Below are 60,948 nucleotides of genomic sequence, written 5' to 3'. Positions count from 1 at the left end.
CTTCTGTCCTCTCTGTCCTCCTTCATCAGCCTCTGGGGGAGCCCCCCGCAGGTCACGGGGTGTTGGGTGCGGGTGGGGGGCACCACACCAGGCAGGGCCTTTCAACACACGTCTGCACACGGCACCGCTCAGGGAGGCTGAGATGAGTGTAGTGTGGTTTAGTCTCGTGGCCTACATCTCCAGACACTCTGTGTTGAAAATAACATGAAAATTCTCCTCGTTTCACCATTTAAAATATATTTGACGTCGATTTGCCCTTTGCAGGGGCCTCCTTCCCACCAGGTCCGCGGCCCGCACTGGGACCCTCTGGGGGCAGGGACTGGGCGGCACAGCACCAGCAGGTATGGCAGGCAGCGGCCGTGTTCTGAGAAGCACACCTGGGCCTGACCGGACAGAAGCAGTCCGCAGACGCACACACCACCCTCGGCAGGCAGGCGCAGCTCTGCTGCCAGAGCCTGGCACATGCGTGTACGTGTGTTTGTGGACAGATGCACACAGGCCTCCTAACATGCAGTCATATGCAGACGCTCACCTTTGGAGGTGGCACACTCACATACTCGTGTGGCTGCCACCTTGTGCCAACGTGCACAGAAGCCTCACCCTGTCACCCGTGCCCCTTCCATGCCCACGTGGACAGAGTTGGGGCAGAGGGCTGGTGGGACCACAGCTGGGGTCTGTCAGTGCTGTGTGCCCAGCCCCGCACCTGGAAACACAGGAACCAACAGACAAACAGACCCATGGGTAGACACACACGGAGTATCACACACAGACGCCACCTGCCCGGATTCACACACACGTAGAGATGGTCGTGGGCACACATCTGCAGGACACTCCCATGCACAGACTCGAGCACTTCCAGGAAAAGCCGTCACTGGACACACTTCACTGGCACATGGATGAGATGACTCAACATGGGAATTCACGCCTCGGCTCTCACACACTTGGCTCCAGGCCCCTCCCCACGTAAGCAGCTTGCTTTCTCAGGACAGAGGGCGCCTCGGGCAGCTCCAGCCCCTGCACCACCAGGCCCAGGCTGCCAGGAAGCTTCCTGGAACTACCACTGCCAGGGGGCGGGGGCAGAGCAAGTTTGTACCCCCACCTGTACAGCACACAGGCCACATGTGACCTACACCTGTGTGCCCACAGACTCCCACACAACACACGTGTTCTGCACACACACAGCACATGGCACACTGAACACTCAGTGAGTTCACACACTCCATACCCCACACACAGGCACACACGCCCCAGGGACCACCTGATCCTGCCTCTGCACACACAGCTCCTCCATCTGCCCTCCTGCTTCAAGGGCACTAAAGAGGGAGACTATTTTGGTCTTTAGCACAAGCAATAAATAAATAAACACAGAGGAGGCAAAAAGCAGATAGTGGAGTTTGAAAACACAGCATCTGCCTTTGGTGAGGGATGAAAGGCAGCTCGGAGTGGCCCTCCTGCAGAGTCTGTGGCCTGAGCCATCCCGTGTGAGCCTAGGAGGTGGACAGGCCTGAGAGGAGGGGCCCCAGGCCACTCAAGACAGCTGGGGCCTGGGTGGGGTGAGTGGAGGACTGGCCCGGCAGGCCTGTGTGCCAGCCCCAAGCGACCAGGGCCATCTGCTACCTTCACGGCTCCCACAGGGCTCCACACCACCCCAGGACTGAGGCTGAAGAAGCCCGAGGCTCAGGGCTGGGAAGGAGAGAGGCCCATCCAGTAGATCTTGAGCGGACGAGCGGCCTCCACCTGCCTCGGACTGACCCTTTTGACTGTTCCTGGCTGAAAGTTAGGGTGTGGTCTGAGGCCAGGGCAGGGCTCTCTGGCTGGGAATGGACAGTCTGTGCCAGGACCCGCATGGCCCCTGACCTTGGGGCAAGCCTCCAGCTGCCTTGGGGTTGGAGGAAGGGAGGGGCCAGAGTCCTAGCACCTCCTGGTCGTGAGTTGTCCCACAGCACCTGGGCAGGTAGGCTGGGGAGATGCCAGCTCGCTAATGACTGAACAGCCCAGTCATATGTGAGCACAGTGCTCTCAGCAGTCCCGGGAAAGGCCCAGGCTCCATCCTGAGGCCTGGCCCCTGCCAGCTGCTTTCTCCATCAAGAACAATCCTGTGCTGGGCAGCTCTTGGGCTGGCAGAGCCAAAAGCCAGTGACAAACAAAGAACCCAAGCCTCTACCAGACCCAGAGGTGTGTGCTGACAAGCTCACGTTTCCTAGGACACTCCTATGTGTTCAGCATCAGGGCACAGCCCAGCTGGGCCCCGCCCGGGCACACCTGCACTGCTTGCCTTGGAAGGGTGGGGTGCCAGGTCAGCCCAACCTCTGCAGACAGAGGAGTATGGTGGAGTTAGGGGCTGCAGAGAGGAGGCGTGAATCCAGTAAAAACAGTGACAACTGGAGCCAAACTCCCAGGGTCTCTAAGGCACGACTCATGCTGGGGCCCCGTGGGGATGGGGCTGAAACACTTCCTTGGAGTTGGGGAACCCAGCTCTCCTTCCCATGGAGCCATCCACCCCCACAGTTCTGGGGAAGGCCTCTGGGCAAAAAAGGAGAGAGAAGCAAACAGGAGAACCCGGCAGGTCAGGGTGGGGGACGGTGGGCGGCAGGTCCCATCCTGGCCCTGAGACACGCCTCGCAGGAGGCACAGAGTCAAACTTGAAAGCTCTTCCCAGACTCTTCCTGGCCCTTACCCCCACCCCAGTAACACTGGAAAGCCTCCATTAGGATCATTAACATGGTCTCGGTATTGCCATCACAAATGAAATCCAATTCACTTTGTGAGCATAAAGAATGGGGGTGAGCCCCACGCCTACCCTGCAGGCTGCACCATCAGGCACATGTGCCGTCTTCATGGAAGAGAGGCCTGCCCAGCATCGGGAACTTGCTGGAAACTCCACTCAGCTACTTGTATTCTAGCAGACTAACAGAATTCTAACTGTCCTTTCTCCCCCCAACAAATTATAAAAATCAATCACATATTAATTTTTTTTTGTTTGTAAACAGTCTTACTCAAACTAAGATTGAGAAAGCCAAAACTGGTGTTTCTCCCCAAGGTAAAAACCAGTGAGGCACCCTACTGCCTGCTGGCCTTCGCCCACAGAGGTCGGGGGCTGGTCAGCCGTCTCTAGACAGGCTGCAGCTCCCTCCTCAGGCAGAAGGCCCTGGCTCCTGCAGCCCAGTGCCCAGAGGCCACCTCCCCACCCCTGGGCCTTCCCCAGCCCCAGAGGCAGCACAAGCCACCTACTCTCCCGCCAACATTCCTAGGCGTTGTAAAGAAACATATAACATCTAAAACGCTACTGAGTCTGCAACCAGGGCCCAAGCTCATCCTGCTCAGGCCCAGAGCCCTCGAGGCGCTCAGGCCTCTCCTTGGCGGGGCAGATGCTGCACCTCGGCCAACCGACGGCAGCTCAGATCTCAGACTCCCGTCTGTAAGGCCGCTGCTCAAGGGCTGTGCCGGCCTGCGGCCTGTCAAAGTCGCGCCGGGCCTGGGGGCCAAGGCTGTCCTGCTCTCCGTCCACCTCGTCCTCCTCGTCGCGGCTCAGGAAGGCCAGCTCGTTCTCGTAGCAGAAGGAGTTGGTGCTTGGCAGCAGGAACTTGTTCTCCACTAGGTCCTTGGCACTGCAGCGGGGTGTGGATGGCACCTCATACGTCTTGTGGAAATGTGAGTAGTCGATCTTGTACTGGTTCTTCTCCTCAAAGAGGACAGGCTCAAAGCGGTGGCCCCACAGGATCTCGTTGGCCAGGTAGGAGCTGCGGGCCTGCGTGGTCATGGCAGTGGCCTCCACCATGCCCTCCAGGATGACCACGATCTCGAAGTCATCCGTTTCCAGGTCCTGCCGGCTGATGCCAAACAGAGGGCTGGCCTCGTCGATCTCGTGCAGGATGGTGATGGGAGACACCAGGAAGATGCGGTCCAGGCCCTTGTCAAAGCCGACATCAATGTCGATCTGGTCCAGCGGGATGTACTCGCCCTCCTCGGTGACCCGGGGCTTGATGAGCTGGGCCCGCACGTGGGCCTCCACGATGTGGCTCTTGCGTAGGTTGCCCACGCGCCACATGAGGCAGAGCTTGCCGTCACGCAGCGCCACCACCGCATTGTGGCTGAAGAGCAGCGTCTGCGCGCGCTTCTTGGGCCGCGCCATCTTGGCCATGATGGCGCCAATCATGAAGGAGTCGATAATGCAGCCCACGATGGACTGCGCCACCACCATGAACACCGCCACCGGGCACTCCTCGGTCACGCAGCGCAGCCCGTAGCCGATGGTGGTCTGCGTCTCAATGGAGAAGAGGAAGGCCGCCATGAAGCCGTGCACCTGCAGCACGCATGGCGTGCGGCCACGGGCCTCGGCAGGCTCCAGGTCCCCATGGGCCACCGCAATGACCCAGAAGATGACCCCGAACAGCAACCAGGAGGCGAGGAAGGCCAGCGAGAAGATGAGCAGCATGTAGCGCCAGCGGATGTCCACGCACGTGGTGAACATGTCCGCCAGGTAGCGCTGCGACTTCTCATCCATGTTGGCGAACTCGATGTTGCACTGGCCATTCTTCTTGACGAAGCGATTCCGGCACCTGCGCCGCGTGTGCACCTTGCCATTGCCGAAGCCGTTGGCGCCCGACATGGTGACCAGGTGCAGCCCGTCCTCCTCTGAAGACACGATGCTGTAGGGGTTTGTGCGGCCGGACGCAGTCATCCAGGAGGTGGGGGCAGCGGGACCCCACTTGACCCCAGACTGGCTCAGGGTTGGGCAGCCCCTGCAACAGAGAGGATGGCAGGGCTGATGGTGGTGCTGGCGCAGTAGCTGCCCTCTTACCTCCATGCCTCCGCCCCCGGCCAAGCCATGGTTGCGGAGACCCAGACTCACCCACAACCAGCTCCTAGTCCTCCCTCCCATCTCAGCCAGCTCCTCGCCTGCCTCCATCCTCCCAGCTGCTCCAGACGAGAACCCTGGGTTCTTCCTTTTCCCACCAAGCGCTCTGCTTTCCAATATATTCAGGATTCAGGATCCAGCTCCTTCTTCTACCCTCCCAGCCTGAGTCCTTGAAATCACCCACGAAGACCAGCAGGAAAGCCACCATGCTGGCCTTCCTGCTCGGTGCCAGTGCCCACGGCAGCCACCAGGAGTCAGTCCATCTCGTCTCCAGCCTTGCCTTTGCTCGCCTCCAGGCCCACCTGGACACCCTCCTCTGAGCCCTGGCTTTGACGCCTCGGCGGCATCTCCCAGGGCCTCCCTGCACCCGAGAAAACTGTACACCCCCCAGAACCCCACTCAAACCCCACACATCCCTCCCTGACCCCTTAGCACTAGTGACCACAACAACAGCTTGCTCAGGGCTGCACAAGCCGTCCCACCACAAGACCACCAGCTCCCTGAGTACAGGCGTTTGCTGTTTGTTCACGGCAGTTTCACTCTGGGGGCCTGGGCCTGGGCCTGATGGACACCCAAGGCTGGACCCACCACCCTCCTGACACTCACACCTCCCCCAGGTGCCTATTCTCACTGCCCATAAGCAAGGCCTATGGCCTCCCCATCACCAAAGGTGGCTAGAAGGGGGCCCATGAGTCAGCCTCCAGAGGGGTCACTGACTGCTGACCTCAGCCTGGGGACCTCCGCCACCCCTGCCTTCCTCAGCTCTAAATAAGAGCATGTGGGGAGGACTCAGAAGAGTCCTCATCCTCAGCCCACTCAGCACAGCACCTGGCTGGCACACACTCGCACACTGGGTGGTCCCAGGCCACACCCCACGGCACTGTTCCCACAGCCGACAAGTCCCAATCTCACTGCTGGGAGCAAGCATCCAGGCCCCAGATGCGCGGGTAGCCACCCCTCCCCCATGGCCCTGCTGGTTCTGGGGCAGCATCTGTAGGTGGGAGATCCCAACTCCACTTGGCCCCATGGGTGGGCACTGAGGCCATGTGGCAGTCCATGTCAGGCACCAAGCGGGAACAACGTGGCAGGGCACTGATGGACCCCACGCCTCCCCAACTCCAAACCAGTCACATCACGAGGTCAGAGCCAGATGAGCCTGGGAGCGCTTGAATGCACTGAGATGCCGAGGCCCCAGAGACGGTCCCAGGGCGGCCAGACCAGGAGAGGGAATGGAGCTGACAGCCAGGAGGTGGCAGAGCTGGGACCAGCCCTGGTCTGCGGGGTGGGGCACAGCCAGAGCCGCAGAGAGGCACCACCTCTGATCTCTGCTCCAGACACCTGGGAGAAGGTGGAGGTGGATCCCACTCAACCAGCCGGGCTGCAGACCCCTCCCAGGGGCCGCCCAGTTGCCAATGTCACTGGATCCCCAGGTCTGGCAAGTACACAATGCTCCCAGCTCATCCGCCGACAGGGAGAGCAGGCCAGACCCATCAGCAAACACTCCTGGGTCACTCCTCAGCAGCCCAAGGAGGTAACTACTGTGGCTATTTCTACTCTCTGGATGGAGTTTCAGAGAGGTCAAGTGACCTTCCCAAAATCACGTAACCACTAAGCAGGAGAGCTGAACTCAGAACTACTTCTCTCTGACACAAGGTCTCCCAACGTGCGGACCCCAGGCTCTGCGGCAGCTCTCCTCACGCTGCCATTCTCCCCTACAGCTGCTGCAGCTGACCACCTCACCCTGGGTCTGAGGAGCTGAGGCCTGAGGCTATCATGGTGGGCGCTGCTTCTGCCTGGGCCAGGAGGCAAGGAGCCGGTGGTGAGGGTACCCCAGGGACCGTGCCTGGAAGACAGCCCAGCCCAAGATTCCTGGGCCTTCCAAGCAGAGGTGACCCGGATGGGGCACTCAGAAGCCGGCAGCATGCCACCAGATTGCAAGGGGCAGGTCTGTGTGGCCGGGAGGACTTGTGGGATGTCCAGCAGGTCACGGCTGCTCCGGGTAAGGCTCTGAGCAGCTTGAAGCCTGTAATGGGGACAGAATCAAAAGAATCAAAGGCCAGGAGAGCCCAGACTGGCACGACTGTTCCCAGCAGCTGGGCAGCCTCACATGGAGGCTGTGACTTGGCCAGCTCCCGGGCAGGTGGAAGGTGTCACAGTGACCACTGGCATCTCTGCCTGAGCTGGGTGCCTATGCCCCACCCAGACCTATTCTATTGAAGTTTCTCCTAAAACCATAGAGAAAATCCACAGGCCACACTCACAGCCACTCCCCCACTATTCAGAGCTGGAGGCTGGTACTTGGAGCAAAGTCACCCAGGCAAAGACCCCTGGAAGCCAAGGAGCAGAGACACAGCGGGCAGCTCTGGGTGCACATGTGTGCATGTGTGTGTGCGTGAGATGCCAGGGCTGTGGGGAGCCCTCACAGGCACTTGTGAACACACCACCACAAAGAAAGGCTGAGGAAAGGACCCACAGCAGGAGCCCTGGCACCACAAACTTGCCAAACATGCAGGGACCCTCCGCACACAGAAGGCAAGGTTGCAGGGCTCTGCGGTCTTCAAGGACTCGGTTTAAGAAATGTGGGGGACACCCCTGGCGGTCTAGTGGTTAGGATGTTGCACTTCCACTGCAGGGGACCTAAGTTGGATCCCATCTCTGGTCTGGGAACTAACATCCTGAAAGTTGCAGGGCATGGCCAAAAAAAAAAATCCAAAGTGGGACAATATCCTCAACCAAGACGTACAGGTCTATCTGGCTCTGGCTCAACAGGTACATACGGTTAGATTAGACTGACAGGAAGCTAGAGTTGCTTTGCTGGAAGAGGCCTTAGCAAGCAAGGAGGCTAGCTCTCCATTTTATAAATGGGAAAACTGAGGCTGAGACTTGTTCCAGGTCACAAAACACCTCATGGGCCAGGATGAGATACATAATAAAGACAATAGTTAACACCACAGCAGGTGGAAGCCCAGGATGACTGGCAGGGGTCCCAGAGGTTGTGAGGAGGGAAAGAGGAGACAGGCACTGGGATCTCCTGCCTGAGCCAGGACAGGCGACTACAGCAGCGGAGGTGGGGTGTGAGGCACCCCCAGTGGGCTGGACCCAGAGAGCCCCAAGGGGAGGCAAACCTGTCCTGATCCCAGCGTCTCCAGAGCCGGCATGCCCGCCGGCCACTGCACCCATGCACAGAGGCTCCGGCACCCAGCAGACTCAGTGCCCCAGCAGGGACTGGGCTGGGAGCTTTTAGGCAGGCAGCTAACACGTGACTACCGGTGGGGCCGAGTCATCAGGAGGTGCCTCCGGATGGAGTGGGCCACCCTCTGCCAGGTCCCCTGAGGCTCTGGGCCTCAGGTTTCTACAGCACCCAAGAGGAGACCAGGCTGAAGCCAAGAAAGCACTAACTAGTTGGGCTGATAGAGGGGCCACTGAGGAGGCGCTCAATGTCCCCGTCCCTGGGAGGCTTCCCAGGTGGCAGGACCCCTGCATAGGTGTGAACAGGGTGATCAATATTTGTCAGGCACTTACTACCTGCCAGGCGCTAAGAGCTCAAATAGGTCATGTAATCCCTTCTTACGACTTTCTGGGTGAGGAAACTGAAGCTCAGAAAGCTTCAGTCATTTACCCAGGGTCACACAGCCTTTCATAAGTGAGCACCTAGTGTGGGGGGTTGAAGAGAACTCAACTTCCCATCTTCTTATCTCCTCCAGGCCCCAAGGCCAGATGTGGACATGACACTGTATTCCCAGCCTCAGTCCTCAGGGTCCCTGCAATGCCACGTGGTGATAAGACACAAATAGCCCCTCTCTCAGCACACAGAAGCAGAGGCAAGACCCTCACAAGCACCCCTGATCTATGGCCATTCAGGCCCCGCTTGGAACATCCAGGGAAGGGGCACTCACTACCTCACGGTCCAGTCCTTACAAGTCCATGGTCAACTGGAAGAATCCTTACAAAGCACTTGTCTCAGAGAAAGCCAGCATGTAACCTACAAACACCTCCTCTCCAGTCCCTGCCCAAGGCAGACATCATTAATCCATCACAGAGCACTTTTTCACTACAGCCTGTGGTGGCCACACCCTTTTTGCTAATCCAGATACTATCAGACTCAGCACAATGGCTTGAAAAACGCAACCCTTCATCTGCAGGTGGGGAGACGGAGGCTCTGAGAAGGGTGCCTCACCCAGTCACACAGGGAGCAAGCGGTCTGGGCCAGGCTTGGAGGGTGCACCACAGGGAGACAGGCGGCTCAGGGTGCAAAGGCGGGAGAGGGGCATCCCTGGAGTGGGGAGGGCAGGCTGGCGCCTCAGGGTCCAGCAAGCAGGCTAAGGCTGGTTGGGGAGAGCCCAACACCTCTCCCCTCACAGTCTGGGGTGATGATGGCCATCTCTTGTGCCTGCCCACCTTTCTCAGACACAGTCCTTCCCCTTCCCCAGATGTCACCCCCAGGCTGCAAACATTTGGAGTCCACACTGTGCACACCTTCAGGGTGGGGCCCCTGCCAGGCCCACGTGAGGCCTGAGGAGAGCTGTGTGCTGGTGATGGGCCTGGCCGACGCTCAGCTGTCCCTGGGCCCTCCCCACTTCCAGGCGCACCTGCCCAGTTTCCAACCGCCAACACCAGCCTTTCCGCCTGTGCAGTGGCGGGCCAGGGAGCAGCTCCCCACTACAGAGAGCACACATGGGGCGCCTACTCTACCAAAGCTCGCAGGGCCCCTCAGGCCTGCTCTCAGCAAGGACTCCACACCCTCAGCCCACCTCCCCGCACGTCCTCCCAGCCCCGCAGAGCCAACAGGCTCCTCCTCTTCTCCAAAGCTCACCCCTTCCCCCTTCTTGCCCCCTCAGTCTCCTTGTTTCCTCACACCCCCAGCACCCTATGGGGTCACTGGGCAGCCCAACCATTTCCCCAGTCACCCCAGCCAACAAGCCTGGCCTCCTCCCTCCTCTTCAGCCCCCAAATCCACTCCCTCCCCAGGTCCTGTGCATTTGATCTGAATGATCAAAGCCATCCACCCACTCCTTGCCCACAGGCCCCTCCTGTCCAGGCATTGCTATCTGGACACTGCAACAGGCTCCTTACAGATGTTCCTGTGGTGACCCTCGCCCCACATGGTCCAGTCTCCAAATCACAGCTAGTGGGAATGCTGGAAACCCATCGGTTAGGACCAGTGGAAGCCCACCACTTCCCTGAGGCCCTTTTAGATTCTCTGGCCCTGGGCACCTTCTGTCAGGGCCAGAAGGTGCTTTTCCACCTTGTGTGAGAGTTGGTTTTGCCTTGGCCCCATCTCTGGCCAATCTCAGAAGTCCAGAGAGACTGAGGAAGGCCTGGAACAGAGCGGGCACCCAGTAAATGTTTGCTGCTCAGACAAAGACAAGGGAATAAGCTGCTGAACAGAGGCATGGATGAGGAGATGGAGGAATCATGAATGAGGAGACCTTCACATGTACCAATGGGTGGTCAAGCGTGTAGATGGATAAATGGGGCTGACAGGTGGATGCACGGACGGATGGAGGATGACTAGAGGGGTGGATTAGTTAGGCAGGTGAGAAACGTCTGGATGAGTTGGGTGGATGGACGTTTGAGTGGATTGGCGGATGGATGGATGGATTGGGTGGATGGACGTTTGAGTGGATTGGTGGATGGACAGATGGATTGAGCGGATGGATGGATGGATTGAGCAGATGGATGGATGGATGGATAGAGTGGGTGGATGGATGTTTGAGTAGATGGATGAATGAGTGGAAGGACAGATGGACAGATGAATCTATGGATGGGTGAATGGGTGGGTGGGTGGCTGGATGGATGAATGGGTGACTGGATAGCTGGCAAGGGAGGTGAATGGATGGAAGGATGGCTGGATGGGTTGGGTAGGTAGATGAAGAGTTAGATGGAAGGAAGATGGATAGAGGGTGGATGAGAGGTCACATAGGTGGGTGGATGGGTGGATGGGCAGGTGGGTAAAGAGATGAGTGCCTGGATGGAAGGATGACTGGGTGTACAGGTGCACACCCATGACCCAATCTTACCTCTGGAACCTTATCTTCTAAGTAACGGTGCTCACCAAGCAAGTGACTGTCTTCAAGGCTGCAGTAGCAGTGGCTGCCATCTCCCCACCAGCTGGAGAGGCCTCAGCAGCTGGAAGACCCTGAAGTTGACAGAGCACAGTTACCATTCTCCTTGCTGGGGAGAGCTCAACAGTCATAAACTCCCACACAAACCCCCATTTCTGCTTGCTTTCCCAGGACCCCGTGGAAGGTGGAGGACCCTGTGAGTCTCCCCATAACAACCCTTCAGAACCAGAGAAAGGCAGTACAATGCGGGCCCCCAGAGAAAGTGACTGCTGACAGTTACTGAATGCTTACTATTGCATGCCAGCCACTTGGTAGGCGCTTCACAGACACCAACTCAGGCAAGGCTCACGACATCGGAACCCTATGAAGTCAGAGCTGCTGCTGCTCCTGCTGCAGAGACGGGGCACTGTCGTGGTTCTCCTCAGGTCAGAGGACCTCAGGGTGTGACTTGCGTACCTGGCTACCTGCAGAGCCTTCAGCACACCAACCACAGGCCCCGCTGTGAGCAGACAGCCCCTGCCTTCCTCCGCAGCATGCCATAATGTCATGGCAGGGGGCAGGGGGAAGGGGGCATCGGGGAGTCTTTGGAGGCAAGCCACCTGAGATGTCCTCTGGCCACAGTGCCCATGCAGGCCACTCTCTCGCAGCCACCATTGGCGGGCATCCACAGTCACGCTGGATCTTCCAGCTGGGATTAAGGGTGGTGAGTCAGCCCCATATCACAAGCCTTCTCAGGCAGCGCCAGTGGTGGGTTTAGAAGCATACAAACCCAGTTTCAGTTGCAACTCTGCCTCTCACCAGCTGTATGACCTTGGCTGAGTCACTTCCTGGCTCGGGGCACCTGCTCATGCTTTTAGGAGGTGGCCTGGCGGATCTCCCTTCACTCTGGGCTCACCTCAGGACACCCAGCCCTCAGCCTCCTGCTTCGCCATCCCTCATGGTTCCCAAAGCAGCAGCCAGGGGCCCTGCCATTGGTCCCTCTAAAAACGGTGGCGTCTCAACCCCAGACCCCAACAGGTAGCTGGACTTTTGACAGATAGGACTAGGTCCAGGGCCTCTGACCTCTTGTCCTTCTCCTGGAGTGGACACCCACTGTATCTGGCCCTGGGTGCTGGGTTCCTGGCCTCAGTGATACTTCAACCTTCACAGCCCACCCTGAGGGATAGATGAGAAAACTGAGGCTGAGAAGGGTGAGGTCACCGAGAGCTGGAACTGAGCAGGGGAGATGACATCTGGCCATGGGCAGGGCAGACGGAGGAGCGCCTGCCTCCCATTTCGTGGGGTCATTCGGCCTGCCTTCCCTGGCTCTCTCAGCCTGCCTCCCTGCTCCCTAAAACGGGCTCTCTCCTGTGAGGGAAGCAAACCAGCTCCACAAGAAGGAGACAAAGCCTTTGAGTAGAGCAGGGACCTGCCCCGGGTCACACAGACACAGAGTGAGCGGCAGCTCAGGGACAAGAGCTCAGGATCTGACACCCTCCCAGCGCTCCATCTTCCCCTGCAGCAGCCACGGCCCATGAGACAGGTGTGACCTCCAACCCTCGGAGGTTCACTAAACATACTCCTGAGGGGGGTCCACAGTCCTGAACAGGGAAGGTCAGAGTAGGGGCAGGGTCTTCAGCTGATAAGGATGACCTGACGTGACAGCGAGACTGTCCCTCAGCCTCCCAGCGAGGGAGAGGAGCCCTCTGCTTTTCCCCCAGGACCATCCTGTCAGTCAGGGGCGGGGTGGGCGGGGTGGGCGGGGTGGGCGGGGTGGGTCCCTCCCCCTTGCTGCTCAGCCTTGCTCCAGTGCCATGGGGGAAGTGCACTGGGCACCAGCCGGGCACCACGCGGTTCCACCACCACAGTCACCATCCTCACCAATGACAGCCTCCCCTGAGGGTGGGGCTTGGGGACCAGCAAGCCTCAGCCCTGCATTCGAGGCCTGATCACCCCCTAGCTCCCAGTGGGAACTTCCCTGGGCCTCAGGCTTCTCATCTGCAAAATGGGGAGGCTACAAAGAGGGTGTCCAGTGCAGCAGGCGCACAGTAAATGCCGGCCGTCCCAGTGTTCTAAGAGGACGACACCCTCCTGCGTGGCCCGGTGCATTGCTCTCAGGATGCACCCAACAGGCTCTGAAGCAGGAGAGCCCTGAGCTCTGCAGGGGTTGGGTCTGGCTGCCCTGCCCCCACTCCCCAGCTCTGTGCCCAGGGTGTCATCTCTGGCAAGGGTGCCCAGTAAGTGCCGGCTACAGGAACCACAGCAACCACAACCTCTCAGGCCCCTCAGATTCCGTGGCCTGGAGACAGGGGCTGGATGCACTGACCACAAGGCTAGGCTTAGCCAAGCGGCCAGGAGGGATAAATGTCCACTCTCTGAGCCCCGAGATAAAGCCAAGGCAGGAAGTTCTGGCCCCCAATGTGGAAGACAGGTCACGCCAGGCACCAGGAAATACTTCCGAGGGTATTTTTATCTTGAGAACATCCTTCCACGAGGAGTAGGAGCAGGAGGGAGACAGGGTGTCCTTGGCCCTGGGCCCCTGGAAGCAGCAGAGGACAGACTCCTGGTGCCCTTTGCTAGAGTGGCCATTAGAGACACTGGCCCATCCCTGGGCTTCTGTGGGTCCCAGGACCAAGTGGGGCCTGGGGGATCTTGGGGTTACTCATGGGGGCCCCAGCTCTGCTCAAACTCACTGTGTGGCCTAGGGCAGGCCCCCGTCCCTCTCTGGACCTCCCTCTGGGAGGCAAACTTTCCTGAGCGCTCACTCACTGCTGGACTCAGCTGGGCACCAGGGGCTCTGTGATGGACCAGCAGCGTTTGTCTACAAGGGGCACCTCACCAAGCAGGAAGACAGCGAGCTAGGTAGCAGCCATAACGGGCAGGGTCAGAGGCACGGTCAGAGCCTTTGGAGGCCAGGGGAGGAGTGTGACTCAGTCGGGGGGCAGGGGACTCCCTGGAGAGGGCCCAGCTGAGACTGACCACGCACTGCCAGGAGCACTCGGGGTCCCAGAGAGCAGGGTGCGCACTGGCTCTGTTCCTCACACACTAGGCCTTGGGCAAAGCTCGCCCAACTCTGAACTCTGCTCCTACTACACGTGAGGGGGCTGGCCCTTCCAGCACCTGCATTCAGCTGAGCAGGGTGCAGAAAGAGACCCTAAAAGCAGGGAAACTAGGTGCTGAGTGCCTGTGCACGTCACACCAATGTGTAGAAGCAGAGGTGCTGAGAGGCCCTGCACGTTATTTTAATGAGTTTGGGCTTGGCCCCAAGGGCAATCAGGGCACCAGAGAAGAGTTTGAAAGTATAAAACCAGAGGCAGTATGGCTTGCATTCCAATCTTGTCTCTGTCCCTTCCTGGATGACCTTGAGCAAGTCATATAACTCTCTGAGCCCAGTTTTCTCACCAGTGAGATGGGATGAATAACGTTATCTATTTCATGTGGTCATGATGGGTTTCATCAGGTTAGTACACAGAGCTGGAAATACCCTGGTCCCCCCACACCTTCCCAACACCACATCTCTGAGCCTCTGACTCACCCTGAAGGGGGAGGGTCACAGGTCCCTCCATGGAGGGCCTGGACTAGACTTCACTCCAAGCAGGAAGGGGAGAGCAGATAGACAGGATGGGAGGGACCATGCAGTGAGCAAAGACACTGTGGGGTCTGTTTTCCTTACAGCTGTAATTTATCAAGCTTCAACTTAAGTCTCAAACAGTTTCTAAGTGCGCACAGGAGAGCAGAGACCTGAGACAAAGGGACAAGGAACGCCCTGGGACACGAAAGGCCACGAAACAAAAGGTTGGAAAATCGGCCACCATAAAAATATTCATGATGTTGCTTATTAAAATACATTATAAGCAAAATGGATGGTAAATGATACGTTTGCTATAGAAAGGGCTGATATACATAGTATATAAAGGGTTCTTATAAATCAACAAGAGAAAAGGACACAGTGGGAATGTGAACCCCCCATCCTCAGTGGGGGCCGTCTCAGGAGTGTCCACACCCAAAGCCTCAGCCTGGGCTGGGCCCTCACCTCAGAAAACCCTGCTCTGCGTTTCATCTTTCAAATTCCAAGGATGCCTCCTCTAGGAAGCCTTTCAAGATTTCCCTGGGTCCCCTGCTGCTCCCTGCCAGGTGCCGGCAGCAGGTTTCTTAGAACCCTGGCAGTGAATGCCTAGCTTCTGCTGAGTGTCTGGCACTGCACCCAAGGACAGTTCAGGTGAGATGGCCCACGTGTCTTTGAGCAAGGAGGAAGTAAGTTGCAGAGAGAAGCATTGTGTCCACCATCACCAGGCCCTGAGCAGCAGATCCAAGCCCTGCATCCACGACCTGGCCTCTGTCCCTCTGCGTCCAGCCACCTCCTCCCTAAGGAACCCTCCTGACCAGGGGCCACCTTGCTTCATGGCAGGCTGGGCACAGTGTGAAGCCTTCCAGGCAAAAGTCAGGCAGGACACGGCCTGACTCCTGGCCTCAGTGCCCCATGGACCTGGACGCTTGCTAGGGGAGCAGAGGGACAGTTGTTTTCTCAGTTTCTCTCTTCTCCCCATCCTCATCTTATAAATCTGGCTTTATTTTGGGAACAGAAGATTCAATAGGAAGGCCTGACAGACCTCTGAGGTCCAGGATTCACCCTGGGATGGGCCGGAAGCTGTGCTCTGAGATCAAGAGGCTGAGAAAACAGGGTGGGCTTCCGGATGACCCATCATTCCACCCAGGATGCTCTGGAGAGCTGGATTCTAATTAGAGCAGGGTTCTAATGCCCCAGGGACGGGGCATTCACTCAGCAGACACCGCTGGGCCTCCGCTGTATGCAGACACAGTGCTCAGGGCCAAGACTGCGTGAGGGCAAGGCAGACAAAAACCATGCTGGGGAGGAAAGAACCGAGTCATACCTGAAGCAGAGTGGGCAGAGGAAGACCTCTCTGAGGGGGTGACACGTGGCTTGAGGCCTGCAGGAGGAGACAGCAGTGTTCTTGGAAATATGCGCAAGGACAAAGACCTTGAGGCTGGGATGTTGCTCCATGTGCTCAAGGAACTGGAAGGAGGCAGCAAGGCTAGAGCTGCATGTGCCGGGGCACCCGAGCCTCCTCTTTCTCATCTGCCAGTAGTAAGAACAATCCACGCCCCAGAAATGGCTTTTGGAGGAAACGCTCCCACGTCCTGCCTTGCTCGAGGAGACTGAGGCTCAGGGTGGCAAGGCAGCAAGCTCGAGGGCGTGTGAGCCTCTGACCCACACAGCCTCACGCTGGCCTCCACCACAGATGCTTTTCCAACCCTAACAGCTGGAACTGCGCACCCACGTGGACACCGTGACACGGGCTACTTCCATTCACACCATGGTTCCTTCGGATAGTCACAACTAACCGGGGCTCAGAGAGGGTGAGCACCATGCCCAGGGTCACACAGCTGGTCCACCCAGAGCTGGGTAGGGATCACTGAGTCCAGATTCAGGGCCATGGAAACCAAGACTCAGGCACTGACCACATGTCTGGCCCAGATGTCTCCAGGAAAAACCAGTTTTCTCCAAGGTGCTCAGGAAGCTCTCACCAGCTGCCTCTCCTTCATGGCAAACCAGTACTGTGGGAGGCCAGGGGCTGCAGAGAGCCCAAGACTAGGGGACAGGGGCATGAGGTCTGGACCGTATTAGGCCCTGCTGTGCTGTGTGGCTTGAGCCACTGGCCCTCTCTGAGCCTGTGCCCAGGAAGATGAGGTAGATTGTGGGGGCAGTTTCCCCAAGAGCAGGAAGGGTGGCCACTGAGAGCCCCAGGAAGAGCTTTCTCCTACCTGGAACTTTATTTAGCACCAACTGTGTGCACCTTTCAACAATGCTGAGACTGCCCCAAGAGGAAGCAACAGGGTCAGAGATAGGATACAGTGCCCCAAGGCAACAGGCTAGTCAGTGCCATCCTCAGGCCGGACCTCCTGGAGAGGTTGTGCGTACCCAGGGGCTGGGGCCCATGACCAGAAGCCAAGGGATGGAGGCTGCTCCCGCCTTCATCTGCACCGTCAGCACTGCCAGCGGTCGGGGCTGGGGAGTCCTCCTGCACACGGTCCCGGCCTCGCCGGCTCCAGCCTGCCCTCCTCTACAGCTGCGCTGCGTGTTTACATGACTAATCTCTGTCTCATTTCCAGATCTGTGAAAGGGACCCAGTTCTACTGCCTGCCTGTTAGTCTACGCACAGTGCCCAGACCCCAGTCCAGCACACAAAGGCATGCACACACATGTGCACACATCCTGCAAAGACAGCCTGGGGTGCGGGTGCGTGTGACTCCAGGAGTGTCAGAGCGTGCACGCACGTGGCCCCAGTTTGTTTCCCCAGAAACAGATCTGGAGTGGAGGGTTTGGGAGGTGACTGGAGGAGGACAGCAGCTGGAAGCAGGTGCTGTGGGAGCTGGAGGCTGCAGCAGACGGGAGACAGGGTGCTGTGTTCATCACGCAGCTGCGTGGCCAGAGGTGGCGCTCATGCAGCGACCAGGGCATGAGGAACAAAGCTCTCTCACTGACCGGTGCACATGCACACCCCTGCTCCTCTGGGAACATCAGCAAAGGGGCCTGGGCTGTGTCCTCACGAGGGCACATCTGCGCCTCCATCACGCCGGGGCTGGACACCATGGGGTGGGGTGAGTCTCCATGTGTCTGTTCTTGCACGCGTGTATCTTTATGTGTGAGCTGTGTGTACACACGTGTGTAGGAGGTGTGACATAGCCATGCACACATGTTCAGCTACACACATGTGCATGCACTGAAGTCCCTCACCTGACCCTGGCTGCAGCTGTGGGGCGAAGGCTATGGCTGGCCTGGTCACCCTGGTAATGGGGCAGGAGCTGGCTAAGCTGGGGCGGCCTTGGTTCAAAAGAAAAAAAAAAAAAAGCAAACCACTGAACACAAAGAGGAGCAGGAGGGCTGAGAGGGCCAGGCTTGGCCCAGGCTCCATTCGCAGCCTCGCCTGTCTGTCCTTGAGCCTGTGAGGGCTGCCAGAGCCAGGACGCGAGTGCTCGACCCAGTGGGCAGACAGTCCGTGGGGTGGGTCCCTTCGGAGCCCGGGGAGTCCACCTGGGAAGGCAGCAAGCAGGGACAGGGACTGGGTGGGGCCGCCCTGCAGGTTCACCGGGCCCCAGAAGAGGGCGCTCCAGACGCCAGGCACCAGGGCCGCTGGGCCGAGCCGCACGCGTCACCCTCTCCTGCCTGTTGAGGCGCTAACTGCACCGCCGCCTTGAGGCCGGGGCACTAAGCCGGGTCGTGTGATGATTTATTCACGAGCTCCCGTCCCCTTCCCGTCCCCACGACCAGCTCGTCAGCCTCGCTGCCCTGCCGGCTGGGGAGGGAGGCGGATCCTTGCTCGCAAACATTGCCCGCTATTTATATCTCATCAGACGGAACCAGCCGGGCGCCGCTCCCCGCAGGCAGCCACCCAGCAGCGTCAGGCAGAGTCGAGGTGCGCACACTCTGCTCAGGAGCCTGGGCCAGAGCTCCGCTCACAGCTACAGGGCTTTGCCCTGCCTGCCTGCTCACTGCGTCCTGAGAAAGCCCTTTGAGGTAGGATCTGCTGCTGTCCCCAGCAGGCAGATAAGGAAGCTGAGAGCTAAAGGGACTTCTCCGAGGCCACACAGCCTATAAGACGCAGAGCTGGGGACGAACCCCCTGCCAGGCCGCCCCCAAAACCTGGGCCTTCGCTGCACAGCACAGACCTCCCCAGTTGAGTCCCAGAGGTGAGGGACTCATTATGATTCCTGTTTTACAGAAGAGGAAACTAAGGCTCAGGGAGGTGAAGGGACTTGCCCACGGTCATGCATCCAGGAAGGGAAGCCAGACATATGACCCTGCCTGGTAATCTGCCCCAATCCATGCCCTGGTGACCCTCCAGTGCATGCAGGGGGCAGCCCCCGAGGGGAGAGAATGGCTCAGCATAGTCACTCCCCACTGCTACCTGAAGCAGAAGCCATGTGGGGCCCCTTCACCTTGCGAGGTGGCCCTGCCTCAACACCCAGCCCACCTTCCAGACAGCTGTGGAGGCCAGCTTGCTGGGCTCTGGTGCCTCCAAGGGCCCAGCTGTCAACACAGGGACAAGTGTGAAAAGGCTTGGCATCCTACTGCTAACCTCTGACCATCACCCTCACAGGCAAGGTGCCCCTCACTAGGCCACAGCAGCACTGGATGGGGGATTCCCGTAATCCCTGGCTTCTCCTGAGACCCTGGCAACTGAGCCAGCTAGAACTCTGGCTACCGAAAGGCAGTGCGGGCCTCAGTGTCCTCATCTGTAAGACAGGTGCAGCCAGGCCCTCTAAAGGGACTTGGCCCTCAAGACATGGGGCCCAGCACTGGGCCTTCCCAGTCACCGCTCAGCCTGTGGCCACAGAGTAGGCTTTCATGTTGACGTTTGCAAAGTGGGAAACAGCCCACCTGTGAGCTACAGAGCTGCATGGGCTTTGCAGTGTGCCAATTCTGGGCTCAAATTCCATCTCTGACTCCTTGGTTGCATGTCTAGGCACCTGGCAGCCCCCCCTGAGCCATGGTCTCCCTGCCTTCCCGCAGGCCTGTCCAGGTGTGTGCCAGACGCCACTTCAGCTTCAGCAAGCGCCTGAGAGCCAAACAGCTTCTCATTCCACTCAACCCCAAGGCCAGGGCAGCAGACACCCCTGAGGGACACCTCCGCCTGGGCCTCCCTCTGGGGCCCAGTGAGGGCCCGCAGTGCTCCGGCCACAGGGCACGGCCCCTCCCTCCCCTCCCCCAGCCAGTCCACTACCCTGCCCGTGTGCTGACTACGTGCAATCCTAGGGTTTTGGTCAGACGAGGCCAGACCCTGGGCAGGTCACTGGCCTCTCAGGGCCTCGGGTCCCATCTGTAATGTGCGGGCATTCAGATGTGACTGCTTTGAGAACTGACAAGTTCATAAAGAGCCTAGAGAAGAGTGACCACCACCACCATCATGAGCAGCAGCAGCATTTCTGTGCCAGGCACCAGGGGGACAGCAGGAGGGACCCACTCACTCCAGCACTGGCCATGCTGTGCGCTCGTGGTCTGTTTCCAGGCCTGCCAGGCCCCAGGAGCATGTCCAGGCAGCCCTTTTCTGTGGCCCCAGCACAGCCTAGAAAGAATTTCTGGAAAGAAGACGAATGCACGTTTTCCGATGGTTTGCCTCTGGCAATGCTGAACCCCAGCAGCTCCCACTGGCAGCCTGGGTTTCTTTGTGTCACACAAACCCTGGCCACACTAGGTATCCCGAGCTTCTGGATCCGATTCATCACTGGAGTCACCCAGCACAATGCCGGGCAGGAGCAAGGGCTGATGTCTGTGTGCAGAACCAGAAATGAGTGTGCACGCCCACCACGACTTTATCTCGATGCTCTCCCTTAAGCCTCCCAAGAGTCTTGCTTTGACATCAGAAGAAACTGAGGCACAGAAAGGTGGCCTCTGAACGCTGAAGACCATGTGGGCTGTGACCAGCAATGGCAATAACCCCCTTGAGCCCTGGTGGCACTCCCAGCCCCAAGCTTAGGGAAGCCACATTCTAGCCCCAAAGTAGGCCCTCAGTGGAGACGTGGAGGCTGGAATGTGGAGCAGGAGGCACTCGGGTCTCTGTGGCCTGCTCTGTATAATGGATTGTAGGTAGAAGCCCAGCACCCGGCAGAGGGCACTCAGCCATCAGGTGTGGAGGGAAGGGCAGGGGGTCCTAACTGTCCAGGGTCCACCAGCCTCCTGCCACTCAGGCCTCCACCTCCTATTGACAGGTCACCGGTTCAGGGGTCTCAGGCCCCCAGAGGGGCATTAAAGTCCTGACACCAGGTTAACAGCCAGCAGACAGTGATGGCCCCATAAGCAAAGAAGAGGAGGTGGCAGGCCTGGCACAAAGGCAGGGAGTTGCAGAGACTCTGTTCCCATGAGCAAGGGCAGCATGGGGGCGAGGTGAGCAGGCCGGCCCTGAAAATAGCCAGGGATGTGGGGACAGACCATTTGGGGCCCTGAAGCCGGGCTTCTGAAGGCTACTCTGTCAGCCACAGCGAGACCTTAGACAGAGGCTCAGAGGGGGCACCTCAGGCCCCAGAAAGTCCCCAACCCCCTCTGAGCCTCATGCCTTCCTCTGTAAATGGGCTAAGGAGAGCACTGGCACCTCCTGAGGTCGCCTCAGGGAAGCCATGCATCAACACCTAGAAAGCCCAAGGCAGCAGGGGCTTCCAGGAGCATGCTTTCCCGAGACCCAGGAGCCCGCCCTCCCTGCAGCTGGGGAGAGGGGTGGAGAGGAGACGGGGTCAGAAAACCCATGAACTGGGGAGGTGCTGGGATAGAGTGCAGGCCGGGGACAGCAGAAGGCACTGGGACCTAAAAGTTACTGAGGGTCTGAGCGCAACACTCAGGGCAGGGGGCCCAAAGCCTCAGGTGCTGCACACACGCAGTGGCACGGCTCCCCCACCTGCACCACTGGCTGCATCCGCATCACTGTCACAGTGCACAAACCCCTCACTCCTGCTTACACGTTCAGACACATGCCCTCCACACAGTCACAGCCCTGTGCAGCCACGGAACACACAGCCAAGCACCCCTCCTGCTCACTGGCCGTCCACACTGTTTGCCGTTCACACAGCCTGACCCTGTCTATAAGACTGGTCCCAAGCCTACCCTCTGAACCCACTTGCTTGGGCTCTACCCCCTGAGGATGCTGTGTTGTAGGAAGGGGGACACAGAAAGGAGGGTGGGGGTCCGTGAGACCCTGCACTCCCACAGCACCCGCACCCCGGGCCAAGGGGAGCCAGGTGGCTTGGACTCCCTCCAGATCCAGCCACCAGCATAGTGCTGATGGGAGCTCCTGCCAGCTCCTCAGTGCTGACAGGCTGATTAGGGGGTGGGGGGCCAGCTGGGCCCCCGCCTCCCACTGGAGCAGCTGCAGCCTTTGAGGGGTGCCACAGGAGGGGCTCCTGTCCCCTGCCTGCCTTTCTGCCCTCCCTGCAGCAGGCGGGCCCACCCTTCCCTGGGGAGCCCACGCCTGGGGCACCGGGCACTGCAGGGCACACACACATCCACAACTGTGCCCCTTAAGTGAGCACACGCTGAGTGCCTACTGTATGCCAGGCCTGTGGAACCCTCATGGCTCCACTTGGGTCTGGAGTGGGCGACGTGACTCTAGCGCACTCCCAGCGACATGGGGCTCAGGGGCCCCTCAGTTCACCGCGATCCACTCCTGTGAGGGCACACAGAAAACATGAGGGCACACACGAAAGAGACATGAGCCCAGTCGCAGCCTGACACCCCTGACCCGGTGAGCCGCGTCCACCCCAGCCTCTCCCCGCAGGCCCCCTCTTGGTTCCTCCCCAAGTCCACATGGGTCTCTGCTCAGACGACCCTGCCCTCTCACAGGTTGTCTGGTCACTAACCCAGTCACCCATGGACATGTGAGGGCCGGGATTCTCTTTTTCCTCAAGAGTGTTTCTTACAGCAGTTTTAGGTTTACAGCAAAACTGAGGGGAGGGAATAGAGAGTTCCATTTACCCTGACCCCGCACATGCACAGCCTCCCCGTCATCAATATTCCGCAATAGAGCAGGACCTTCGCTATGACCCATGGCCCTGCCTGGGCCCGTCAGCATCACCCAGAGTCCACAGGTCACATCAGGACTCACTCGTGGTGCTGTACGGCCTGTGGGTTTGGACAAATGGACCAAGACTTGTGTCTGCCATGACAGTATCACACAGAACAGTTCGCCGCCCTAAAAGCTCCGTGCTCTGCCTATCCATGTCCCCTTCTCCAGCCCTGGCAACCACCGACCTGCCTGTTGTTTCCATAGGCCTGCCTTTTCCAGAACATTTGGTAGCTGGAATCACATGGCACAGCATGCAGCCCTTCCGGACTGGCTTCTTTCACCTCTTTCATGTGTACGGCTAAGTATGCATTTGGGTTCTTCCATATCTTTTCATGGCTTCAAAGCTGGTTTCTTTTTAGCGCTAAAGGACACTGCACTGTCAGGGTGGACCACGGTTTATTTATCCATCACCTGCTGAAGGACATCTTGGTTGCTTCCAGGTTTTAGCAATAACCAATAAGGCTGCTAGAAACATCTGCATGCAGGGTTTTGTGTGGATATAAGTTTTCAGCTTCCTTGGGTAAATACCAAGGGGTATCACTGTTGGGTCATACAGTAAAGTATGTTGAGTTTTATAAGAAACAGCCAAACTGTCTTCCAAAGTGACTGTACCATTGGTATGCCATCAGCAGTGATGAGAGTTCCTGTTGCTCCACCTCCTCGCCAGCCCTTCTAAAGGTATGGAGCAGTGTCTCACTGTTGTTTTAACTTACCCTTCCCTGCAGATAAGTGACATAGAGCATCTTTTCATGTTTACTTGCCATCTTTATGTCTTCTTTTGCTGAGGTATCTGTTCAGGTCTCTGGTCCATTTGTTTCCTGTCGTCTGTCATTTGTTCTCTATTGCTGAGTGTTAAAGAGTTTTTGGTTTATTTTGGATGACAGCCCTTGATCAGATGTGTCTTCTGCAAATATTTTCTCCCTGTCTGAAGCTTGCCATCTCATTCTATTGACATCATCTTTCCCAGAGCATTTAATTTTAATGAAGTCCATCCAGCTTGTCAATTATTTCTTTCATGGATCATGCCTTTGATATTGCATCTAAAAAGCCGTTAACTATACCCAAGGTCATCTTAGTTTTCTCCTACACTGTCTTCTAGGAGTTTCGTAGCTTTGTGCCTTACATTTACATTTATGACCCAGCTGGTGAAGGGTAACGTGGTCTGTGTCCAGATTAAGTTCTTTGCATGTGGACATCCAGTGGCTCCAGCACTGTTAGTTGAAAGACTATCCTTGCTCCACTGTACTGCCTTCGCCCCACTGTCAATGATCTGTTGGCTATGTTTGCGTGTGTCTATTTCTGGGCTCTCTATTTTGCTCCATTGATCTATCTGTCTGTTCCGTTGCCAATCCCACACTGTCTTGATTACTGTAGCTTTATAGTAAGCCTTTAAGTCAGTTAGCATCAGTCTACAACTTTGTTCTTCTCCTTCAATAGCTGGCTGTTCTGGGTCCTTCACTTCTCTAATAAACTTTGGAATTAGTTTGCCGATATCTACTAAATAACTTCCTGGGATTTTGATAGGGATACATTGAATCAATAGATCAAGCTGGGAATAAGCGACATCTAACAAGAGTGAGTCTTCCTATCCATGTACATGGAATATCTCTCCATTTATTTAGTTTTCTTTGATTTCATTCATCAGAGTTTTGTTGGATTTATATCTAGGTAGTTTCTTTGAGGGCTCCCCTGGTAGCTCAGGTGGTAAAAAATCCACCTGCAATGCAGAAGACCCGAGTTTTATTCCTGGGTCAGGAAGATCCCCCGGAGAGGGGATAGGCTACCCACTCCAGTATTCATGGGCCTCCCTGGTGGTTCAGAAGGTGAAAAATCTTCCCGCAATGCAGGAGACCCAGGTTTGATCCTGGGTCAGGAAGATTCCCTGGAGGAGGGCATGGCAACCCACTCCAGTATTCTTGCTTGGAGAATCCCTGTCGACAGAGGAGCCTGGCAGACACGACTGAGCAACTGAGCACAGCACAGTTTCGTTGTGGGGGTGCTAATGCAAACGGTATTGTGATTTTAGTTTAGATTTCACTTGTTCACTGCTAGTGTGTATGAAAGGGATTGACTTTTGCACATTAACCTTATATCCTGCAACCTGGCTTTAACTGCTTAGTATTAGGTTGGTGCAAAAGTAATTGCAGTTTTGCATTGTTAACCTTCGCCGTCTGATGTTGGAATACATTCTTAAATAAATGTGGTTATGTTATACATCATTTTAATGCACATATTTTGATTTATTTTTTTCTAATGACTTATTACTTGCTATTTATTTTATATGTAGTTTAGACTATGGAAATGATGTTAGACAAAAAGAAAATTCAAACAATTTTCTTATTTGAGTTCAAAATGGGTCGCAAGGCAGTGGAGACAACTAGCAACATCAACAGTGCATTTGGCCCAGGAGCTGCCAGCAAAGGTACAGTGCAGGGATGGTTCAAGAAGTTTTGCAAAGGAGGTGGGAGCCTTGAAGATGAGCATAGTGGCCCGCCATCGCAAGTTGACGACAGCCAACTGAGAGCGATCATCAAAGCTGATTCTCTCACAACTGCATGAGAAGTTGCCGGAGGACTTAGTGTCGACCATTAACAGTCATTCAGCGTCTGAAGCATATTGGAAAGATGAAAAGCTCAATAAGTGGGTGTCTCATGAGCTGATCAAAACCAAAAAAATTGTTTTGAAGTGTCATCTTCTCTTATTCTATGCAACAAGAACAAACCATTTCTCTATCAGATTATTGCGACATGTGACAAAAAGCGGATTTTACATGACAACTGGTGATGACCACCTCAGTGGTTGGACCGATAAGAAGCTCTAAAGCACTTCCCAAAGGGTTGACCACCTCAGTGGTTGGACTGATAAGAAGCTCTAAAGCACTTCCCAAAGCCAAATTTGCACCAAAAGAAGGTCACTGTCACTGTTTGGTGGTCTGCTGCCCATCTGATCCACTACAGCATTCTGAATCCTGGTGAAACCAATAAATCTGAGAAGTACGCTCAGCAAATTGATGAGATGCACCCCAAACTGCAATGCCTGCAGCTGTACTGGTCAACTGAATGGGCCCAATTCTTCTCCACGACAACACGAGCTTGAATGTCATACAACCAGCACTTCAAAAGTTAAACAACTCGGGTTACGAAGTGTTGCCTCGTCTGCCATATTCACCTGACCTCTCGCCAACCGACTACCACTTCTTTTTTTTTTTTTTTTCAACTACCACTTCTTAAAGCTTCTCGACAGCTTTTTACAGGGAAAACACTTCCACAGCCAGCAGGAGGCAGAAAATGCTTTCCAAGAGTTCATATAATCCCAAAACATGGGTTTTTACGCTACAGGAATAAACACACTGATTTCCTTATTTCTTGTTGGCAAAAATGTATTCATTGTAATGGTTCCTATTTTGAGTAATCGAGATGTGTTTGAACCTAGTCATAATGATTTAAAATTCACATCTGAAACTGCAATTACATTTGCACCAATCTAAACAGTTCCACGGGCTTCCCTGGTGGCTGGGTGGTAAAGAACCTGCCTGTCAGTGCAGGAGATGCAGGAGACAGGGTTCAATCCCTGGGTTGGGAAGATCCCCTGGAGAAGGAAATGGCAGCCCACTCCAGTACTCTTGCCTGGAGAATCACATGAACAGAGAAGCCTGGTGGGCTACAGTCCATGGGATCGGTCGCAAAAAGTCGGACACGACTGAAGCAACTTAGCACGGAGCACGGAAATACTTTCTGGAGCTTTTGTGTCAATTTCTTCAGATTTTCTACACAGATGATCATGTCATTTGTGGGTAGAGACAGTTTTATGTCTTCCTCCCCAGTCTGTATATCTTTTATTTCCTTTTCTTATCTGCTTAGCCAGGATTTCCAGTAAGATGTTGAAAAGCAGACATGAGAGACAACTGCCTTGCCTTGTTCCTGATCCTAGTGGGAAGTTTCTCATCGTTCCCACTAGGATCTCATTCATCGTAGGATGTCAGCTTTAGATTTCTGTAGGTGCCTTTAGCAAGTTGAGAAAGTTTCCCTCGATTCCTAGTTCACTGAGAATTTGTATTACAAACAGCTGTTGGCCGGGCTTTGTTTCCTCCCCTGGTATGTTCTGGTGCTTGGAGGAAGCATCAGCCCACGGCAGGCCCTCAGTGGTCACCTCTGGAAGGAATGGGTGCAGAATGTAGAAAAGGCTCTAGCAGGAAGAGGGAGACACCACAGCGCTGGCCTTGGGTGGGTGAGAGTGGAGGCGCCGAGTGGACATGGAGCACAACAATCCAGTCACAGGAAAGGGATGAAGGCAGGATAAAGGGATGCAGGTGGCAGGAGGTGGGAAGTCACAGGGAAGGGATGCAGGTGTGGGGAAGGGGTGCAGGTGGCGGGAGGTGGCAGCTGCAGTGGGAGCAAGTGGAAGGCTCCTCTTCAATTTTCTCAGTAATGGGGCGGCCACACTGTTGGCTGAGAGTCCAGGAGCCTAGAGGGGAGGCAGGGCCCCAGGACCAAGATAGCAGCTTCTGGATGGAGAGGGAGGAGGTGGGTCTGGGACCAGAGCAAGAGAGGGGTCCATGCAGCACCAGAGCAGCAGAGGGTCATGCCCTTTAAATCTCATCTCCTGCATGTCCAGGAGGGACAGGGTGGGCTCAGGTAGCAGGCGGCAGGGGACCAGGGCACCAGGGATGGTTCTGAAGGGCGCTCTAAGTTCCACTGGCTGCACACTCACCCTGGGAGGCACAGGCGCCACCACAGCCTTCTGTGGGGCCAGGGCCAGACACCCCTCCCCTGAGGTACCTTCTTTGCTCCACCAGCCCCAGTCCTTGCTGAGGACTTCTACTCAGGCCACATGAATTCATTTAACTTTGATCCAAAGTGAAGTGGATGGGGGATGGGTCGATGGGCAGCGCTGCTCCACCCCAAGCAGCTCTGCCGGGCCCTCGCATCCTAGCCTCTCAGCAGCACTCCCGGGAAGGTCTGTGGAAAGTCCAATGCGCCCACCTACGCAGAAGCACAGAACTCAGCCCTGGGAGGGGTCGGGGCTCCTGGGACAAGGGGCTGATGGAGAGATGGGAGCCTCACCTCTGCCTAAGGAAAGGATAAAGGAGGCCTGATCCTTACCCTGATAGCTTTAGCAGAGCCCTGGCCTAAATCTTTCCCTTGCATGAGCCTCTCAGCACAGAGCAGTTGCTCAAACAATGACCTGTCTTCCTATCCTAGTTTTGTGGAAGTAAAGATGAGGGAGATTGGACCAGCCCCAAGTCCTGTGGCTGAGGTCTCAGGGGATGGAGGGGGGAAGGTCATTCAGCCCCTCCTCCTCTTGAGCCTCAATTTTCCCGCTGGCAAAATGGACAGGCCGCTAACAGCCCTTCACCATCTAGGCTTCTGAAATACTCCTAAAACCTGGCACACAGAATCACGTTTGAAAGGGCAGACTTGGCCCTGTTTCTCAGAATAGTGAGGCTCAGAAGGGTGAAGCTGCTTGCCTGGAGCCACAGACAGGGCAAGGGGCAGCCCTACTTAAATCTAGGCCAAACTGGCTCATGCCCAACACTGCACCTGGATCCTCAGCCCAGGTCTCAGCCTTCCCTCAGGGGAGAACCCAGCAGGACCCATGGCCTTCCTACAGGACCGCATGTCTTTGGAAGGTCCTGGGGCCTCCAGCCTCGGCGCTTCTCCACCTGGCCGCCTGCCTCCCTTGGTGCCTCATCTCTCAATCCCTGCCCCTCTCCCAGCCAGTACATTTGAGAATTAAATGAGACAAAGTTCAGGAGAGCACTGTGCGCAGTGCCTGGAACCAGAACACACAGTAAACAGTCATCTTCATTATCATCTTTGGGTGCCGAGTCTCAGTGAAACATCGGAGCACTTCCTGAGAAATAAAGGCACCCAGCGACCCCATGGGTTGCTGAAGTCACTGCCAAGGCAGGCATTTTGCTGAAGCATCCAAAATATCCTGATGGTCACCAGAAGCCAAGGGAGGGGGCTGAGGACACCCAAGCTCCCGGGGCAGCAACCTCAGGCCAGCAGATCCCAGCAGCTCAACAGCACATCAGCCATCTCCAAAGGGACTCTGCCTGGCAGCCTAGGGATGCAGCCAGGACGGGGGCACAGGAAGACTGAAACCCAACTTTCTCCCTCCAGTGACAGCAGGCTTGCAGGGAAACCAAGACACCTGGGGAGGCCCTGCAGCCTCCAGGTACAGATGAACTATTAGAAGCGAGAGGCTGGGCTGCTACGTGAGCTCTCTGAGCCTCAGTGTCGGTATCTGGAAATCGGGCAGCTGCTCGCCATCCTTGGGTCTAACCATGAGGACCCACCAGGATGAGAAAGGGTGCCACATGTGGCAGGGGCACCGAGAAAGACCTCAACCTGGGGAAGGACAAAGGTTAAGGAAATAATCGCTCAGCAGGAGCTAGCAGCAGCCAGGAAGGGAACCACAGGAAGGTATTTCAACAGGAAGAAAAGCTCCTCTGGCTCTAAAACAAGAAAGGTGCCCATGGAGGCGCTGACAAGGACAGAGTCTCATCCTTTCTCCGAGGGGCAGGGCAGCGACCACCCTGGAGGGCACATCGCTAGTGGCTCTAAAAGTTGCCAAGGAACAGGCCCTCTGACCCAGCAGGGCTACATGCGGACTTCTTGCTTGCATGGTCCTGGCACAGGACCTCAGGACCCAGGTGATCACAGCAGCGTTATGTGGGGTGATGAGGCTGCTCACAAACCAGAAATCCAGCCCAATGCACACAATGCAGGCGACTGTAAAACCATTCTGCTCATGGACGTACTGATCAAAGGTGCCATCTACTACACCTCTCCTGTCCACTTCCTCTTAGAGTTCCCAGCAATCTGATGAGGGGGAGGACCATCAATACCTCCACTTGCAGATGAGCAAATAGAGACACAGAACAGTCAAGAAGTCTGCCCAAGGACACACAGCTGGTAAGTAGCACAAACCAAGCATACTGAGTATGCTTCTCTCTCCAAGATACATTGCTAAAAACTACATATTTTTTTTAAAGGAGAAAAAAAATCAGGATGCAGGGCAGCATACCCAGGTTGAGTGATGGCTCTCCCAAACTACGTGTTCACCCAGTACCTGTGAATGTGAGTTCCTTTAGGTAAAGAGTCTTTTCAGGTATAATTAAGCAAGGGGATGAGATCATCCTGGATCAAACACCTTAAGTCACTTCAGCGATGTCCGACTTTGTGTGACCCCATGGACTGTAGCTCGCCAAGCTCCTCTGTCCACAGGACTCTCCATCCAGGAATACTGGAGTGGGTAGCCATGCCCTCCTCCAGGGGATCTTCCCAACCTAGGGATCAAACCCATGCCTCTTAGGTCTCCTGCATCGATAGGTGGGTTCTTTACCACTGAGTCAGCAGGGGAAAATGGCCCTAAATCCAGGGACAAGTGTCCTCTAGAGAGGAGAGAAGACTCGGGCAGCAGAAGGCCATGTGAAGACACATGGCAGGGACATGTCTGGCAGCCAAGGAGCCCCAGGAGGCCTCACGGAGGAAGCGACTCTGCCAAAGTCTTGAATTCAGACTCTGGCCCTGCAACTGAGAGACAATAGCCTGCTCTGTTTTAAGCCCCCCAGTCTGTTTTGACTTGTTATGGAAGAAAGTAGTACAGACTCCACCTGCTGCCCACCATCCCACTTCCATTTTCCCCTTGGGGCCTGGCTGACTGGCGCCCACAGGACGGCAGCGCCACGCAGGGCAGTGCAGACGCGTCCGCTGCGCACATTTGTTCAACCTCTTGCCCTCATGTTCCCAGTTCCCAGATGCGCAGCCTGAGACCACAGGCTCAGGTCACAGCTCCCAGCGGTGCTGCTCCCCCACCGCCCCCTCCACCAGTGTCTGATCTGAGGCCCACCAGGAGGGCAGCTGCGTCAGGACAGGACCCAGAGCTTGGCCACCTCGCTCTGTAGCCTCAGGGTCAGGGCATCTGCCGCAGGATTGGGACAAAGCCCACAAGTGCCCTGAGGCTACAGCGGGCAGGGCCAGCAGAGGAAAGAAAGAGGGTGGCTGGGGTCTCCTCTGCTATGAAGCCCCCAGGGAAAGGACAGGCCATTCTGTGGCTGCCCCCAAGGACTTTTGAAGGCATCCCCTCCAATGGTCCTGAAGGCTCCTGGAGCCGGGGTGGGGATTGGGGGGGAACTTGGCCACCCTGGCCAGGCAGGTGCTGCTGACAGCTTGAGGCACAGCGGGCCAAGGTGATGGGCACAGTTAGCCTCCGGCCTGCATGGCAGAGGGGCTGGGGGCAGGGAGCAAGGAGGCTGCCCTGGCTGCCCTGGCCGCAGAGCTGGAGCGGAAGGGGGATAAGAAAACAGATTCCCAGACGGAGGTGTGATGCTCACATCCACTTCACAAGGAGGACTGCTGAGGCTCGGGGTGAGCACCCCGGCAGTCCTCTCAACTCAGCCTCTCAGACCCTTTCCAGGACCCCTCAGTGGGGCCAGGCGGGGACCGTCCTGATTCTTCCAAACCAGGTAACAGGAGTGATGGTGGCACCCAGCAGGAACTCAGTGGCGGACTGAGGGTGACCGTCCCCAGCAGAGGCCTGTTTCCCCGGCCCCCCACCACCCGCAGGGCTTCAGAGGAGCAACCTGGCCAGTGCTTCCCCTTCAGGGTCAGGCACCACACTGGCCTCAGCCTCGAATTTGTCCATGCTGGGCCACACGGTCCTTGAAGGCATGGACAGCCCAGGTCTGACTGCAGCAGGGTGACCTACCCATGGGTGCTAAGCCAGGGCTCCACCCTGGGCCCCTGGAACCAGGATTTCTGAGGGTGGAGCCAGATCTGGATTCTCCAACTGCTGCCCAAGGGGGCTGAGGAAGGAGGTATCCCAGCAAAGATCCAATACACCTCCCAAAGCCAACATACACCAATTCTGCAAATTCCAGGTTCTCTGTCCCAAAGAGGCCACAACCACAACTCAGAGCCCACTGCCTGGGAACTTGGGTGGCTGTGCATTCCTAGATTCCACAGCTAAGATTCCATGGTTCCAAGGCTCTGACAGCCCTCAAGCCAACACCATCAAAGGAGATAGGATGAAGCCCCAGGGGAGGGGGCCTGGGGCACCAGCATGGACAGCAGGGAGGGAAGATGAGAAACATGGAAACGGGAATGGGGAGAGGGACACAGGGCGCTGCCGACATGTGCTGGTGAAGCACTCGGACAACCCAGAAAGTTCTCTACTGACAGTCACCTCAAGTGCATGTAGCTTCGTGGTAGGGGTGAGGGGAAGACAAAGTTTGAGAAAAAGAAATTCACTTCTATCCTTAAAATTGTCTGATGCTTTACTATGAGCATGTAACACTCTTGTCATAAAAAGCTGTGATAATTAGCAGAAGAATATGACAAAGTCTACGCTTCCTTAAGTGTCTGTTCACTTGTTTCATTATCCCCCCCAACCGAGACATCAGTTCCCAGGCCCCAGCCCCAGGCACAGGGCATAGCAATGATGCTTGCTGGAGACTTAACTGTCAGAAGAATGAATAATGCTGAATTCTGAGTTCCTCAAGGCCTGTGTCACTAAAACTCACCCATCGGAGACCTCCAGGGCTCTTTGAGAACAGAAAGAGAGCCCAGCAAGGATAGCGAGATCCAGGGGCCCATCCCGAGGGTGTCATGTGAGAGGGGCTCCAGGGCCCTGCCCACACCCTGCCTCCACAAGATCATGGCCAGGCCCCTGGGAAGCCCGACCTCTCAGCCCCCACCTGCCCCCAGATCCCAGCTCCTGCAGAAGTCACCAGCATTCATCCTCCTCTGCCCTCCCAGTGACAGTGACCCAGAGAGGCACCTCTGGTTCTGGAAAGAGGCCAGATGAAGCCAGCTCCCCTTGGCACCCCTGGCCCAGCTTGGCCTGGAACCAAGAGCCCAGAGGCACAGGGTCGGGGCAGGGGGTGGTGTGACTGCTACCACCCAGAATGCCAGCTGCTGGCAGAGATTTATTTTTGCTTTAAGTGCTGGGGAATTGCAGGCTGGAGCGGCCAACTCAGGGGGCTTGGGTTGCAGCTGGAAGGAGAGGAGGTGGGCGGGGAGCGGGGGCACACAGCCCCTCCCTGACCTTGGCCATCGGCTGTTCAAACACACACACAGAGCTCAGTACCTCGCTATCTCCACGTTCCCCCCACTCACCCACCCAGCCTAGCTCTCCAAGGGATGCCTCCAAGATGCTGTGAGAAGGCTTTAGGGGCAGAGGGTCTCAACTGCTTGCCCCCAACTCTGCTCCTAGAGAGACCTGCCACCTCCAGCTGGGGCTGTCCCTCTCAGGCCACAGGCTCCCCACTCCCACAGTGGGCATGTCCCACCGTCCTCTCCCCCAGGACGCCCCCACAGTTGGGGACCATGGCCACAGTGAGCTGGTGGGACCAGGCTGTGTCCCAGAGGTGAGCTCAGGAGACGAGCACTCAAGGTACTAACACTCCAAGGGAGATCGAAAGGAAACAAGACAAACACGAGGGACCGCTTTGCCCAGGGGCCCGAGAGGCAAGACCTGAAGGTGATGAGGGCAGAGTCAAGCGGACATCTGCAGGGGAGTGTCGGGGCAGGAGCTGGCCTGCATGCTGGAGGTGCAGAGGGGAGGCAGCAGCATGGCCTGAGGGGAAGAGGAAGCGAAGGCACAAGGAGGACCAGTCTGCAGGGCCCAGTGGACCAGGATGAGAAGGGTCCAGAGCCCAGACCCCAGGGGCCACGCAAAGAGGGCCACGTGTGGTGCTACCTGACTAAAGGCTAATTCGGGGCCCAGGGCCCCCACAGCCTCATGCAGCCTTTGCAGCCGCCACTTCAGCAGCTGGGCAGGAAGACGGAGCAGCGGGACACAGGTGGGGTGAGCGGAGGCAGTGGAGCGGGGAGGAGACTTGCCTGCCCTTGCTGGGCCTCAGTTTCCCCACCTGTCCAAGTGGAGGAAGGTGTCAGGGGAGGGGCAGTTGCGCCGGTGTCACTCACAGCAAAAGCCCCAGCACCAGCCCACACCCTATGCCACGGAGCCCCTCCACTCCACACCCCATTTGGTTTAGGACCCCCAGAGGCACACACAGAGGCTCACATTTCACTGTCCCGTCCTGGGCATCTCAGAAGCCTCCCCGCCTGGTGCTTTGATCCCACTTCACAGATGACAGACTGAGGCCCAAGAGGAGAAGTGACTCGCCACAGTCAGACCACCGGCTGCATTTGCCCCAGTTGTCTGCCCCAAAGTCTCTCCCGAAATAAGGAGATCCTTGAGGGCAAAGGCCGGGTCTCCATTTACTCAACACCCATTTATGAATCACCTTCTGAATGCCAGACACTGCACTGGGGCCACAGCTCAGCAGAGAGCACCAGAGTCTCCACCCCAGGAGCACACTTCTGCTGAGGCTCTGCAGCAGAGAAAGCAGCCCAGACCCAGACCCGCTGAACATTTACAGAGCTCCTACTGCATGCAAGGCCTTAACCAGGCCCTGAGGACACAGCAACCTGGGAGCTGGGATGGCGGGCAGGCACCAGGCCCTGTAGGGGAGCAGCCCTGGGTGCAGGAGCCGCCACAGTCAGCCTGGCGCAGAGACGTGTCTGGGCGGGGTATCTGGGGGATGCAGGAAGGTGGGCTCTGGGTCGCAGCCACGTTCCAGTCTCTCCGGGAGCCTCCCTGGGACTCAAAAGCTACTGCCACCCTCTGCACTGGCTGACCATTAGGAAATTAAATCAGCTGGCAGAGTGCTGGGCCCTCAGCCAGTGCCCAGTGAGGGCTCCAATTCTGCTCTCGGCCCCAGATCCTCTGGAAAACCCGCCTGCCTGAGCCTGGCCTCACCCCCACCCCCAACCCCATCCCCACCCCCACGGCTTCTCTGAAGCCTCTGAGCCTCCTGCCCTGCCCGCAGCCCAGTTTCAGGCTGGCTCTCTTTCATCTCTGGCCTTCCCCTGGCTGTCTCCCTACCACACGGCCAAATTCCTCTGGAGCAGCCATCCTGTGGACCAAGCCCACACCCACAGCACCTTCCAAGTGGCCAGCCCAGCCTCCACCCACTTGCGGTCCATAAGCTGCCTCCCCTAACCCCTCCTCCAGGTCAGCGGTGGCAAGGCTCCAGCTGCAGCCCCAGGGGCGGGGCAGGTGTGCCCAGTGTCACTCACAGCAAAAGCCCCAGCAGGGGCCCAGCAACGCGAACAAGGTGAACCCAGTCAAAGGACAGCCAGCCGGAGCTGGGAGGAGCAGGCTTAGAGTGGGATTCAGGTGGGCCCTGAGGGGGCTCCAGCAGCCTCCTGCCTGGAGCCAGACAAGGGCCACAGAGGTTTCTGGGAGTGACACTGCATTTGCTTCCACTCCAGACACTGTGCCAAGGCTCCGGGTGCCATGCTTGGTGCTGCCAGCCATGGCCCAGGGCACCTGAGGCCTCGCCAGGCCAGAGGAATCTGCCCACAGCCAAGCCGGTCCCAGCGCTTCACAAGTACAGGCGCTGCTCTCACTGTGACCGCTGTTACTGTTATCACTGCTGTTGCTACTTCTTCACTGCCTCAGGGCCACCAGCGTTACCTTGTCCCGTTTGGGCAGTCTTGAGAGGAGGGACAGGAAACCCAACAGGGCAGCCCTCTGGCCTAGGGAGAGCAAGGTGGAGTTTTACGCTCAAGCTCCTGACAAGCTGTGTGGCTCTGCGCAAGATCTTACCCCTCCCTGGGCACCTTTTCCTCCCAGTACAGCACAGTTCACTGAACATCCTTCCACCAGGCACATATCTCAGGGGGTCCCCTCCTGAGCAACCTGAAGCCCAGTGGGGGTCTGACACGGCAGTCGGGCATGGGAGGAGGCCCAGGGAGAGACCAACAAAGTCAGGATCTGCCCCTTTCACCAAGGGAGGGTCCATCCCACTCAAGGCTAGGGAGGGGCTCTGCTCCACCCTCACCTGGACAGGGAGCACAAGGCAAGGTCTGGGACCGGGAATTCAGATGTGCCAGGCGTGTCCCAATCACAGTGGTAAAGAATCCACCTGCCAGTACAGAAGACCCAGGTTTAATCCCTGGGTGGGGAAGATCCCTTGGAGAAGGAAATGGCAACCCATGCCAGTATTCTTGCCTGGAGAATCCCATGGACAGAGGAGCCTGGCAGGCTACAGCCCATGGGGTAACAAAGAGTTGGACATGACTGGGCACACAAACATATACACACACAGGTGTTTGTAAACACCCAGCATTTGTAGAATGCCCAGTGCATGCCCTTAGCAGTACATCAGTAGAGAAGAGGGCCCTCTGCTGCTGTCCAGCATACTGGTGCCCCCTTCTTGTCCCCAAGGATGCTCAAGCAAGCCCCTCCCCCTTGCACCCTGCTCTCTCTTGGGGTCTTGGCCCCACATGGTGGAAGCCCCCTTTCTGGAGCTGCCAAAACCCAGCCCCCTACCTGGAAGGGAGGGGCTGCCTGAAAGCTGAGGGGCAGATTTTGCTGGGGAGTTTCTTTGGGATGGGAATCCAGCACGAGGTGGGGGCTGCTCTTCTCACAACGGAGGAGGAAGCATGCCGCAGGTAGGCCAGAAACCCCCCACTCCATGGGTTGTCCCCTCCCTGGCCCTCCCTGGCCACATGGTGGCGGCGGGACGGAGACCTGTGGTAAGGCACTGCAAAGGAGCAAACTAGCACAAGGGGAGGCTGGGGTCCAAGTCGGGCAGCAGCCAGGGCCTGGCTGTCCTTTGCACCTAGGGAGCAGGTGAGGGGTAGGCCAGAGGCTACCACCTTCTGGGTTCACACCTTCGAGGAGGTGGCTGCTGATTTCAAAGGCGTGTGGGCGCTTCTGTGCTCCCAGGAAACGGAGCCTGAAAACCCCCGGCTGTGGGACGGAACATGGATATGGGGGACAGGAGGTCCCCAGCACTTTATTCCAGGGCCCGTCCTGGGCACGGGAGAGCAGAGAAGAAGCGGGCAGTGGTCCCAGGCAGTGCAGTGCTCCGGGAGGATGAGCAGCCCGGGAAGCAGGGTGGCCAGGTCCTAGCAGATCCAGGCCGTGGGGAGGCGGAACTAGAGACCACCTCCAAAGAGACACTTTCCTGTGCCCTCCCTTTCTGAACACAGGTGTTTAAATATTCACATGACATGTGCACACTCGTCAGAACAGGCCTCGAATCCCAACTGAAGCTCCACAGGAGCTCTGCACCCAGCTGCTCTCTCCGGGGCCCCTCCCCGCTCCCCAGGACGTCCAGAGCAGACCGCAGCACGGTGAGGGGACCCCGGCCCTGAATCCGCCGGGCTTCTCAGCCAAGGCCCCCGCTCCGCGATCAAGGCCGGTTTCTAAAAGCAAAGGAAAAAAAGAAAAAAAAGGTGCTCCTGGACTCGCTGGCTAGCTCACTCGCCAGCGGAGAACACCGTTTCCAGAATGTTTTTGCTCCATTAAAGCACAGAAGATGGGAAAGAGAGCCGACTCCAAGGACCCGCAGCCCTTGGGCCTGGGGGCATTTTCCTGGCCTTCAGTAGTCCGCGCTCCCCTCCGCATCCCGACCCGGGTCGGGGGGTCTCCGGAGAAGGTCATGAGTAAGACTGACGCTGCCCACGAAAGTGCCTTCCCACGCTCCCTCCCGAATCTTTTCGTGCAAGTCGTCCAGAAGGGGACCGTGGGCGCCTCAAAGTTTCCCGGAGCGCCCCCAGGACGAAGGTTAGCAAGAAGCGAAGTTCCTTGGTGGCGGCGGCTGGAGACATGGCAGGGGAGAAAAGCTTGCAGTCAGCATTTCCTCCGATAGCTCATCAGGGAGGGGGAGAAAGGGGGAAAAAAGGAAAAAACAGAAAACGAGAGGACGAACCAAGCCCGCCGTCCCACCTGCCCTGCTGCGGCACCCTCTCTTGCTCGGTCGGCCCGGGAGGGGACCTGCGGGGAGCTGGAACCGAGCCCCCGGGCGCTTACCTCGGTCAGTGCCCTGGGCACTGCGCGCTCCGCGTCCTCCGAGCTCCGGGCGGCTGTTCCTGACCCCGGCAGCCGCCGCGCTGCCTGCATCGCTGCCGCCGCCTCAGGGCAGCCCCCGGGGGCGCTCCATGCTGAGGGGCGCGTCCGTCTGGGCCGCCGATCGCCCCGGTCCAGCCGCGGGTCGGGGGCGCGCGCCTGGACGGCGCCCCCGGTTGCGGGGCGCACGCTCCGATCGGCGCGGTTGGCTTCCGTCCCTCAGTCCGGCGGCTCGTGCGGCCGATCCAACCCCTCCCCCGCCTGCTGCTATCTGATCCCAAGCTGGGCCCGGCGCGCTCCCCTACGCCCAGGCGCCCCGCGCCTCCACGCCCGCTCCGGCCGCTCGCCCTCAGCTACGGTTCCGCGGGAGGCGGTGGCAGAGGCAAGGCCCGGAGAAGGCGGGGAGAGTGGAATGGAGGGCGAGGAGGCGGCAGGAGACTGAGGCTCGGCGCGCTCCCAGCTCCGCGCCCGGCTGTCACCAGAACCCAGCTCGGCAACAACTCTAACTCTCAGCCGAGAGCACTCCCGCTCTGCGCCGCTCCGCCGCCGCCCCCGCCCACGAGACCCAGGCCTGACCGGGCGTCCCTGGCCCCTGCCCCCCTCCACACACAGACACACCACCAGCCACTTGCGCACTGGAGCGCGCGCGCGAGCGTGCACACGCGCGCGCACACACACATACACACACACAGGCGGAGGCATGTCCTCCCAGGGACCCACACAGGTGCATGGCGAAGGCACACAGAGCCAAGTACACGAGCTCCGGCGTCTGGATCCACACATGCAGAATGCACGCCGTGACATACATGACGGTTGCAGGTGCGCAGGTGCACAGGTGCGATAAACACTCCTTCTTCCACGTGCAGGCTGGTGGCTGCAGGAGGGCACCTGTGCACAGATCTCAGCTTGCACATTCCCATGGACTCCTTGCCCGTTGCACACCAGGCGTGCACACTCGGACACACATATTTCCCCCTCTTTAATAGAATTTCTCCCCTCATCTTGTGCTCTGCTTGACTCTTCCTCTCTCCTGCTTTCTCTCTGTGCTCCTCCCCCTGCCCTCTTTCTCGGAGGACCTGACCCCCATGTGACCCTCTTCTCTTGCCACCCCTGCCTCTGCCTCTTCCCAGCCTGTTCCCACAGGCTTGCCCTTCAAGCCTCCTGGGGCCTATTGTCTGGGCCTCAGATCTCTCAGCCATTGGCAAGGCCCAGGCCTTTCATCCCGGCACACAGACCTGCCCTGCTGGACCTTGGCCTAAAAGGGAGACCCCGTTTTATCACCAGTCTGAACCCTTGCTCAGCTCAGGGGCCACAGATTTGGGCCAAGGAGACAGGTCTGTGCCCAGAGCAGCCGCCTCAAAGAGCTCTCCGGCCCCTCAGCCTCCAGCTCCCCCTTTAATGTGAAATATAATTATGTGTCTGCACAGCAGGGAGACTGGCTGCAGGATTCTAACCAAGGAGGATGGCTTTCTGGCCACCGCCCAGATTGCTGGCGGCTCAGACAGAGCGGTCTACAGGCCCCACCAGCCCCAGGCTCCTAGCCCCAGGCAGCTGGCGGTTCGGCCTGGCCAAGGCCACCCAGAAAACTCACCCCAGGCTGTCCAGAGTTGGAGCCACACCAGGTCTTCTGCCCAGCGGTGGTGACAGATCCCCTCACCTCCCTGTGCCTCACTCTCCTCACCCGGGTCGTGCAGCTACAGTGAGGACTGTGACCAAGCATACCCAACACCCTCAGCAGGCTCACAGTGGAACGCTGACCGAGCGCTGGCTCACAACCATGCTCCACTGTTACCACGACACTGGCCCTGTTTCACGAGTTCAGAAGTATATCTGCCCCCAGACTGAGCGCCCTTGCCTTGACAGCTTGCAGCGGAGAGAAGGGGCATCCCAGGAGATCCCAGCCACAGCCCCTCCCCCCGCCCACTGGCACTTGGTGTCCTGGTTTTCTCCTGCTCCCTGGGGACCAAAGGCTCTCAGGAAACTTTTCCTTGCTCTCCCTCATGGTGACCAAGGAGGGAAGTGGCTCAGTTTCCCACCCTCCCCTGCCCAGGTTCCCAGAAGACAGAGAACAGAGTACCACCCTAGGAGGAAGGGGCCCAAGACACCCAGGGTCCCCAGAGGAGCCAAGACACCTCTCAGCTGGGAGACAGTTCCAGCAAACAGTCTCAGCTGAGGAATAGACAGGAATACCTTGGATCAACTGTGTGTCGAACTCAAGCAGTTCTTGGGACAAGGGCACCCTCAGCACCAAGTACAGAGCCCCCACCCAGAGGGCCAGTCGCAGAGCTAGTCAGCCGGACCCCGGGGCCTCAGCCTCCCCCAGAAACTTTATCAGAAGCATTTCCCAGAGAAGCCGGCATCTTCCCAAGGTCATCCAGCAGAGGTATAAGCCTGACTCCTCAGGCTCTGCAACTCCCTCCTGACCTGCCTGCCAGGTAGGAACTCAATTCCTAACCTAATCACACCCACCAGCAGCCACTATGGGCCCTTGGCTGGGCAACAAAGGTCACCAGCTTCCCTGGGGAGGCACTCCCATGTCCAGATGCAAGCACTGTCTACCTGTGGGCAGAGAGCTCATGACCCTTCCAGGGCACTGCCCACAGCAGAGGGGGGCCTCACGCCTCCTGATGTGGAGGGGACCAAGCAGGGCCAGGTGGGGGAACTTCGGCTCACCCTGTGAGGCAGGTCCCACTTTCTTCTCTGTAAAACAAACCCCCTCCCACAGCTGTGTGAGAAGCCAGTGAGATGAGCAGGACCTTTGGCTACAGCCAGCCCTTCCCAGCACACCTTACTCTGAAATACTCTTCTCTCCTCCAGGGTGGGGCCCAGGCCCTCCCAGCCTTGAGTGGGGCACACAGTAGCTGTTGAAGAAACATTTGCTGAGCTGGGCACTCTCAGAGCCACAGACAAGCCAGAAGGGCAAAAAGCCCCTTGGCCCAATTGAGCTGCTCCTTTATTTAAGAAGTGTGAGGCCCAGAGACTAGGGGCTGCTCCTGAGCCATAAGGAGCAGGGGTGTGTGAGGAGGGGACCCCACAGGCTGGGGTTTACTGGGCTGAGTGGCCAGCAGGCTCAGAGCTGCCAGCTCCTGTAACACTGGCATCTTAATATGACAATACCAGCGTCAATTAACCAGTGACTGGGATGTGAAAACCAGGCAGTGCCTCACTGGTACCTTGCCCTGCAGGCTGCCGCCCTGAGGCTCCCAAGGTTCCTCTCAGTGTCACAGTCCCAGGAACTGCCTCCTCTCAGGAACCTGCCCAGGTCTCTCCTTCCTCAGCAGGAAACCCTCAAAACATACAAGGGGCTCACAGCCACCCAGGGCAGGACAGAGAACCAAAGTCCCAGTGCTCCGCACCCTCAGCCTCCCTGTTTCCGACACACTGCCTGGCCATCCAGGCCTCAGACGCCACCAGCTTGGTTCTGCTGCTGAGCCCTCCTCCCAGGTTGTTCTTCCTTCAGGGGCACCTCAGGGCACCTCTTGGCGAGGCCCGCCCACAGGCTCTCTTCCCCTGTTTTGCTTTCTTCCCAGCAGGCCACTTTCTGCAGAATCTTATTTACTGTCGGTCTCCTCCAAGGTATGTCAGCTGTATGAGGGCAGGGAGAGCCTGCTCACAGCCCACAGCCCCAGAACAGTAGGAAGGGATTGCCTGGGGAGGATGTGACAGGTGTGCAGGCTGAGGCTAAGGTCCTCTGTCAGGGGTACTGTGGAGACATGACTGCAGGGAGAGGTCCAGAAAGAGACAGCTGGGAGCTCCTGGCCATGCATTCCCCTGTCCCCAGGCACCTGCAGGCCCTGAGCTGACCCTCAGCATCTATCTGATGAGAACAGAACTCCAGGAACGGAGGGCAGCCCTGGAAACAGGACACTGAGTCCTGCCCAGCCGGTCAGGAAGCAGGCATTGATCTCAGCCTGGAGCGGGCTGGCTGACGTCTCCCTCCCACAGGCTCTGCACTCAGCCTCCTCCCCATGCTGCCCCGCGGCTGCAGCTGTCTGGAGGTCAGGGGGCAGCACCAGGGTGAAGGCCACTCCATCCAGTGTTTCCTGTCCTCTGGGCAGGTGCCATACTGGCTGGGCCACTTAGGAGGCCTCGGTGGTCCACATCCTCCCACTGTTTGGGCCCGTCTCCTGAGAATCTTACCCAGGCCAACCCTGTGCCCTCTGCCACCTGCTTGCTGGAGGGATGGCTGGAACCACAGTGAGCCCAGAATACAAGTGACCCACGCCTGGCTGTGAGCTTTACTGTGATTGGTTGGGGGTGGACATGTGATTGAAGCCAACCAATGAGAACCAGCCCCAAGACTTTAAATTACTGGGTGATGACCTCTGTCCCCAGGGGCTGCTACGGACACGTTTGCCCCACTGTGGGCTCAGCCCACCTGAGAGGACCCCCTCCCAGAGGAATGCAGAGGTGAAAGTGCAAAAAACTGACTCCAGACGTGGCCGTGGGAGCCCCGTTAGAGCAATCCCTGGGCTCTGCTCCTAGCGTCAAGGGGTTGCTGAGGGGGTAAGCAGTCCAGCAAGGCCTCCACACCACCCCCAGACTTCCCGAACCCCTCTCTCCTCCTCCTTGGCAGAACCGTGTGGGTCCAAGACCTTCTCCCTTCCTCCGGAGGGGCTATGACCTGCAGGTCCAGACCGACAGGGATAAAGGGCAACAGAGGAGGGGAGGGAAGCCGCTTCAGCTCTCACAGTTAAAAACTGCTTTCCCCAAGGAGACCTCCCTGCTGGGATAATCCACCCAGTGGGCACTGCCTGCGCCCATTGCAGTCTCCACAGGGGCCGTCACCCACCTACGGAGCCTCTGCCCCAGGACCAGCCCCCCACCCCTCCCTCCTCAAAAGGGGGCGGGGCTGGAGCCGTCTGCCTCCATCTCCTCTCTTCTGAACTGGGCCTGACTCCGAAATAAAGGTAGACCTGTAAGGCCAGACAAGGAGAGTGAATTGGCCAAGCCACCATCTCCACTTCCTCACCAGCCCCCGGAGGATCAAGAAGCAGAACAGGGCCTATTACATGATCCTATTTATGTTAAGAACGCTACAGTTAGATTTGCATCAGCAAAGCAAAACTTCTGGAGGTCTGGAGCCTTTTCCCCTCACTCACTTCCGTGTGGAGGAAAATGTCCACCCTGCTTCCTGAGTTCTCTGGGCTCAGGCCAGCCTGGAGGGTCCCTGCCCCTGCAGCAGCCCCCACCAGACCCCTCAGCAGGAGCTCAGCCTCCACCCTGAGGAACCAAAGTGGTTTGCACAGTACAACAGGTGGGTTTCAGGGCTGGTCGTTTTTGTTTGTTTTTTCTTTTTAATTTTGTGCAGAAAGCATTTATCACTTCAGCATTTTTTAAGTCAAGTTATCTTGTAAATGTAATAAAGTGACAGGGTGGACAAGGCTCCCTGGTGTCCTAAGGTCCCATCTCAGGGATCAGCCTGGGTGGAAGCACCTATATAAGGAGCACCCGCAGCCTGGGCTCTTAACAGGGGCAGGGCTGGGGTGGAGGGAGGGAGGAGACTTGGTTCCTGCCCTCTCCTCCGACACCTCTGTGTCCTCTGCTGTGGAGCAGGTGCAGTGAGACCCAGGTATAGTGCCCAGCACCTGGGTGGCCCTCAGATGCTTCACTGGAAGAGCAGACAGAAGACGCGGCTCTCCCAGCAGAGTAGGGGCTCCCTCGGCCTTGCTGGTGCCCCGTCCTCCCAGGCTGGGTCCCACGCCTGCCCCAGGCACCCACAGCCTGCCAGCTGCCCACACCACATCATTGTCCTTCTCCAAGCCTGATTCTCCCTCAGACGAGGGGCTCCTCAAGAGCAGAGGGGACTTCCCCCCTCCCTTTCCCCAAACACATTCCCCTTCCAGCTCGGATATCTCCCTCTCCATTGCATCAGAACCACCTCCAGCCTGGGTCACCTCCCTGCCTGCAGCCAGGCTCTGACATTTCAATCATGGTCTGGCTACCACTGGCCAAGTTAAGAAGACACATCCCTTGATGCTGGGGATTCATCCCACACCCGGGGAGGTGAGGAGCACACAGTTTTGGGGAATGAGGACCATGCTCTGGTCTGGAAGGACAAGGGTCTGGAAGTGCCACAAGACAGCACTCAGTAGGTGCTCGATAAATATTTGCTGAATGAACCTAATGGGGCAAATTCTTTAAGACACAGTGAAGAAGCAACATGCAGAAGAGACGGGATTGGATGTCATCAGTGTCTGTTGCTTAAGCAGGGTGTATGCGCACAGACAACCTAGGACACCTTCTGGAAAGACACCAGGAACTGACTCCCCAGAGAAGGATCAGGAGGTTAGGGGCAGGAGGGAGATGTGCTGTTCTCTGTGGGTCAGTTATGCCTTTACACCACCTTCAAGGGTTCCATGCGCACCCCCACAACCACCACCACACACACATCAATTCATTAAAAATAGCCCAGGGACTTCCCTGGTAGTCCAGTGGTTGGCAGTCTGCCTTAGAGTGCTGGAGACATGGGTTCGATCCCTGGTCCAGAAAGATTCCACATGCCGCAGGGCAACTAAGCCTGGGTCAAAACTACTGAAGCCCGCATGCCCCGGAGCCCATACTCCACAACAAAAAGAAGCCACTGCAAGGAGAAACTGCATGCCCGCAATTAGAGAGTAGCCCCTGCTCCCTGCAAATAGAGAAAGCCCTCCCACAGCAAGGAAGACCCAGCATAGCCAAAAATAAATAAAAGCTGGAGGGGAGAAGGGGCTCCCTGCTGCCCAGGAGGCTGGTCCAGAGAGCCATCCTGACCCCCCTACCCCCCACCCCCTGCCGCTCCTTCCTGTGAGTGCTCCTTCCGGCTCCAGATTCCCCGTGGAGCTGCCCAACCCCGTCCTGTCTGTGGTGATTAATAAACACTCTGTGATGACCTAAATCTCGCAGAAGCTCCTTGGGGACAGCTTCGCCCTGTGCCAGGGGCCAGGAGGAGCTGCTGCTCTGAGGGACGGGAGTGCGTGGTTCCCCAGTGGTCTGTAGGGGCCTGCACACCTGTGCCTGCCCTGTTCTCTTGGCCCAGTGCTACCCCTACTGGCATCTTGGCCACAGGCTCAGAGCTGGAGGGAACTCTGCCCCCAGACTGGCCCATCCACAGCTGGGGACAGTTAGTACCGCCTCCATTTAAAATCCATTAGCCTAGGGATGGGGACGACAAACGCAGAATCAACTATACATCCTTAGAGCCCAGCCCAGCCCCAGGGAACATCCCTCTGTGAACACAGAGAGTTCAGTAATGACCACAAGTTCTGCGGTTAGATAGGCTTGGATTAAAATCCTGATACCATCACTTACAAGCTGAGTAACCTTGGCTGGGTTACTTAACTTCTCTGTGCCCTAGTTTATTCCTCTGCACAATGGGGACCATACTAGTGCCTACCCTGCAGGCACTATGGTAAGGATGTGCCATGTGTACTTAGCTGCTTCAGTTGTGTCTGACTCTTTGCGACGCTATGGACTATAACCCACCAGGTTCCTCTATCCATGGAGATTCTCCAGGCAAGGATACTGGAGTGGGTTGCCATGCCCTCCTCCAGGGGATCTTCCCAGTCTCAGAATCAAACCCAGATCTCCCACATTGCAGGCAGATTCTTTACTGTCTATGCCACCAGGGAAGTGGTAAGGATAAGACACAGAAAAATCACTCACCCAGTGTCTGGCACAGTGCAAAGCCTCCATAAAGACCAGTGATCGTCACTTGTCACCATCCATCACTGAATGTGGCATTATTATTGCTGCTGTTCTTCCTGGCAGAGAGGGTGGGAGCAGGCAAAATGTCAGGGATGGACTTGGGCCCACGTGTTTGAATGGGGAGAGTATCACTATTTTTACCAAGCACAGCTGAAATCTAGCATTTCCTTCGGCTGTAAATTGAAGCAGCAAAGCCTGGTATCTGCAGTAGCAGTAGATGAAATAGTAGTACTTCATCACCAAGAAGAGTCACAGAAGCCCTCATATCCCACCCTTGGGGCTGGGGGTATGTCATTTTTGTTCATCTCTGGCCCCAAAGTGTGGTTGAGATGAAATGTGCTGCTCAGCTTTATCATCATTGTGTGCACACAGCTCACATCTTGCCATATCACAGTGAGCTTTTTAACCTCTGTGATAACTGGCCCCGCAGGGATCCTGGATGTTAGGTGAGACATTTAAAACTAAGATTCTGAGGAGGTGTCTAAGGCACAAGAAAGGGCCAGAAAGCCCCAGAGAGGCAGTACCACAACTCTGGTCCTGGGCCTATGGCCACACACCTCAGAGCCCCAAGCTCACCCTTCCTCGAGCGCAGCTGTCTGCATAAGCTCCAAGGTCTCCTCAGGGGTCAGACCAGAAGGGGATTCTGTCCCCTGCGGTGGGGGCCAGGCAGGTGCTGTCCTTGGGGGTGCCCTAAGAGATCTCGTGCTTTCCCTGCTGGCCTTGCCATTTCCAAGTCCACCAGGGAGCCATCTTCCTCAGGTGCAGGTCCCTCCCCAGCATCCGGGCAGAGGCTCCTGACACCCCAGGAAAGCCAGAATCTCCAGCACCCAAAACCAGCACTCACAAGACGGGGTAGTGAAAGAGATGAGAGGGCCCAGGTTGGGGAAGTTGGGAGGGTGCAGGCATTGTCCACAAGGGGCTCTGTAATGGGGCAGGTGGGTGGCCTGGAGAAAGCAGCCCCTCGTCCAATTCCCAAAGCTCAGCTGAATATGGGGGCCCAGAACCCGGGCTTCTTGGGGAGGCCCCAAGACCTCACAATATTTTCAGCTCATCCTTGGGTTCAACTCACTGAATTCTCCAGGCAACCTCTCCACCCACACCCCCAGTCTCCCTGTGAAAGCATCTTGGCCTCTTTGTGTTGAGGGAAACAAGATACCAGAAAAGGCGGTGGCACCCAACTCCAGCACTCTTGCCTGGAAAATCCCATGGATGGAGGAGCCTGGTAGGCTGCAGTCCATGGGGTCGAGAAGAGTCGGACACGACTGACCGACTTCACTTTCACGCATTGGAGAAGGAAATGGCACCCCACTCCAGTGTTCTTGCCTGGAGAATCCCAGGGACGGGGGAGCCTGGTGGGCTGCCATCTCTGGGGTCGCACAGAGTCGGACACGACTGAAGCGACTTAGCAGCAGCAGCAGCAGCAGCAAACGAGATACAGAGCCCTCGAGTCTGATACCACACGGCCAAGAAGTACTGACTCCAGACTTGAGGTTCACAACAGCTGCTGCCCCTTTCCTGAAAGAGTCTCGGGGCTCAGTCCCCGGCTCGTCCTCAGGTGCCTAAAGGCCCAGCATTACAAAATGAACGGGAGCAAGGAGGGCCTTTGGGCAGAGAGAATAGAAAAGACAAACGGTTGGTGGTGGGACCAGGTGGTAGGTATGGAATCAAAGTCTCTTAGAGGCCAAAAGTCAGCCTCCTTCTGGTCCATTCTTCCTGCAGAAGAAAGAGCAACTTTTCCTACCACCAGAGCAGCTCAAAGCCGGACAGAGCTGCCAGTGGGGTAGTCAGAGCCACGTTACAAGAGGTGTGCAAGTAGCCAGGACTCTTCTGTCCTTAAGCAGCAGGCGGGGGCTGCTTCCATCTGGGGGGGCTCTGGTCAGCGTGTCGTATGTGTGTGTGTGTGTTCCTCGGGACAGGGGGCATGTCAAGTTGCGAGGGCAGTGCCCGGAGCTGGGGCACCATTGTCCAGGGATCCCTCCTGAGTCTTCCATCAAACCAGGTCTTAGGCACAAAATGCATGCAGTGAAGGAACCAAGGTGAGGAAATCCGGGGTTTTGTGTCAGCACATAGCTCACACTGGGTGAGGAGGCACTGCCCCTACCTGGGCCCCCCATCCCGGTTGGGGCCCCTTTCAGCCTTGCTGGTCTCAGGGCTCTGAAGGTTGGGCTCGAACTCACCCCCAGCATCATTTGAGGAGGACAGAGGGAGGCTGAGAAAGGATTTTTGTTGTGAGTCCTTAGTAAGTCATTTCATCTCAGACTCAGCTTTTTTCATCTCTGAAATGGGGGCATAAATGTCTCCCTCACCAAGCTGAAATGGGAATTTAATGAGATTGAGTATGTGAAATGCAGGCAGGGCGCAAAGGAATCCCTCCGTGCATCATAGCTGCTTCTTATCATCGTCATAATTGTCCTTCTCCTAGCCATCTGTTCACCCACCCATCCTCTCATCGATTGATCCATCCATCCATCTGCCTGTCTATCCAGCCACCTATTGATCCATTCATCTATCCATTGACCCTCCATCTGTCCCTCAGTTCCCTTTCTTAATCATTTACAGCGTCAGTTTTTTTATTCACCTCTCACTTCCATCTAGCTGGGAGGTTGAAGTCAGATGGAGGTGAGAGGGGAATGAAAAAACAGACGCTGTAAATGAGGAAGAAAGGAAACTGAGGGATAGACAGGTGAATGAGGACTCAGAGGGGTGGAGGCTCAGGAGGGCCTCCTCTGGAGTCTGGAGAAATCTAGACCTTTGTCTCCACGGGAGGCGGAGCTGTTACAGCTACTGTCAATAACACTGAGCCTCTCTAACACACTCAGTCCTCCATGGAGACCTGAGTGTTCCCATTTCACAGATGGGGAAGTGGAGGCCCATGGGGCGGCTCCTGGGAGCCCCCAGAAATGGTTCTTCATCAGGTTCCCATTTCCCAGCCACTGTTCCATTCCCAGACATACTTGTGAAGGCAAAATCATGATTTAAAAAATTAGTTTGAGGGGCTCCCCTGGTGGTCCAGTGGCTAAGACTCCGCACTCCCAATGCTGGGGGCCCAGGTTCCATCCCTGGTCAGGGAACTAGATCCACAGGCCGCAACTAAGGGTTCATCGGCTGCGACTAAGGATCCCAAGTGCCACAACTCCTGGTGCAGCCAAATAAATTTCCTTTAATTAATTTGAAACTTAAAATGTAATTCTAAAATGGAATTCAAAATGTTCAGCTTTTCCTCACTCACCCTGACTACCTGCCAAGGGCCAGGCTCTGCTGAGGACCGAGCTCCTGGGGATGACTGATCTCTGGCCGACCACTGTGGAAACCTTCTCGAGGGCCTGCGGGTTGGAGACCCTGATCCTTCCCGGTGCAGGTACTTCAGAATTCTGAAATTTCAGTCGAGCCTCCATCCCAGCTGAAGAGATGAGGTAACTGAGGGCCAAAGACGTACCAGGGACTCCTGCCAGCGGTGAGACACATGGGATGATTTACTGAGGAGAAAAGTTGAACCAAACCAGGAAAAAAATGACATCAAGTTCTCAAGCTGTGAGCAAAAGGAAGATGGTAGTCCAGGTAGCAGGAACCTACCAGGCCTGGTTAAGAATCAAAGCGTCTCAGGGAGAGCCAGAGGGAGACCATGAGACAAGATGAAGAGGACCATTCATCAGGGAGTTGGGACCTTATCAGGAGGGCGAGGGGGCCGGGGGAGGGTGGAGAGGCATTGAGGGTGTGAGGTTGCTGGTGACCCAGACAGAGATAAACGCTGGTCTGTCCTTCCCAGGAGGCCCTCCTTTCCGCTTAGCATGGTCAAGGAGAAAGGGTCTGTCTGCTTCTGGGATCCTCACCAAAGTGTCCCCCACAGCACCTGAAATTCCTCTGTCATGAGGGTATGAGCTTGTGGGGTAAGAGGACCCTCCTGGGCTTGCAACTTGAAGAAGCCTCCCACCCCCAGCACCAGCGCCCCCCCCACACACACCAAGTTTTCTGAGACTTGGGGTCTCTCCTCACCCTGATGGGCTTGATATAAAATAATTGAGCGTGTGTAACAGTTTTTCCCCCGTGCTGCTCAGTTGCGTCAGTCACGTCCAGCTCTTTGTGACTCCATGGACTGTAGCCCACCAGGCTCCTCTGTCCATGAGGATTCTCTAGGCAAGAATACTGGGCTGGACGGCTGTGCACCCCTCCAGAGGATCTTCCTGACCCAGGGATCGAACCCATACCTCCTGCAGCTCCTGCATTGCAGGCAGATTCTTCACCCACTGAACCACTTCCTGGAGTATCCCAATTACAACACCACTTGACATTCCTCCTCACTTGAAGACCGTCTTCCCCTCCCCTCACCACCCCCTTAGCAAGGCAGGCAGGCGGCTGCCCTTCCACCACACCCACTCACACTCCTCTCCAGCCTGCCTCCGGTGGCTGGCAAAAGCCGATCTGGACCCTTGCTGAACCTCAGCTGCTTCCTGCATGAAGCCTGAAGGGCAGCAGCCCGCATCTCATCAGGGCCTCAGGAGGAGCTGGAAAAGGAATATTAGGAAGCACTCAGTGTGGACAGCCTGGGTCACTGGCCAGTCCTGCCATGAGGGACGCAAGCGGGGCAGCATTTCAGGGCATGCTGGGGGACTAGAGCGGGTCAGACATGGTAGTTTCAGGGACAGCTGAGTCGGAGTGGGGGGCAGGCTGTTTCAGGCAGAGGTGGAGGTTGACCCAGGGGGCTGAGGCCACAAGGCCAGGAGCCAGGGCTCCTGAGCTTCCTGTCAGCATCTGAGGCCAAGTGCCCGGAGGCTTCTCCTTCTGGTTCTAACTGGGAGCATCTAATCCTCAGATTCGCAAGGCTTCTAACTCCTGATGACTCGGACTCCAAGCAAGTCCAGTCTGTCCCACCCTTCACCCACCCTGCCTGAGGCTCACCAAGGCACCGGCAAGAGCCACCTCTCAGGCCTCCCTGCTGGCCCTCTGCAGCCACGCACAGCCAGACGAGCCCTTGGAAACGTGAGCTGGATGGAGTCCAGCACTGCTCTGAGCTCGCCGGCAACTGTCCTGTGCATAGCAAGAAACCAGACCCCCGGGGTCCTCAGTGACCCCCATGCCTTCGCCCACCTCCTGCTGTGCTTCTCACTGGCCTCCGGGCTTCCTTCAGTGCCCCAGGGCCTTTGCACTTGCTGTCCCTGCTGCCTAGAGCACTCCTCCCCCAGAGCTCCACTTACCAGGCTCCTTCTTACAGTCCGGGCCTCAGCTCAGTGGTGTCCTCCTCGACAGCCCAAGCCCAAGTCCCCAGACCACAGAGGCCCCCACACACACACACTCTTGCTCATGGGAGACCGTGTTTTATATCCTGCATGGCACTTTCTTTCAAAAATTGCCCCATTGGTCGCTTCGCATGTTTATTTTCCATCCCACCCCGGGAATACTTGTCTCTTTCACTGCTATGCTCAGGGCCTGGCATACAGTGGATGCTCAATAGAATTAGACTCTCCCAGTTAGAAAGTATGAGAAGCGGGCAGGAAGCTCAGGAGACCTAGTGTTGGTGAATGAATGAATTCGGTAACTAGGGAGTCTAAGTCTTATTCTTACACCGAAGGTTTGATGGAACGTTGCTGGTTGTGAGCTCGGTGGATATTTGTTGACTGCCTACCTGATCTGGCACAGCGGCTCCTGGGTAAAAGGCACTTCACGTACGCTGGAGGGAGGACGCAGAGGGCAGCATACCACCCCTGCTTGCTGAAGGGACAGAGGGGAGTTTGTGCTGAGTTGCTGGTCCCACAGCGCACCCCTCCACTGCCCTGCTCAGAGGTCCAGCCAGCAGCTCACATCTGCCAGGCTCTTCCTTGGCTTTGTCCTCCTCAGCCCTACACAGGCTAGCCAGCCCTTGAGCAGAGGTGGGGGCCTCTGAGCCCGCAGGGTTAGTGTGGGGGCAGAAGTGCTGCCAGGAAGTGCAGGTCCCCGGCTGGAGTGGAGTGGGGGCTGGGACGGGGCTAATGGATTGTTAATGGCCAAGCCGCTGCTGCGACCCGACCCGGTGGCCCTCGCTTCCCCGGGGGCTGTTAACAGTGTTAATGGGGCTGACGGGCCCTCCAGAAGCAGCCCTCCCCTCTTGGCCCAAGGTCATCAGGGCTGTTAAGTGGATAAGTAGCAGACGGGGAGGGGAAGAGCAAGCCCGGCTCCCCCACTACCCTGGCACTCGGGTAGCCTGGGGAGTCTAAAAACCAGCTTGGAACCTGGGGAGAGGACACTGCCCTCCATGCTCCTCACAAGTGAGAAGACGGAGGCCAGTGCCTGAGCCTGCTTTTGTTCATCCCTCTCCTTTGCCCCTGTGACCATGGCTCACCTCTCCTCTCTGGGCTGCAGGAGCCCAGCCACAGACCCTCAGGGACACTTCAAACCCAGGCCAGACGGGCATCTGAGGGTGACTCAGCAGCGGGGCCCACGGGTGTGCAGGACCAACAGCAGGCGTAAAAGAGGAGAGCAGAGGGAACACAGAAGGGCCCTGAAGCCCAGCCACGCTTGAAGTTCGGGCTCCTGCTGTCGGCAGTAGCGGGGGAGCAGGGCCTCTCTGTGCTGGGAGGGTTGGGATCAGGTGCCAGAAAAATCCAGGTGCCATGTGAAGAGGAATTTAGCTGGACAAGTGTGTCCCAGGGTGGCCACAAGGCAGCCACTGACCACGCCTAGCCAGGGATAGTGGCAGTGGAGGTGGGGAGGAGGTTTGGAGTTCAGCAGGTGGAACTGCAGAGATTGTCCAGGGTCTGGGCATGGGGAAGGGGAAGCAAGGAAGTAAAAGCCCACCCCCGGGCCTTTGCGCCTGCTGTTGCCTCTGCCAGGAAGGCTCTTCCCCAAACGGATTCTCATTCAGTCCTTCACCTGCTAAGTCTTGGCTCAGCCATGACCTGTTCTGGGAGGCCTTCCTAGACCACTAGAGGTTACCCTGCAGTTTCTCCCACCCAGTAGAATGGGCCCTTCTCAGCTGCCTTTTTCTTTTCAATGCACTATGTCCCCCCGATATTTATTAATCCCCAACTTGAATGTCAACTCCTTGAGGACAGGGCCATTGTTCTGCCACCACTGTGCCCCTAGCCCCTTGCACAGGGCCTGGCATTCAGTAGGTGCCCAGTAAGTGTCATAGAATAGGGAAGACTGACAGGGAAGGGGTTTGGGGGGCAGAAGTCAGTGAGCATAGAACTGGCAACCATTCATTCGACAGTATTTGCAGAGCACCTACTGTGGGCCAGGCACGACCCTGAGCACTGAGGGGTGAGCACATCAGATGATGTGGAGGCAACACTCCCCAGGGAGACAAGAGGCAAACACGCCAGTGCAGCTGTGGGAAACGGGACGGCTCAGGTGTGCGTGGGGCCAAGAAGATGCAGAACATGGGTGCTGGCAGATGCCCAGTGTTGGCACAGGGGGGACCCTGCCCATCTTCTGCCCGGTGACAGGTGGGGGCCGCTCCAGCTTCCTGACAGTCTTGACGCCCCATGTGATCTGAGGACATGTGACCTGAGGTCCTCCAGGCCCCTCCCCCGCCTGAAATGGGAGGAACAACCCCCATCTGCCTCGAGGGCCTCGCACCTCTTGGAACCTCAGTTTGCTTAAGTGTTTGGTGGGCACTCTGTGGTGGTAGACGCATGGCTTCTGGCTGTCGCCTCAAGCCAGGATGAGTGCCCCCACCCCAGGAGGGGAGAGGGGCCTGGAGGATGGGGGAGGAAGGCAGAGCCCAAGCCCAAAATAGCCTGAGATGGCAGAATGATGGAGGCGGCGCAGGCTGGGCAGCAGAGATGGATGGCTGTGTGCCGGCCATGAATAAAACATTGGGCTGCCTCCACCCTGTGCTCAGCGTTTGTAGGGTCGCCCTGCCCGTCCTCCCTGGGTCCTGCCTTCTCCTTCGCCTGCTTGACTCCTCAGCACCAAGAGGGCAAATCAAGGCTCTCACAGGCCGGTTTTGTCCCCTCCAGCCAAGCCAACAGCCTTACTACACCCTAAACCCACACTCACAGCCACACCTCCCTGACTGGCCTGCAGTGACTCACCTCCAGGATCCCCTGCCTCTCACCTGCAGCAATAATTCCTCCATCTGGAGGGCCAGACGGCAATCTCTCAGGAAGACGTGCCTACCCCTGACACAGAGGACCGCCCCATGCGACAGCCAACCGCCTCACCAGGGGCCCCTCCCTCTCCTTCAGCCTCTGCCAGTGCACTCCAAACGCAGCTGGCTGGAGGTCCCATTCCACCAACAGATTTTCAAAGTCCCCAGAAGGGCATGGGGAAGTGGGCGTCGCATTCATCACTGGCCAGATGGCCACCATGGGGTCGTTCAGACAAGCTTGCCAGAGACCACTGACCCCCAGGCCTGATGGACACTTTGTTCTTGTTTAGTCACTCAGTCGTGGCCCCAGAGACTGTAGCCCACCAGGCTCCTCTGTCCACGGGATTTCCCAGGCAAGAATACTGGAGTGGGTTGCCATTCCCTCCTCCGGGGGGTATTTCCAACCCAGGGATCAGACCCACGTCTCCTGCATTGGCAGGAGCCACATGGGAATCCCACTGAAGACCCTAACTCATGAATATCCTCAAACACGCGTGGCACGCCTGAGCAAGGACGCTTGCTGCACCCTGTTTCAGTTCAGTGCAGTCATATCTGACCCTATGCAGCCCCATGGACTGCAAACGCCAGGCCTCCCTGTCCATCACCAACTCCTGGAGCTCGCTCAAACTCATGTCCATCGAGTCGGTGATGCCACCCAACCGTCTCATCCTCTGTCGTCCCCTTCTCTTCCTGCCTTCAATCTTGCCCAGCATCAAGGTCTTTTCCAATGAGTCAGCCCTTTGCATCTGGTGACCAAAGTATTGGAGCTTCAGCTTCAGCATCAGTCCTTCCAATGAATATTCAGGACTGATTTCCTTTAGGGTGGACTGGTTGGATCTCTTTGCCATCCAAGGGACTCTCAAGAGTCTTCTCCAACACCACTGTTCAAAAGCATCAATTCTTCAGTGCTCAGCCTTCTTTACCGTCCAACTCTCATATCCATACATGACTACTGGAAAAACCATAGCTTGGACTAGATGGACCTTTTTCGGCAAAGTAATGTTTCTGCTTTTTAATATGCTGTCTAGGTTGGTCATAGTTTTACTTCCAAGGAGCAAGTGTCTTTTAATTTCATGGCTGCAGTCACCATCTGCAGTGATTTTGGAGCCCAAGAAAATAAAGTCTGTCACTGTTTCCATTGTTTCCCCATCTGTTTGCTACGAAGTGATGGGACTGGATGCCATGATCTTCGTTTTCTGAATGTTGAGTTTTAAGTCAGCTTTTTCACTCTCCTCTTTCACTTTCATCAAGAGGCTCCTTAGTTCCTCTTCGCTTTCTGCCATAAGGATGGTGTCATCTGCATATCTGAGGTTATTGATATTTCTCCCGGCTATCTTGATTCCAGCTTGGGCTTCATCCAGCCCAGCATTTCACATGATGTACTCTGAATATAAGTTAAACAAGCAGGGTGACAGTATACAGCCTTGATGTACCCCTTTCCCAATTTAGAACCAGTCTATTGTTCCATGTCCAGTTCTAGCTGTTGCTTCTTGACCTGCATACAAATTTTTCAGGAGGCAGGTAAGGTGGTCTGGTATTCCCATCTCTTTAAGAATTTTCCACAGTTTGTTGTGATCCACACAGTCAAAGGCTTTGGCGTAGTCAATGAAGCAGAAATAGATGTTTTTCTTGAGCATTCTTGCTTCTTCTATGATCCAACGGATGTTGGCAATTTGATCTCTGATTCCTCTGCCTCTTCTAAATCTAGCTTGAACATCTGGAATTTCTCAGTTCATGGAATGCACTGTTGAAGCCTAGCTTGGAGAATTTTGAGCATTACTTTGCTAGTGTGTGAGATGAGTGCAATTGTGCAGTAGTTTGAACATTCTTTGGCATTGCCTTTCTTTGGGATTGGAATGAAAACTGACCTTTTCCAGTCCTGTGGCCACTGTTGAGTTTTCCAAATTTGCTGGCATATTGAGTGCAGCACTCTCATAGCATCATCTTTTAGGATTTGAAATAGTTCAGGTGGAATTACATTACCTCCACTAGCTTTGTTCATAGTGATGCTTCATAAGGCCCACTTGACCTCGCGCTCCAGGGTGTCTGGCTCTAGGTGAGTGATCACACCATCGTGGTTATCTGAGTCATTAAGATCTTTTTTGTATAGTTCTTCTGTGCATTCTTGCCACATCTTCTTAATATCTTCTGCTTCTGTTAAGTTGGTACCATTTCTGTCTTTTATTGTGCCCATCTTTGTATGAGATGTTAGCTTGGTATCTCTAAATTTTCTTGAAGAGAACTCTAGTCTTTCCCAGTCTATTGTTTTCCTCTATTTCTTTGCATTGATCACTAAGGAAGGCTTTCTTATCTCTCCTTGCTATTCTTTGGAACTCTGCATTCAGATGGATACATCTTTCCTTTTCTCCTTTGCCTTTTGCCTCTCTTTTCTCAGTCTTTTTATAAGGCCTCCTCAAACAACCATTTTGCCTTTTTGCATTTCTTTTTCTTGGGGATGGTTTTGATCATAGCCTCCTGTACAATGTCACAAACCTCCATCCATAGTTCTTCAGGAGCTCTGTCTATCAGATATAATCCCTTGAATCTATTTGTCACTTCCACTGTATAATCTTAAGGGATTTTATTTAGGTCATACCTGAATAGTCTAGTGGTTTTCCCTACTTTCTTCAATTTAAGTTTGAATTTGCAATAAGGAGTTCACGATCTGAGCCGCAGTCACCTCCTGGTCTTGTTTTTGCTGACTGTATAGAGTTTCTCTATCTTTGGCTGCAAAGAATATAACCAATCTGATTTCGGTGTTGACCATCTGGTGATATCGATGTGTAGATTTGTCTCTTGTGTTGCTGGGAGATGGTGTTTGCTCTGACCAGTGCATTCTCTTGGCAAAACTCTGTTAGCCTTTGGCCTGCTTCATTTTGTACTCCAAGGCCAAACTTGCCTGTTACTCCAGGTATCTCTTAACTACCTACTTTTACATTCCAGTCCCCTATGACGAAAAAGACTTTTTTTTTTGGTGTTAGTTCTAGAAGGTCTTGTAGGTCTTCATAGATCCGCTCAACTTCAGCATTACTGGTTGGGGCATAGACTTGGATAACTGTGATATAGAATGGTTTGCCTTGGAAACAAACAGAGATCATTCTGTCATTTTTAAGATTGCATCCAAGTACTGCATTTCAGACTCTTTTGTTGACTATGAGGGCTACTCCATTTCTTATAAGGGATTCTTGCCCACAGCAGTAGATGTAATGGTCATCTGAATTAAATTCTCCCATTCTGGTCCATTTTAGTTCGCAGATTCCTAAAACATCAATGTTCACTCTTGCCATCTCCTATTTGACCACTTCCAATTTACCTTGATTCATGGACCTAACATTCCAGGTTCCTATGCAATATTGCTCTTTACAGCATCAGACTTTACTTCCATCACTAATCACACCCACAACTGGGTGTTGTTTTTGCTTTGGCTCACCCTCTTCATGCTTTCCTGAGCTATTTCTCTGCTCTTCTCCAGTAGCATATTGGGGCCTGGCTCAGTGGCAGGAGCGACAGGCCCGTGGAGGCTCCATGGTGTAATGGTGAGCCCCCTGGACTCTGAGATCCCAGAGGAAACACTGTCAGCTGCTCACACCCAACCACACCCCACAGGGTGCCAACAGCCTGGGTGCTCGTGGTGGGACGTTTAAGATTCAAGAAGGCGGATAGAAGGATGTGCGCTCATCTTCTCCTGTGAGAACTCCACGCTTGCACCTCGCTGCTGAACAACCATCGACAGGAAAATGTTGGATCTCAGCAAAACAAGATACCCCATGTCCAATGGCAAAAGAGAAGCCCCAACAAGATGGTAGGAGGGGCAAAATTGCATTTAGAATCAAACCCCATACTCGCCAGAGGCATTCGGAGAGCTCACACAAAACTTTGTGCACACCAGGACCCAGAGACCCTACAGATACTAAGCCAGACCTGCCTGTGAGTGCTTGAGTGTCTCCTGCAGAGGCATGGATCAGCAGTGGCTGTCACGGGAACAGGGGTTCTGGCTGCAGCAGACCTGGGAGGCACCACGTGTGGCATAAATCCTCATGGAGGAGGTGGCAATTAGCCCCACCATAGAGCCACCAAGCAGATGACCCACAAACTGGAGAACAGTTATATGAAAGAAGTTCTCGCAATGTTGCGAAAGTTCTATGGGCCACAACAGATTCTCCAACCTGGGGATTTGGCTAAGGGAATGAGTACCCCCAGGGAATTTGACTTTGAAGACCAGTGGATTTGATTACAGAACTTCCACAGGACTGGGAAACAGACTCCTCGAGGGCACAAACAAAACTTTGTGTGCACCAGGACCCAAGAGAAAGGAGCTGTGACCCCACAAGAGACTGAGCCAGACTTGCCTATGAGGGTCCAGGAGTCTCCAGCAGAGGCGTGGCTCGACTAGTCCTGGGAGCCATTACCCCTGCCATAGGCTGGCCTCAGGCCAAATTACAGGGAGGGAACACAGCCCTGCCCATCAACAGAAAACTGGATTAAAGATTTACTGAAAATGGCTCTGCCCATCAGAGCAAAACCCAGATTTCCCCACAGCCAGTCCCTCCCATCAGGAAGCTTCCACAAGCCTCTTATCCTTATCCGTCAGAGGGCAGACAGAATGAAAACCACAATCAGAGAGAACCAAACTGATCACATGGATCACAGCCTTATCTAACTCAATGAAACTATGAACCATGTCATGTAGGGCCACCCAAGATGGACAGATCATGGTGGAGAGTTCTGACAAAGCGTGGTCCACTGGAGAAGGGAATGGCAAACCACTTTAGCATTCCTGCCTTGAGAATCTCATGGACAGTATGAAAGGGCAAAAAGATATGACACTGAAAGATGACCTCCCCAGGTCAGCAGGTGCCCAACATGCCACTGGCGAAGAGCAGCCTGTGTGCAAAACAAAAGGCTGGGGAGTCAGGACGCCCACCACGGGGTGCTGACGCGAGGGGCATCGGCGCCCTCAGAGCGTCACAGAGCTGAGACAGTGAGCACGGCGGCTTGATCGCTCCGGCCAGGAAACACTTCCAGAGGTGACACAAGAAAGAAAGGCGAGGTGCGGGGCAGCGTGCACACATGCTGCCTTTTTCTGTTCAAAATAACCAAAAAGCAATTTTGTGTCACTGCTGTGTATTCACGGCAAGGACACACAAGGAACCCAGTGGTCGCCTCTAGAAGGGGCACAGCGGGAGGAGGCTGCTCCCTCAGACTCCGTCCCCACATGTCCGTTACAAGTTCAGCGTAGAAATGAAACCCACTGACCCACTGACCTAGGGACTTTACAACAGCCGGCAAACCCTCCGGAAAGAATTAAGATATGTGAAGTTGTGACCTCAGGGCCTGTTTTAGTAGCTAAAAGAGGTGAAATGGCCCAATGTCCAGCAGGAGGGGACAGTGTCTAGCATGTGTGTGGCAGGGCTATGGACCACTACCCACACAGAAAGGCCCAGTGGCACAGCCTGGGCTTCCTGACGGGGGCCATCAGCAGCACCAAGCTCCCCCCTGTCTGTGCCCACCCTGTGTGTGCCGACCACCAGTCCTTCCTGCTGGCTCCTGGGGACGTCACTGTCCCCACAACAGGGCTGGGCACCAGGGAAGGACCCGGCTCAGGCCCCACGACTGCCCCACCTCCAGGCTGCCATTCAACTCACATTAGCCGCCCCCTCTCTGGGCTCAGAGACGGGGGCCCCCCATCCCCACATGACCAAACTGGCCCTGCAGAAACGCACTCCCACCATGCCTCCTGGTCTCACACCCACAGGGAGAAACTGGTAAGGGGAACAGACTGGGCCGCAAGGAGCTCCGAAAGGCTAGTCACCCCCACACAGCACAACACACCCCTCCTTCCACAGACAGGGTCCTGCCGGTGCCCTTAGTAGGCTCGTAGGCAGTGGCCCCTCGGTTCCTGGGGCCCCACTTTGCTTCTTGCCAGGTGACCCCAGGCACAACGGGCACATTCTATTTGAGTGCTGGGGACTCATTTGGCCCCCAGTTCCAAGCGTCTAGGAAAAGAGCAGAAGAGGAAAGGAACGAGGGGCTGGGAGGGGCTGGGACGGGCTGGAGGCAGAGCACAGCAAGAGCAGGTGCTGTGTGACCCCAGGCCAGTAGCTCAGCCTCTCTGGAAAGCCTCGCTCAGAGCGTGTAACGGGACCTTGTGTGCCCACAGGGCCAGCCCTTTAAGATTCCCAGGGCTGCTGGGCTAAGTCCCTTCCAGTGAGGGCTGGCCTCAGCTACAAGTCCCAGGATGCAGAGTTGAAGCCACAGAACAGGGCTTCTGGGCCTCACGCACCTGGCCCTAGCAAAGGGCGGAACCTAAGGAGTTAACCAGGCCTGAGCGCTGCAAGGCTGAGTCCGCGGGAGCAAGGATGAGGAGGGCCCTGGGCCCCTCCAGGGCTGGAGCCCCACACAGCTGCTTCCGAGGGGCAGGAAAAAGAAGTTAAGGCAGGGAGGGTGGCTGGGCCAGTCCTCTTGCCAAGAAACTGGAGGGCCAGGGTTCCCCTGCCAGCTGCCCTTGCTGCTGTGTGGAGGGCACCCAGTCCTGGACCTCAGCTGGTATCTGCTGGGGCTGCGGGAGGCCCCTCCCACACACAAATGGGAAGCCCCACTGAGGGGCCTCAAGGGAGGCGTGCAGGGGGCTCCTCTTGACAGCCTTGAGCCCACCCACCAAACTTGCCCTGTCCCTACCCACTCCAGGAGGAACAGAAATTGGTATCATCTGGTGTCATGCCACTAGACATCATCAGAGGTCTGGCAGCTAGTGTCTGCAACCTTGACCCCTCACCTGTGGCCTCAAGAGAGTGCGTGTCCTCCAGGAAGCTGGGTCCCATCTGCTCTAAGAGGGGGTCACCCCTGGAATGCCAGTATCGTTGAAGTGGGCCGTGAGGCATGGGTGCACCAAGCCGCTCTCTGCCCCAGTGGGCAGAGCTCTGATGTCCACCAGATGAAGGATACCAACAGGCAGACCCCAGACTGGGAAGAGGGGCCCCAGAGCACCTGGAGCCCTCATTCTCATCTCTCCCTGCAACAGGGCCAGGTCCGAGGCAGCTTCCTCCACCGTGCCCCATCAGGGCTTTTGACTCACCCCATCCCACCCCACCTTATAGAAATCTCTTCCTCCAGGCCCCTCGCCCTGTCCAGGTGTCCACTCAGGTGGTGCCTCCTCCAAGAGGCCTTCCCCGCCCTTCGCTGTCCCGTTTCTCTGTGTTATTTTCCCCGACAGTGTTTGTCTCCACCTGGCGTTTCACTATATCTTTTTCCCCAGCGAGAACATTGTCTCAAGGGCTTCCAAGCGCAGAAGGGGAGCAACCCTTGCCTGCAATCCTGAGCCGCTCACCAGGCCCAAACCTGCCCCTTGGCCCTAGTGGGCAACCCACATGCACAATGAAGTGAAAGTTGCTCAGTCGTGTCCGACTCTTTGCAGCCCCATGGACTATATAGTCCATGAAATTCTCCAGGTCAGAATACTGGAGAGGGTAGCCGTTCCCTTCTCCAGAGGGTCTTCCCAACCCAGAAATCAAACCCAGGTCTCCCCATTGCAGGTGGATTCTTTATCAACCGAGCCACCAGGGAAGCGTGCACAGTGAGAACAGTGGTAGATAGATACAGCTCCTCAGGGACACTCAGGGGCTTCCTCGGCCAGGGCAGGAAGACAGATGCACTGGTCACCTCGATGTCCACCGAGGGTCCACAGCTGCTCGGAAGGGGTGGGGGTGGTATGGCCAGCCGCGTGGGGCTGGGGCTGTAGAAGGAGGAGAGCCCAGGCCGCAGCTCCACCCTTGCTGGTGCCAGGGTCAGGGCGGGGGTCCCTGTGGTTGTACTGGCAGTCTCCTCCCCCTCTGCCCTGCAGCTTCAGGA

General features: G+C 56.6%; 1 protein-coding gene across 4 annotated transcripts; it reads right to left on the bottom strand.

The window, feature by feature from the left end:
* Positions 1-220: 220 nt before the first annotated feature.
* KCNJ12 (potassium inwardly rectifying channel subfamily J member 12) lies at positions 221-39,055 on the bottom strand. Of its 4 annotated transcripts, none has more exons than XM_060394846.1 (4): positions 38,941-39,055; positions 15,795-15,851; positions 10,879-10,997; positions 221-4,742 (listed from the first exon to the last, which is right to left on the bottom strand). In XM_060394846.1, exon 4 carries the CDS (start codon positions 4,679-4,681, stop codon positions 3,398-3,400), a length of 1,284 nt encoding a protein of 427 aa, XP_060250829.1. In that variant the 5' UTR covers positions 4,682-4,742; positions 10,879-10,997; positions 15,795-15,851; positions 38,941-39,055; the 3' UTR covers positions 221-3,397. The 4 variants fall into 4 exon arrangements, with proteins under 4 accessions (XP_060250829.1, XP_027830547.1, XP_060250830.1 ...); XM_027974746.3 differs by lacking the exon at positions 38,941-39,055 and adding an exon at positions 37,314-37,596; XM_060394847.1 differs by lacking the exon at positions 38,941-39,055 and adding an exon at positions 17,660-17,741.
* Between the last annotated feature and the right edge of the window lie 21,893 nt (positions 39,056-60,948).

This window comes from Ovis aries, chromosome 11 (genome assembly GCF_016772045.2).
Source record: "Ovis aries strain OAR_USU_Benz2616 breed Rambouillet chromosome 11, ARS-UI_Ramb_v3.0, whole genome shotgun sequence".
NCBI classification, from domain to species: domain Eukaryota; kingdom Metazoa; phylum Chordata; class Mammalia; order Artiodactyla; family Bovidae; genus Ovis; species Ovis aries.
The sequence above is the reverse complement of the archived record's forward strand: the minus strand, read 5'-3'. Positions and strand labels throughout refer to the sequence as shown.

Excerpts from the sequence above, each read along its gene's own strand:
- KCNJ12 (XM_060394846.1), bottom strand. The coding sequence starts at position 4,681 with ATGACTGCGTCCGGCCGCACAAACCCCTACAGCATCGTGTCTTCAGAG.